The sequence below is a fragment of the Silurus aristotelis genome, assembly GCF_946808225.1.
Source record: "Silurus aristotelis genome assembly, chromosome: 5".
Classification (NCBI taxonomy): Eukaryota; Metazoa; Chordata; class Actinopteri; order Siluriformes; family Siluridae; genus Silurus; species Silurus aristotelis.
The window spans coordinates 1,926,863-1,998,337 of record NC_139578.1 but is presented as its reverse complement, the minus strand read 5'-3'; the positions used below and the strand labels follow the sequence as shown (position 1 = coordinate 1,998,337).

General features: G+C 37.2%; 5 protein-coding genes and 1 long non-coding RNA gene across 8 annotated transcripts in view; 3 read left to right on the top strand and 3 right to left on the bottom strand.

Annotated features, from left to right (window-relative positions):
- The window catches only part of LOC310725713 (uncharacterized protein), a 32,925-nt gene extending 30,490 nt beyond the window's left edge, over positions 1–2,435 (top strand). Inside the window, exons 62-63 of the mRNA XM_083540734.1 lie at positions 1,098–1,245; positions 1,995–2,435. Of these exons, the coding sequence (XP_083396860.1) occupies positions 1,098–1,245; positions 1,995–1,999 (153 nt within the window). The 3' untranslated portion in view covers positions 2,000–2,435. The remainder of the gene's footprint in view (positions 1–1,097; positions 1,246–1,994) is intronic.
- The window catches only part of asip2b (agouti signaling protein, nonagouti homolog (mouse) 2b), a 217,644-nt gene extending 209,687 nt beyond the window's left edge, over positions 1–7,957 (bottom strand). Inside the window, exons 1-3 of one of the 2 annotated variants that reach the window (XR_014533482.1) lie at positions 7,822–7,957; positions 6,647–6,723; positions 4,710–5,480 (exon numbers count right to left, since the gene is read on the bottom strand). Coding sequence is in view for 1 of the 2 variants with exons in the window: in XM_083540761.1 (XP_083396887.1) it covers positions 5,304–5,480; positions 6,647–6,723; positions 7,822–7,948 (381 nt within the window). In the remaining variant the exon portion in view is untranslated. Of the gene's footprint in view, positions 1–3,449; positions 5,481–6,646; positions 6,724–7,821 lie in introns of those variants that run through there. The other variant, XM_083540761.1, reaches the window with a different exon arrangement.
- A 3,529-nt stretch (positions 7,958–11,486) lies between these two features.
- LOC310727060 (sorting nexin-16) lies at positions 11,487–25,294 on the bottom strand. Of its 2 annotated transcripts, XM_083543127.1 has the most exons (9): positions 25,204–25,294; positions 24,841–25,033; positions 23,989–24,075; positions 23,744–23,892; positions 22,804–22,873; positions 22,588–22,724; positions 22,363–22,479; positions 19,860–19,930; positions 11,487–11,580 (listed from the first exon to the last, which is right to left on the bottom strand). In XM_083543127.1, exons 1-8 carry the CDS (start codon positions 25,224–25,226, stop codon positions 19,873–19,875), a joined length of 834 nt encoding a protein of 277 aa, XP_083399253.1. In that variant the 5' UTR covers positions 25,227–25,294; the 3' UTR covers positions 11,487–11,580; positions 19,860–19,872. The 2 variants fall into 2 exon arrangements, with proteins under 2 accessions (XP_083399253.1, XP_083399252.1); XM_083543126.1 differs by lacking the exon at positions 11,487–11,580 and having other exon boundaries at positions 17,969–19,930.
- Positions 25,295–27,886: 2,592 nt separating this feature from the next.
- Positions 27,887–50,031, top strand: ripk2 (receptor-interacting serine-threonine kinase 2). The gene is made up of 12 exons (XM_083542446.1): positions 27,887–28,470; positions 39,827–39,980; positions 40,457–40,612; positions 41,416–41,573; positions 42,300–42,349; positions 43,005–43,166; positions 44,686–44,771; positions 45,884–45,988; positions 46,252–46,345; positions 46,921–47,118; positions 47,315–48,995; positions 49,204–50,031. Exons 1-11 carry the CDS (start codon positions 28,280–28,282, stop codon positions 47,695–47,697), a joined length of 1,737 nt encoding a protein of 578 aa, XP_083398572.1. The 5' UTR covers positions 27,887–28,279; the 3' UTR covers positions 47,698–48,995; positions 49,204–50,031.
- Positions 50,032–51,966: 1,935 nt separating this feature from the next.
- On the top strand, positions 51,967–58,637 carry LOC310727058 (Y+L amino acid transporter 2). Its single transcript, XM_083543125.1, has 10 exons — positions 51,967–52,204; positions 52,623–53,140; positions 55,381–55,506; positions 55,885–56,029; positions 56,190–56,313; positions 56,529–56,632; positions 56,794–56,890; positions 57,168–57,317; positions 57,400–57,583; positions 58,316–58,637. The coding sequence occupies exons 2-10, from the start codon at positions 52,624–52,626 to the stop codon at positions 58,408–58,410; spliced, it is 1,542 nt and encodes a 513-aa protein (XP_083399251.1). The 5' UTR covers positions 51,967–52,204; position 52,623; the 3' UTR covers positions 58,411–58,637.
- A 3,079-nt stretch (positions 58,638–61,716) lies between these two features.
- Positions 61,717–64,951, bottom strand: LOC310727059. Its single transcript, XR_014533923.1, has 3 exons — positions 63,911–64,951; positions 62,465–62,550; positions 61,717–61,951 (listed from the first exon to the last, which is right to left on the bottom strand). It is a non-coding gene; the product is annotated as an uncharacterized lncRNA (long non-coding RNA).
- Between the last annotated feature and the right edge of the window lie 6,524 nt (positions 64,952–71,475).

Sequence of the window (71,475 nt, the reverse complement as noted above, 5' to 3'; positions counted from 1 at the left end):
GTTGGGGTGTCCGGTAGCAGCAAATCCCTTTGCTGGACTTCTCTCTCACAGACACTTGATCGGATGGAGGTTTGGGGAATTTGGAGCCCAGAGGACACACGTTGAATCAAACCATTCCTAAACAAATGTTTGCCATATTGATGTGCTGATGGATTATCCTGTTCAAAGAGGCCACTACCATTAGGGAAAAACATTGCCATGAACTTGGTCTGCAACAATGTTTAGGGATGTATAATTAAGCAGTTGAGGTTTAAGGGTCCCACTCAAGCATTGGCAGCAAAGTGGTGCTGGGATTTGAACTCACAACCTTTTGATCAAAAGGCCAATTAGCTAACCAATGAGCTAACACTTCCCCCATCATGGCCCAGTTCTCAAATGCAGGGCCAATTCTAGCCTTTTGTAGTATCCTAGGTGAGATTCCTATTGTCACCCCCTCATGGCTACACCCTCCCACCACAATGCTCCACCCCACACTGTACAAATCGTTCACAAACATTCATAAAAAAAAGTTTAAACAATTTTATTAATCATTGCAAAATATGTAAACATAACATAAAAATGGTAAATAATTGAAATTGTTGAGGGTGGTGCCGGGGCAGGGGGAGCTCAGTGGTGCCGCATGGACGTTTTGACTTAGGCCCATACAAAGCAGTGTTCGGTGTTACTATGTTTTTGTTTTTTTGTTTTTATTGGAGTCAGGATTAACTTTTTTCCAGCAATCTGTGCTGCAGTAACTTTTGTATTTTATCAGACTACAAGGGCTAATCTTAAATCCCATGCACCTCAAAGAACATTGTTGCTAGTTCACTGCTTGTCATTCCCTGGCCCACTTTTGCTAGGTACTAACCACTACATACCACAAGACCTGATGTTTGAGATTAGCCCTGCCCCACTCATCTAGACATGATAGACAGTTTGGCTTTGGTGGAAATCAGATTCTTTCCCATTTTTCCTGCATCCAACACATCAACTTTGTTCATTTCCTGCCCACAAATCAACGGGTGCCTTGATAATGGTTTAATGTTTATGGCTTAACGATGTATCATTTCTGTCAAGTTTCTCTCAACATTAAAGTTGTATTGTTCCTGCAATTTCAGGTCGACCCGGAGCAGTTCCTTGTCATGTGTGAAAGGACCCATTGTGATGCTGTGGACGCTTCCAGAAGTTCTGTGTGCATGCTGGCATTAGCGTATGCTCAGTTGTGTCACAGAAACTATATTCCTGTGGAGATACCTTTACAGTGTGGTAAGTATCTCAGATACGATCCTAATAAACATGATAATAATCCATAGCAGTTATTAAGCACCTGCCAGCTCTGGAGGAGCGAATTTTGATCTTCTGGGAGGATGTTCCACTTGAATTTGTGGAGATTTCAAAAATTTCAGCCACAAGGGTGTTAGTTAAAAGCAGGTACTGATGTAGGTGAGGAGGCCTGGGGTGCCGTCCAATAGGATTAAAGCTCTATAGCAGGAGATCTATCATTCCAACCCATGTAAAGAATATATTCACGGAGCTGGCTTTGTGACAATCATACCGGAACAGATTTGGGTCTCCTAGTTTAAGTGAAGGGACAATTCCATGTTACTGCATCCAAATACAATTGTCTGCCTCGAACTTTGCGGAAACAGTTTTAGGAAAAACCACACATGGCTAAAAAAGTATTATATACTTAATATGTGTATCTGCAAACTAATGCCAGCTTGTATGGTATAATTGTTTTGTCCATATGCATTTAAAAAAATGGATTCAAGGGTGTTCTTAAGGGTGGTTTCTTTTTAATGTTCTTTCCATTAGACAATACTAGAAAAAAAAGATAGCAGGTGTGGTGTTTGTGTATCTTGGGCCTCAGTCCAGGGCACACTGAATGATTAATAGACTTATTTGATGTGTTAAAGCAAATATTTTAGTGTTGAAGTACACCAAAGTCATGAGGTGCTACAGACATAAATGTATTTGTTGTAAATCGCATCCATGTTTTTTTTTTATGCTTTCAGCATAAAAAAGAAGGGCGAAGAAGCAGAAGATTGATTTAACGTCTAACCGATTTTTAGCGTAATTTTTGGGAAATTTATATACTTCATGACAAAGAATCAACCGGCGAAGACCTTCTTCAGGATGAACAGTTCTCCCAGTGACCCAGGCTGTGTACAATTGTACGTGAGCATTGCTCTTTAACCGAAACCAAAACACATAAAAATTTTATGTGCTCAATAAAAAAACGCGAGGCGTGTTGTCCACGTGTCCAAATCGACATGCCTTTTCCTTTTCTTTGGACTCTGAAAACGTAGCCAGGAAAAACAAGTTGTAAAATATGAAGGGTAGTGAAGAAGATATACGGTGCCCAGTAAATGTTTGTATCAAGGAGAAATTATTCATTGAAAGCAAAGGCAACATCAAGGTGAAAATATCTCGGTAATAAATCTTTCAAGAATATATATTATCATCTCTTTTTTTTTTTTTTCTTTTGTTGTTGTTGTTTTAGTTTACGAACTAGTAGCATGTATGCTAACTCAAAGACTCCAGCAAGGAAACAATCTTGCTTTTTCTTTCAGTATGTAAAACGATTTAGTACAGTTAATCCTTACTAATATGCACCTCAAGGAACTCCAGTTGCAGCACCAGTCTTCAATTTAGATTTTTTTCGATGAGTCACCATTATTCTAGCTTTTCTCAAAAATGATAGTATGTTTATAATCTTGTTCGAATATGTTTTTTTTATTTGTTTTGCATCATTAAACATAACTGTAACTGGACAAAAAGTATGCCATACCGTTTGTTAATAATATCAATGTTAATCGCCTAGGTTACAGGGCATTATGGGATACAAAATCCATAAACAGATCAAACCATGCAGTATTCTAATATATTGTTCACGGTCAATCCAAACCTGACACCTCTGCACAGCAAATCTTTGGCTACAGAGGTTTTTACATATTATTAAGAGCAATAAAATGTGTTTTTGTAATGTCTAGTTTTACAATGTGTAAATTCTGGCACCTAAAAAAAAGAAAAGAAATGTACTTTTAACAATGAAAAGTACTTTTTAGAGATGACTTTACATTGTGAACAACACTATATTGAAAATCTGAGAAAATCTCATAGATGGGAAAAAAAAATTAAACATTGGGGAACAGACTTCATGAAAACAACAAGTAACTAATCATAGAAAATACTGCTGTATTGAAACAAAAGAAAACAAGATCAAAAGGGATTTCCGCAGTCCGAAGTCTCCAAATTGAATATTGATTTAAGATTCCATGTTTCGAATCATCCCGAAGGCGATGTTCAATCGTTTTCCGTCGAAAACCGCTAGAATCCTTTCTTCAGGGTTATGCCATGTGTTAAGAAAATCAAAAAGGATTTATTAAAGAACTGTTCACAATGGAATGCTTTTTCTCTCTTTATTTTTTATGTGACGCTTCGTAAAAATTAAACACTCTGGACACAAATTTGGTTCTGGTGAGAATTTTATTGGATGGATCAAGACATTGTAATTCAAATAATCTTTTAACACTTTTACACCCAGGATTATATAAATGACCACCAATTTTCAAGGCAGCACTGCCAGTTGTCAAATATGTTTCAGAACCACTTCGGAAACAAGATTCGATAGAGTGTGTAGAAAAACAAGGATCATGCTATATGCTGTTCATGTTCTGCAGACAAGATAGATAAACCAAGACTATTTTCAGTTTAGACTGTCTAAAGACTGATATTGAAGACTGGAAAGACTGTGGGAGCGTATCGCAGCGTAGTTTTGCTAAATTTGAAAGAATTGTGCACTGAATGTGGAATATTGCCCCAGTAACTGTCAGTCTTTTATAGGCATATCATCAAAGACTGTACATTAATTTGTGGTGCCAACATTAGAACAATTAACTCAGAATGTTTAACATGAGCAAAACCATCAATAAACAAATGTACAATATGGCACCTACTGGGCAGAGTTACCTGTAATCGAATATGTCATGTGAAACATTTCAGCATCCTACATGGACTCATAATGGGTGGTCTGAATGGAAGAGAATCTTCTGTGCTGTGACAGGCTGCAATGTCCACCATAAATACTGTCCATTGTCTGTAGCCAGACACGTAGCCAACTCTGTGCAATTTGTGGGTAAGATGAAGGTTGATGTTTCTTGTCTGATTCTTGGTTTGAAAACGCTAGAATGGTTCCTTAAAGTCCACCAATTATCAGCTAATATAACATCTTGGACCTTGCACAACTCTGTCCATTTACAAATGGTAAACTAACATGCCTAAATTGATCAATTTGAGCATTTCGATGTATTGGCTCTTGCTGGCTTCTAGTTTTTGTGATTTTATCTCCTCTCCTAAGGGTTTATTGACGCAGCCCCAAAGTGCCACATCAGGAAGGTATTGCAGGGCTGATTTGCGCACATCCAGCCACATAGACGAAGTGCTAAAACATATTTAAAACCTTCTAGAAATCTGGTTAGCAGAAAGCAGCCTTCACTATCTACATATCCTGGCATTGGTGTTTAATTAGGAATGTTTTGAATAACTGTTTAATTCTGATCCTCAGGACAAAAGTAGAATAGAATAGAACCCACAGCATGAACACAACACCACCATTCGATCTAATGCCAGAAAATATCTGTTTGGCTAATGCTTTCCAGGCGTTTTTTAAACGATCACAAGTGTTCTACAGCCTACGTCATTAACCTAAGATGTGTTGTTAGGCCTACATCAGTCAGAACATCTTCTTTTTAAATATAGGGCCATCTTTTTTAAAGTGACTTACTTCTAACCCCCTTGGTTGCACCACTGATACTGAAAACAGAAGCGAGTAAAACGCGATTACGAGGAAACTTGCCATGGTACATCTCTGGTTAAAATGCTGCCTAGTACAAATTGTATGCAATACAAAAGCAGTATACAGTAGACAGGTGCGTTATTGTGAATATTTTATGTCTCATATCTCAAAGCATTGCAGATGAATCAGAAGATAAAATGCATACAGAATTTATATGATTGCGTGCACCATTTGCATTCTGGGGGAACTTGGTTGCTTTACTATTTGATATAGATAGTAAAGATACTATAGATACTATAGATATTTACTATAATGATTGTGTGTCCAAGACTGCCAACTTGTCGTGAATGGTTAAATCAGGGAACAAGAACATTCGGCTTTTGTTGTCAAGTCTACTAAATTCCCACAACTTTTGCGCAAGTCTACTCGGAAACAGTCTGGACCGAAGAGCCGATGCGGAATGCGTTTATGACGTGTTAGAGATGATTTATTTACGGCTCAAAAATCTATACCTAGTACTCAGTACTTAGTTCTTTTTTGAGCACACGCCAATCCTCCAGCATTGGCAGATCGTGTTGAAGAGCCGACAATGGCAAAGGGCACAGGGATTGCAGCAAGGAACATGTATAGAGCAGGGCTCCATCACCCGGGCGCATTGTCGCCTCGAACCAGGACTTGTGTTGCCCGTCTCAGGTCTGGGCATCTGCAACACACACCGCCGTATTGTTTAGAGCTTTAAACCAGATCTTCTAGTATAGGAAACAGCAAAAAAAACAATACTGGATTTGCCGGTGTCTGCAATACACTTTTTTTTATTATATTGATTAAATTTAATAATCGATCAAAATTGGCACAGATTTATATTATTATTAACATCTCTAAGCATCAACAGTTTTTTCATTACTGTAAAGTTAGAGAAAAGAAATGCAAAACCTAAAATTGCTTGTTGTTGTTTTTTTTTTTTATTATTAATTACAATTTTATATTATTATTAACATTTCTGAGCATCAACAGTTTTTCCGAAAAAACATTTTTTATTTTATTACAATTTTAAATAAAATGCCTGTTTGGTTAAATTATATATACAATAAAATGTAATAATATTTTAGAAATAATAAAATATATACAACTAAAATAGAAACAATCTAATTAATGAAATACAATTGTTTGTTATATTGATTAAATTGAATAATCGATTAAAATTAATTTGATTAAATAAAATGTAAAAAAAAAAAAAAAGGAAAAATTTTGATTATATAGTTTACATTTGTTAGACCCTATTTAGGTAATATAGATGTATATACTGTATGTGGTGTGTGTGTGTGTGTTTTATACATTTAATATTCGCTTAATATTCTCCTTATTTCAGCAGACTTTACCAAATGTCTTCATTCCATCCTTCATTCATTCACTCCCTTGTTATAGCAGGATTGACAGGATTTTCTCCTTTTAAAGGAAATTCTTGAAGCTGGACATAAAGAATCCATATCGCTAGCTTTACGGTGGCCGAAAGTGTCAGTGATGTCACACAAGCGCAAACACAACGCACTACAAATAGTTTTTCCGGTACGACGCGAGTTGCAACAGTGACACTGCACTAACTCTAGTTTCTTTTTTTTTTTTCTAAATGGGAGCTCAGAGACTAAAAAAACTTGAGGGAACTCCGCACATAAAAAGGATTGCATTCGGTACACTTAAAAAGTTTACCATTACACACATGCTGAGCCACAAGCCAAGCAAAGGCATTCCATTCCATCTCGAACCTTCATACTTGAGCTGGTTTAGGTTTTATTTAAAGGGTCGTCTTATGATTCGGCGGCACTTCACTACTGCATAAATTCGTAAAAAAAGGCATAAAAAACGACTTACCGTCACCTGCTGCCTCTGTGGGGACTGAGAATGTCTCCTGCTAAAGATCCCTATCGGCTTATCCTCCTTCGCCGTTCCTGACGGAGAATTCAGAGGTGCTCAGAAACCATCGAATCATATTTCGCATATCAAGAAAGGATGCTTGTTCGAGACATACAGAACGACTGCATTCCTAAGAAGTGAAAAGTTTGTGGGTCTCATATTGTTTATTTTACGGCATATGGAGACGAAAAAGAGAAAGATCTCCTTTTGCTGCTCGGATCCTTAATAAAACAAAATTGTATTCTTGTATACAAATCCAAATCTGTCAAATTGATTTGGATTTGGATGTGGTTTAAGTATCTATACAGTACATTTCAACTAAATGTATGCTGATATTAAAAAAGAAACCTAATTGAAAAAATGTAAAAGCCAAAACTATAGATTTTAAAGAACAAACCAGCACAAAATATGATCATATGATCATAAAAAATGCAATATGAAAATCCCTTACTTTAAACTACCCCAATTAAAAGCCTCTTACAAATGAATCAAACCAGACATCTTTTCGAGGTTGGAAAATAGAAACCCTTCTATCTGGAACATCACATCCATGTGTAAACAAAGCGGAATCCTGTACCTGGTTTACAAAAATAAGTCGAGTTCATGACAAATATTCGGCTCGGGGAATTTATTCCGTGGACTTTAATCCTTTTTCTACTGAGTGGTCTAGATGCCCGAGGCTCCTGGAGGAGATCTTTCCAACGGAAATTGTTTTTTTCTTTCTTCTTCTTTTTTTATGAAGGAAATGAAAAATTGCCAGTCTGTAAGGCTGGAAAACAATTTAGGAGCAAACTATATTATTAGAAGTTAGTTCTAGAGTAGGTCTAGGTGACAAGTTAGATAAGAAATGATGAGAATTTTATTTGGCTTCTTCAAGATTTATGTGGTTCTGCATTAAAAATCCTTCGAATGGTGCATTTAAGGAGGATATGTAGGCCTTGTAATGAATGGGTTTAATAGAGGACATGAAAATAATACATTGGCACACATGCCTTTTCCAAATCCAACGCTTTAGAGCCTCTATTGTGCAGCACGGTTTATTTCAACCCCTGTTTCATTATTTCCACTTACAAACATAGCAAAAATGATATATGTTAATCCTGAAGGTAAAATCTTTCTCTTTTCTTTCTTACCTTCACTGTCTGAGTCGGAATCCTGGTGCGCAACGGTGTTCAAATGCTTCTTGCGCAAATCTTCAGAAGCCGCAGACTGAATGAGTGCAATCAAAAAAGAGATGCAGAAAATAAACCTGCCAGCCATTCTGAAGAAAAAAAAAGGATAATAATAATTAAAATAATAAAAATAAAGGCGGAAAAAATATAATAATAAAAAAAAAGACTTGGGTGTGAAATGATTCGAATCGGATTTTGCCCTGTCCGGTGTTCAAGCCAACAGAAGCGCATTGAAAAGCGCAACCACTTTATAGCTTATGGGCGAAGCAGAGACGCCCACTTTTACACCCCCCCCCCCCCCCACATGATAGATAGATAGATAGATAGATAGATAGATAGATAGATAGATAGATAGATAGATAGATAGATAGATGGATGGATGGATGGATGGATGGATGGATGGATGGATGGATGGATGGATGGATAGATAGATAGATAGATAGATAGATAGATAGATAGATAGATAGATAGATAGATAGATAGATAGATAGATAGATAGATAGATAGAAGGATGGACAGACGGACAAACAGACCATCTGTCTGTCATAGGATAGATGGAGGGATGGCTAGATGAATGGATGGATGGATGAATAGACAGACAGAGTGTTATTCATAGCAGGTAAAACGCAGTGATACATGTAGAAAGATGAAATGTGTTTATTATTAGAAAGTCAGATAAAATTTGACTCCTTCTCATTATAACAGTGACAGTGGACCTTTAGTGATTCGAGTGCTCATTATTCTACACAGTATGGACAAAGGTTTGTGGATGCCTGATGCTAAGATTGGCATGTGCTTCTTTTTAAACATCTCATACTACATTTCATTCCCATTTGCTGTTTTCCTAACTTCTGGGATGATGTTCCACTGGATTTTGGAATGTGCTTGTAGAAATTTGTGAGATTTTAATCAGTCAGAAGTTTTTTTTTAAATGAAGTAAACTATGCGAATGGAATGCATTTACTTTCTAACTGCTCAAATAAACAAACAAACAAATGTCATCTGGGTTTTTTTTCGTTATTTTTATTTTTAAAAAGAACCTTGCATACTCTTGTTCCTACCACTGGCACAAAATCCGTTTGAACCTTTTGTACTTCGAGGCAAAGGAACCCGCGGCTTGACCTTCTCCGAATGAATTCATTTTTTCAGGATGTATCGTCATGATTCTATTAGAAATGAATGGGTTTCAGTGCCACGTCCTTTATGTTCTAATGCAACAATTGGGCCAGTAACTGAAAAAATCTAACTAGCATTCAATTGAAAAAAAAGAAAATGATTGTCTGTATATAAAAGTCTAATCAAGAAGAAATCCTAGATTGTGATTGTTCTGAAGGGGATTCATTGTTCAGCTGCCCACTCGGGTTTATATGTATTTTGATAAATTGTGTCAATAAGAACTTTTTTCTATAATAACCCAAAAAAACGTACAATTGATGGCATGTCGATTGAATTTAGTATTTTTTTTGAATGGTTTCTAAACTGAGCACAGTTGTTGGTAGCTCAGTGGTTAAGGCTCTGGTTTACTAAAAAGTTTGGGGGTCCTCAAGGGCCCTAAGTGTGGCAGATTGGCAAAACCAGAGCTGGAACCCCTGACCTTCCAATCAGAGCTTTAACCACTGAGCTACCACTTCCCCTAATGATGAATAGTAATGGACGAATCAAAAATGTAACTCTAAACGGATAAAAAAATTGGGACATTCTAAAACGCTTAACGTTCAAAAACGTATAACATGGCTTAAAAAACTAAACTCGATAAACACATTAATAATAAAGCAAACTACGTACAGACAGGCACGAGTCCAGATTAAAGCTTAACGCGTTTAATTACGCCATAAGCGTAATTACGCCACGAAACGTTTTTACTGTGTACTGTGTACCACTGTGTATAGTAGAAATGACAATAAAAGCCACTTGACTTGACTTGACTTGACTTGACTTGACTTGACTTGACTTAAGCGTTTTTTGATGTTAAGTTTTTAGTATGTCCCATAAAATGTATACCATAATCATTATTTTTGAAATTGTTATCAAGTTGGAAAAGCCGCTGAGAGCAACCCAGTGTGTTTTAGATCAACGCTCGAAATCACGTCGAAATTCATTCGGTCTGAAATTCAGATGTCATCGTTTGGGCCAACGCGATATTTCACAAGTCAGACATGTTATTGACGTGGAAATTGAGAAATGATAAAGTGACATTTAAACGTGGCTGGAACAAAAAAAAAATTCACTGACACCAAAAAAATTCTAAACAACAAAAAAAACAATGTAATACTTCTGTCAGTTTTGTTCACAAAACAGACCGAGTGTGTGAAAGACATAACAGTAACAGTTTATCCTTGTTTTGGATGTGTGTTTTTTTTACTTTTATGGACTTTTAGCCATATATGGTTCTTCTCCAAACTTCTACCACAAAGTTGGAGGCACACAGTTGTATTGGATGTCCTTGGGTGTAGTGGAATTAAATTTTCCTTCACTTGAAGTAGGAGACCAACAACCCGTTCCAGCATGACGATACCCCTGTGCACAAAGCCAGCTCCATGAAGGTATGGTGAAGATAAGTTTGGTGAATTCCACTTAGCAAGTCAAGCCTAGGTCATTCTAGCATCCTTCACATTATTTTTTTGGAACCACTAATTGATTATGTTTGGAGTTCATTGCACACTTGATTAGACTTTCCTGTAATATGTGTCAATTACATAGAAGCGACTCTGTGTGATGATAATGCTCCCACCACCATGCTTCACTTTGCTTAAGCTGTTCTTGGAATCACACATTATATGGATAAGGTATATGGCTCAACCAGCCATATGTGTTTCTTTCCCAAACTGTTAGCACAAACTTGGTGGCACTTTAATGCTGCCAGCTTCATAGAGATTGGAAGTGTATGGAAGATCTCCTGCTATGGAGCATTGGACCTCAACCCTTATAGAATACTTTTGGGATCAATGTGAACACTGACTCCACCCCAAGTCTCCCTACATCACTTAGATCCGGACCTGACTTCACTAATATTCTTTTGGCTGAACAAGCAGAAATCTTCTCAAGCACACTTCAAAGTCTGGTGGAACATCTCCCCAGAAAAATTTGGATCGTCTTATATTAAAATTAATTTCGAGGTGACACCGCTTACACAGTCCTCTTGGAATCGTCGGCCGAGCCGTACGTCATTCCGGACTTCGCTCTACGTTCCAGTTGTTGTGGAAGTTGACAGAGAATGGTCATTCGAGAATAAACGCTATCACAGCTCCGCAACATCGTCCATCAATTTTCCAATATAAAAATTACTTTTACCAGGTGTAGGCCGAGGCCAGGATTCATGTCCCCGGTTTAACCTTCGGTGTAACGGAGCTCTCAGGGGTGCTCGGAATACGAGACACACTCGTGGTACATGAGCAAATCCAGGAGGAGCAACAACTTTTCCGAGTTTTATGACTTTATTACTAGGACAATTTTTAAATAAATATAAACAGACAGCTGACATCATACACAGTCATTTCTTGTTTAAGAATTAACTTTGTTTATTTTATTTATCTATTTATTATTTTAAAGTGTAAAACATAAGGATATGGCATGGTCATTCTATCCATTGAGTTCATGAATAGACAGATCCAGTCAGCTCTCCTTTGTGTTGCTGTTGTTGTTGTTGATAGATAGATAAGTGCAGTACGAATCCTGCAGGTTCAGAATTTCATCTTGGAGCCTGTAGCAGGGTTTCCATCTCTGAAAGGAAATGAATAAACAGTAGGTGGGCTTGTTAAAACATCAGGTGGACCAGGCCATTTTGTGTCAATAAACAGTGCAAAAAAACAACCAAACCAAGGTTTACGACTAACAACACACATTCTCCTCATGAGTACACTGCCCTGAGGGTTGTGCTGCTCTGCTATTATTAATAGTATAATGATCAAGGTGTTTCTGTTCTTTTGTTAAGTGCAGCTCCACGGAAATATTAATTATGTTTAAAAGCTAATTATCATTGGTTTCCCAGAATTTTCAATTATTAGAATTAGCTCCATAGATTTATTATTGCACCCAGTGGTTAAAATTGGAACCGCAACCAGCACTAATAGACATCCTTTGGGAGAGGAATCATGCTGCCCCTACACCTGAAAAAGGAAGAGCAAACAGGACAGTTAATTGCAGGGGTTTTCTATGCATTTACACCAAACTGGTCTAAAACTAATCCACATATTAAATTTAGACAATGTACACAAACTTTTATCATAAAATTAGCTGAAAGATAATATGTAGACAATATACCTCAGTCCATCGAAAACACATGTGCACCACAGAATTTACAGAATTAATCAAAAGGAATTTCTCTCAACTTATTTTTTTATTGCCATGTTGTTATTAAGGTTGTCCTTGATGGCCATTGTGGCTTCACTGAGTATAACCACATGATTACCAAACACGTTTATTACTTAGCTGTAAATTTTTGCTAATATCCCCCATCCCTGTAAAAATAAAAAATGAAATAAATCGTATTATTTTCTTAAACCAAAGCAGTGTATTTACAGCCCATGTGAGGAAAAAAATGTGCAAAAAATCCCAAATAGTTCTCAGCTTAGTGCCATAATCCGCGAAAAGGAGCTCAACGTCCCATTTCACAATCCTCAACTCAACTTTTCTCAGTCATGATTAAATCACGGGCAGCTATTTCTTAATCTAATCCTCGGGGGAATTAAAGAAATGCATGATGGACAAAAAAACAATTGAAATAAACAATTTTTTCATTGACTCAGATGTACACACACTTTGTAACTGAAACTCTGCACATTTAAACACCCATACTGTCTTCATCCATCTTCATTATTTCAATAATTATCCCACTAGGGGAATGTTCTCTTGTGTGTTCTGCCACGTTATAGTAGAGAAAAAAAACTATTTTGTGGCTGCCAGTGAAAATGAAAAGTGTAGTAATCTGTGGTTTTTGGTTAGTTAATCACAGATAAATGGCTTAAGAGAGAAACAAATTCACCCCGTACAAACTGAATGGCATTCTTAAATTATATTTTTGTTCCAGCCTCACTATAATGTGGTCTGTTAGTGGTGCAATGAGATTGAGATGTCGCCCTTCATCACTACTTAATATAGTGATACAACAGCACTTTAGTGCTTTCATCTGGCCAGCTGTCTCATCTCCTTATTTATGTACCCAAGGCCGAACCCTTGAGTCTATTAACAATTGCCACATATAAGAATATAATGTGGGCTTTTTTCAAATCCCTGATTTCAAACAGTAAATTTTCTCCCATCCAATCGAACATTCGAGACGTTCACCATCCTGCCTCGGGAACCGATAACCGGTGCCAGCCAAGCTCAACCGTCGATTGTTTTGATCCGAAAGTCACGCTTCTTGACCGGAAAAAGACCGAGAAAAAGTTCCTAGAGGTTGATCGTCGGATGTCATTATGATTCATGAGCGTAATTTTAAAGTGTTCTGTGTTCCATCCTGGCTGAATCTTCCACTTGTCTTGCGTCGGCCGGATTGGACGTTTTGAGTCGTGTGTAGTATCGAGCCCAGACATCGATTTCAGGGAAATTAGAGTAATTACCGCAAAAAAGGTTTGTCGAAAAAGAAAAAAGAAGAAATCACATGAACCGTCCAAAAAAACAAATACAGATTATCTGTCAGTGATGTTTTGTTCAAAGAAAAGTTCCAGACATGAGGAGCAGTTGGAGCGAGTACATGCAGTATTGCCAAAGACTCAAATTTACACACATGGTGTGCTTTGATTTTGTATTTAGGAATATGAACAGAAAACTTTGCACTTCTATTTACAAAACTCATTAAAAGGTGCCACAAATGAACAACATTTTGCTATGCTGCATCCTTGAGTTTCGAAACGCCTATTGGAAGAGGTAATTTGCTTTTTTTGAAGCATTGTGATCTCAATTTTTGGTGCATAAATGGACAGGTATTTGTCTCACCTGGCTTTTCCATTATATTGCATGTATGTGTTTCTCTCTCTACACTGTTAGCCCAAAGTTGAAGGCACTTTGATGATGCCAGCTCCAAGAAGATATGCTTTACATGGGTTGAAAGTGTGTGAAAGATCTCCTGTCCGGTCTAAAACTTAAACCCTATCGAACACCTTTGGGATGAATGTGAACACTGACTGCACCCCAGGCCTCCTCACCTACATCAGTACCTGACTTTACTAACACCCTGGTGGCTGAGTGATCTCACACAAATGTCCACAGAATTTAGTGGAACATCTTCCCAGAAGAGTGGAGCAAATGGGGAGTGGATGTGAATAGGATGCTCTGTGTGTACATTTAAAAGGCCACCTTTGTGCTTCTTTTTTAGCATACAAGTTTTGCATGCAATGTAGAAACGTAGATGTTTGTGATCAGTGTTGTTCTCCTTTCCAGTTGTTCTGCAACTCTTCTTAAATGACCGCTGTCTCTTTTTTTTTACCTTCTTAATCTTTATCGTTGTGTAATCTTGGATGGTGCACTTGTCCATGAACTTTGCACCTGCATATTATAAAATTATTTACTGGTAACATATGTTAAAGTATGACTTGTTTTCGATGTTGTCTAATATTGCTGTCCTTCAGAACCTCAGGTTGCTTTAGGTTTATTCATAAATTAATTAATTCCTTCCATCCTTCTTTCATTAATTCACTCCCTTGATATTTAGAATTCTCTTGAAGCTGTACAAACAACACCATGAAAAAAAAGCCATGTTTTTGTGAGATACTTGGAGAGCTTTTTGAGCTATTTGTTCTGACATTTCCCAGAGCCGTTCAATGGGATTCAGGGCTGTGTGACTATACAGGCAATTCAATAACATATGGTGCTCAGTCCTTCCTCTCCAAATATGTCTAGTCAAGTCAGGTTTATTTCTATAGCGCTTTTCAAAACAAACATTGTCTCAAAGCAGCTTTACAGGATTTAACAGTTAAAGTTACTGATGTGTGTTTATCCCTGATGAGCAGCCATGGTGACTATGACCAAAAAAAACTCTGTTAGATGTTATGAGGAATAAACCTTGAGAGGAACCAGACTCAAAAGGGGAAACCATCCTCATGTGGGTGATATCAAGAGTGTGATTATAGTCTTTAAAACAATGCAGAACACTGGAGAGTGAGAACTAGCATGAGCACCAGAGTGTGTGATTATGAGTGATGTCCTTTCTACAGTCTTTTACAGTCATTTGAGGTTATGGAATCAGGAGGTACTAAGCAACTCATAAAATAGCTCAACATTTGCGATCATCACAGATCCAACACCAACTTATGCCAGAGCCTTTAAACACTCAAAGAGCTCCACTGTCCAATGTCCAAACTCCACATAAAGTGGGATCCAAATGGCACTGGTACATCTCTAGATGGTTCGGGATGTTTGCGGGGTCGACAAACATCCCGTGTCTATTACATTGGGAGATGATGGCAAAACTGGAACTTGTAACCCTGTGTTGTTGCTCTCAGGACCCACTCATCCAATATAGTCACAGACTAAAGAAAATAATTTTGGCAGTAATGCGTCTTTTGTTATGACTATGACTTTGATGGGCCTTAATGGTTAGGGGAGTAATGTTTAGGACCCCGAGTCTGCCTAAGGCTTGAAAGTGGTGGGTGTACAGTGCAATCTTGATACTCGCAGGGGTTACATTCTATGACCCCTCGCGAGTAACAAATCAAGACGCAAGGTACTTTTGAGGGTTCCTTTTTCAAGGGGAATTGTACATGTACTGTAGTGTATACTCAACATCAATTGTGAATGACTTTTCATAAATTTTTTATTTACTACTTTAAATGAATAATACAATAATAAAATAGTTTTTCAAACATTATGTAATTTATTAGTACAAACTCTGTTTTAAAATGTTACTCCGAGCTTTCGAGAAAAGTCGGGAACTATCGAGGTCGCGAGTATTTGAAAAGTAGAACTAGGTCATGGTGGCCTGGTGTCTATTTTGGTGTCCCTCATTTACAAAATCAGTTTTTTCTCTTTTGGCCAAATTACACCAACCACAAGCATATACCAAAGTTGCCATTTTTGTGTGTGCTCTATGCTTAGGAGGATTTATTACTCTTGTAAATATGTGCAACATTTACCAATCGTGGGGGTCCCCGAGCATGCAGAAGAGGGTAGATAGGACCTCTCTGAGTGAGTTCTGTAACCCATGAACAACAATTTGAAAAGACACATTCGGCTCATCCTAGTTGATATCTGTTATATCATAAAAGAAGACAGCTGGAAAGGTAAAGAAGACTATTTTCTCTTCATTTGTTTATGAGAAGTGCTATTTCATTCAAGAGGCCTGGGTTCGCGTTGCTTCTTGGCTTTAGTGTTGTCAAAAAAATTGAGGAATTAACTGTGAGATCTGAAACCAACAGACTGGAAATCATTATTGTTGGTGTCCTGGAACGAAGAGCTGCTCCCACTGCTCCCATTTGACCTGCAGCTGTTTTGGCCCAGGAAAACAGACAAACGCAGTGTACAATGCTGTGTTTTGTCAGGTATGCACTGAGGAAACTGGCACAATGTTTACAGGCTCTCCGGTTCTGATTTGAATGGTTGGGGGTTCAATCTTGAAGCTGCTTCTTTTGTGCAAGCCTTTTAACACAATTTTCTCAAAAGCTGTTGTGCCATGGCCATCAAGAACGAATTCTGTACTTAATAAATCAAGGTTTCTTCTTCTAGAAGAACAGAACTTTTATTCTCAAGAGGTGCTATATCATGTCTGACCCCAAGAAGTTATGTGAAGAATGAATTTCACTGCATCTGATAAGTCAAGTACTATTTCTCTTTTTTTTTGAACAGACAGAAGAGTTTGGTTCCATTTTGAGGTGTCATCTCAAGGAGTTTTCCTTGCCGTAATTGCCCCTGGCTTGTTCATTAGGGATTATCCAGCTTTAAACTCCTTGTGGTACAGCTGGGCACAGGTTCAAGAGACGGAACCATGAAGAAGATCTTGTATATATGCACTTCAAGTTTATTTGACAGAAACGAGACAGGATACATGAACCAGGTGCTGCAGGTCAGAAACAGGAATGTCTGTGATCTGAGTACAAATCAAAACCTCTGCAATAAACAGAAAGCGTCCAAACTACACATGTCTTCAGACAAACAGAAATTAAAATAACCGGCAATAGAAGATCACGAAGAAGACCTGCAATTAATAATAGCAAGATGAGGAGCTGAACACGTTGAAGGGAGGAAGGGAACAATAAGGCTATGGGAGAACCATGATAAGAACATGAACTGACCGAGACAAAACAGGCTACAGGCAGCGCATTGATCGAAGCAGGAAGTGATTTGACACAGTTAGGAATGCTATGACAAAATATTGCAGCCTTGAAGAAGTGGTTAAGGCACTGGACTTTGGATCAGAAGCTGCCACTGCTGGGCCCTTAACCACCAACTGCTCTGTTGTAATTGTAAGCCACTCTCTATAAGGGCATCTGCCAAATGCTGTAATATAAAAGTAAAATATTGGGGGCAAAAAGAAATTTAATTGAAAGTCCCTAGAGCAAGGTTAAGGGCCTTGCTCAGGGCCCCAGCAGTGGCTGAGATTTGAACTCACTAATTGGCTCACTAATTGGCTCACTAAGCTAACACTTCCCCATAATAAAAGTCTTCATGCAGGTCTTGGTAGAATTTCGAGTCTTAAACTGAACCTCAACGACATTTTGGCAAAGGATTGAGACTGGATAAAGACCTCACAAAGCACAGAGTCACTGAGGTGGTCAAGAAGGAAGCACTTTTTACTCGAGTAAATTACAATCATTACATTTAAGGCGACCCGATTAATTCCTGCCACTTCAAATGCCAAATGTTTAGTCTCTGAGACAAAGGAGCCAGATAAACATCCCTGGGCTTAACCTATTAGCTAGCTTCAACTTCAGGATGTGTAAGCTGAAGACCATAGCAATGTAATAATAACAATTCAACAGCTTGACATCCAGCCAGTAAAGAGTAGAGGTACAGTAATAAATATAAATATATATATCCGTCCGTCCATCCGTCCACCCGCCCGCCCGCCTGCCCATTCATCCATCCATCCATCCATCCATCCATCCATCCATCCATCCATCCATCCATCCATCCATCCATCCATCCATCCATCCATCCATCCATCCATCCATCCATCTATCTATCTATCTATCTATCTATAATAGCTTGCCACGTGACCTAGCTTAACTTAGCCAGATTGTCTGATGTTACCGTTTCAAATCTCCCATCAAACCGCAGGTGTCAAGTTGATGTTTGTCAGCGATTGTCTTTCACGTTATTTAAAACTATATAAATAAAATATACGTTTTACTTAAGTTAGTGTGTTTTAGACTTTTTGGAATGTTGATGAAAAAATAAAGGCATAAAAATGAATGGAAAAGATGTAATTATGTAGTAATAAGAGTTCCTTGGCAATGGAAAAGATGAGAAAAAATGGGAGCGTGGATTTATTACCATACCGTACCGCCGGGTTCGCTGTCTGTTTACAAGCCACTGATGTCTGTGGTGTAGTCAGGAGTTGAACTCGCACTCCATAATTTAAAAAAATGTTAAGTCATAAGTCATGCACATTGGTTAGTTATATTATGCCAAGCTTGAACGTGCTTGCAGGAGATTTGGATTGTGAAATGCACCTTTTTTCCAACACATTGTACCTTAAAAACAAAAAGAAAAAGGCCAAATAATAACTGACCATTAAAATAAAGCTGGTCCCACGACAGTTACGCATTACTCGGGGACCAATCTTAGGAATGGTACATGTTTTATGACAGATGGATTTTAAAAGCCAAGTCATTAAATTTAGTTAAAGTAGGGCTGCGTTTGTTAACTTTCTTGGCATGTTTATGTTCCCTGAGTGCAGTGCAGCTGGATTAGCGAGCTACAAGTTGACACGTGCATTGACATTGGTGGTTGCTATTGGCATGAGAATTGTACCCCATTATCATTTTGAGCTACACTTGCTCTTCAGGGTACCAGAGATTCCTGGGTACCCCTTTCACTCTCTGGACCAGGCTGATCCATCTTTCTTGGTAGTCTTGCTTCTTGATGGAGTTCTCATCAATTGAAAAAATATTTGCCATTGCTGAGAATGGCTCCAAATAAACACTCCAAGATTACTGTGGATGTTAGAACTTAGAAACCATTATGATAGTGGCTTTGGACTGGAAATGATATAATATATGATATAAAATATATATATATATATATATATATATATATATATCACAAAGAATGGGTGAATTTTACTTCTTTCAGCAAGTAGTCCATTTGAATTGAGGGTATTAAATAAGGCACGTGTATGCTATTATACTCTAGGACTTACTGTCCAACCCAGATGTTTCCTATACAGCACATACCGAAAGATTTTATTCCTTTCATACTATACGTTTTTTTAAAATTGGTCCTAGTCTATAGTTCTATTTAATGTTATCGGACATAAAAAATTAGTTTCTGTTGGTGATGTTAAAAAATGCTTTCATTCCCTAAAGACGTTGTTACTACGGAAACAACGACGTATTACACACAGCAAAGTGAACTAACACACACGCCTCCATACAGACGCAAACAAACGTGCAGTCGAGCCCTCGAGAGACACAGTAAAACAGAGTTCAGATATACGATTCTAAAAAATAGTGCTGTTCGACAAATTCGGAGAAGGCACTGCTCAACCCCGGCGTTCTGTAACAGCTAAGACACCATCACTTCTCGCCTTGTAAATAGTTCGGTTTGTTTCTCATCCCAGCTGTTCGCCCATCTCTGATATATTTTAGTCATGAAAAAAAAAAAAAAATAAATCAAGACACAAAAAGAAAACAGCCGTGGCTTCGTAACTATCACCAGAGATCGTTTTCGCTCCAGGTGTTTAAGATCCGTTGACCTTACAAAACTCATTTCCATGTCTTCAAATATATCTTTCTAGAAGCCAGACAATGGATGGTCTAAACCTGGTCCTTAAGACATGGTTATCTGGTGAATCTCACACACACTCTCACACACTCATACACACACACACACACACACACACACACACACGCTGTCTTCTTAGGACGAACTGTTCCAGCAAGCAGCGTGGCTCCTTTTTGCTGACTGGAGCTCGGAACTGCAGAGGCAAGCAAAAAAAAAATTTGAAAAAAGAAAATAAGGGTAAAATGTTAACAATCATACATTTTGAGTTTCCTTATTAAAACATCCTTCATTGAGGAGTTGGTCTATTTTCACTACTGTATTTTTGTATTTAAAAATGCTAAAAAATACTTTTACAAGGGAGCATGATAACTTCTTCGCAAACCTTCCACCAATTGGTCGAGTTTGATCTGTTCTGTGATCATATGGATCAATTTTCTGTTCTGATCTCAAAGAAATGTGAGCAAAATACTGAGTAGGCACCAATCAGAGGCTGCATTTTTATGGTCATCATGTCGAACTTCTTACAAACTATTGCAAAGTATTTCCTATTTTATATTTTAAATACATATTTAAAGTACATGTATTATTAATACTGTCCATTTATGTATACCATTAAACAGGTATGTGCTTATTGAACATCCCATTCCAAATTTGCTGTTATAATAACCTCCACTCTTCTAGGAAGATGTTCCACTAGATTTCAAGGACATTGCTGAGATTTCGTTTAGCCACAGTGTTAGTAAAGTCAGATACTGATGTAGGTAAGAAGGTGAGGAGGCCTGGGGTGCAGTCAGCATTCACATTCATCCCAAAGTTGTTCAATAGTGTTGGAGATCTTTAGCAGGTCAATCGAGATGTTCCACACATATCCGACCCATGAAAAGCAGATCTTCATGGAGCTGGAGCATTGTCATGCTGGGGGAGGTTTGGGTCTCTTAGTTGAAGTTAAGGGGAAAATAAATTCGAAAGCATTCTATACAATTGTGTGCTTACAACTTTGTGCTTTGTGGAAACAGATATGGCTGGAAGGAATCAGGTGTCCCAGTACTTTTGTCCATATTGTGCAAGTGCACTGAGTAACTGCACTGAAATAAACAGCCAAAACAATCCAAATGTTTATTTTAATTTTTTGCCCAGTTTCAGACACAACAACTGTTATAGAAGTGCTTTTCTGCACCATGTTTACGTTCGTATTGTCTCATTTTGTCTTGTGTCGTCTCAGCCGTAGCTTCAGTGGTGAATTTAAATCTGCTAATATACTGAAAGAAAAAGCATTTCAGCCGATCTCTGACAAATCAAATATCTACTCTAAACGAGTAAATTGTAAACAAGTGTAAACGAGTTCTCCTGCCGGTTCAGGCCGTACGCGAGCCGCAAACGTTTTAAGATATTAAGGGTCTGCGTCTAGACAGCTTGTTTCATGAAAGAGTAATATTTATGGCTCGGTTGTATAAAAACAGCGGTGTCTTTCCACTCCCCCGTGCGAACCCTGCTACCACAGGCCTTCCGCGAGCCGAGGAATACTTGGAGTGGTTCGTCAAAAACACTTGGAATGCAGTACGTTCGAATTTCCCCGAGCAATCTATTAAGATTTTTCTCATAAAAGAAATTATCCGGCTGTTAAAATAATTTTTTTTGTCTTTGCAAAAAAAAACCTGACTTTTATTCATTCACTGCTGGAAAAAAAAACATCTCAGCAAGTGGAAATATTTTTGCTACATTTATAATATTGTATTAAATATTTAATATTATAGTATGACAATAAATCAAATATATATATATATTTCAGGCCATTTGGAGACATTTTACGCTTGAAATTTGCTCTACTGACGGATCGATTTGCAGATCACTTTTTTTCTCAACATGAGCAAAACGATTTGCCGAAACAATGTGGGGGATAAAAATCTACAAACCTGAAATAAGTAATAATATCCAAAAATTGCTTTATTAATCCTATTATTGTACAAATGTAACTATAGTCAGTTTATTTTCCCTTTTAAAGATTTTAAAGATACTCATTCATAAAACAGGAAATTAGACACTTGGGGCCAATATTTACATTTACATTTACATTTACATTTGCGGCATTTAGCAGACGCCCTTATCCAGAGCGACGTACAAACGTGCTTTAAATCTCTAATAATGAATAAATCTACACTGGTACGCATGATTACAAACTTAGGTAGGTCTTCAGTCGTCGCTTGAAGATAATCAGGGACTTTGCTGTACGGACATCTAGGGGAAGTTCATTCCACCACCTCGGTGCCAGAACAGAGAAGAGCCATACAATATAATGTATGTATAAAAACAAAGTTATGTATTGGGACCCCTGAATTTTCCAGCCATATGTGGTTCTTCCGCAAGTTGGCAAGTTCCGCAAATATATATATACACGATTGTATATAATGTCTTTGTACTGTAGCATGAAATTTTCCCTTTACTTGAACTAGGAGACCCAAACCTGTTCCAGCATGACACAAAGTGCACAAAGCAAACTCCATTAATACATGCTTTACACGGTTTGGAGTGGAACAGCGCCTCCTCCAGACCTCAGATTTCAACCCTATTGAACATGAAAGTAAATACTGACTGTACTGACTGTCAGAAATTCAAAAGAACCTGCACCTGAGGTCTTGGTTGCTTGCGTCGTCCATCCCTCTTACTTCCTGCTCTGTGCAGACGTTGACCTTCAAGGTCTCACTACGCACAGCATGGACGCCACTTATCTCCTTACAGATGCTTCTGTAAATCATAGTCCACGTTAAAGAACAAACACGTGTCCGGAACGAACCGAGAGTCGAATCCAAGTAGGATTAACAACAGAAATCACACAGTCTTGGCTGCCATTACTTCTTGGTTTTCTCCAGCCTTCTGATCTGAAGCTCGCGATCCTCCAAGATTCGTCGAAGCGAATGAATTTCCCGGTCTTTGTCCTGCAGCTCCCTCTGCAGTCGATGGTTGGTATCCTCCAGGGTCTCGCAGTAGACCTGCGATACAATAAGAGCTTTAAAACACTGGGGTACTTCTTTTTTTTAAATCTCGCATAGCGGCATAAATGGCTCAAACCTTGCTTTCTTCCAGACTATCAAAGGGACCGGGTGGGTCGTCCAAGCACAGGAACCCTCTCACTACTTCACTAAAAAAATACAAGTGTGTGTATATTTATTGATTTGGCAAACAAAGGAAGACAAAGGATTATACCAAAAACGTGAAACTGCAATACTAGTATGCAATCCTAAGTTCGGCTAATGCCTAATAGACATCTTGTAGCAGAAAATTTCAAAGAATCAGCATTTAGTATTTATGTGAATTGTCTGAATTCATTCACGTGGCCGCCATTTCGTTCTGAGCGTATTATTTGTTACTATAGAAGCGATATTCTACATATTTTTTATTTGTCACAAATGTAGTTGTGTTGTATAGAAATAAACTTGACTTGTGAAAAATTGTGCAAATGTATTTAGATGTGCAAAAGGCAAATACAAATTGTATGGACTGTAATGAGGTATGACAATAACAAACCAAAAACAGTAAAGATATTGTATGAACGTCATAATCGTTGGAATGTTTAATAACATGCTGAAAAGAGTTTCTGTTACAGAAAATCACTTACAGGCTTAACTGCCCTGTGGAAGGGTAAATTCTGGATGTTTGTAGCTAATGCCAGCTTGGCATTAAACAATCAAATAGTTGGGAAATTGTACTTAATGTTTTTCCTTGAATCTTCATGAGGATTTGAAAACCCTAAGACTACGCCGTTGTTCCAAACAATCTGACTCATCAGTGGCTCAGACCCATAACTTTGTTTAATTTTCTTCTAACAGCGCCCCCTGGTGGAACCAGCTGACATATTTTCTAAATAATAGTGGTATTACTCTAAACCTCCACATCACATCCAAAATCAAATCACAAATTGTCCAAAAAACTTTGATGCTCAGACAAATCTATTTGAATGTAATTACACAAACCTTCTTAGCTTTACAAGCTGCATATGTTACCCAGGTACCTGTTAGTTATGTCTTTCTGAGCGACCAGATTCTGGAGGAATGCCTGCAAGCCCTGTTGTCTCTCTTCCAAAAAGTTCATGTCATAGTTGTCTTTGAAGCGACGTTTGGGTGGCAACGAGAGTCTGAATTTGGGAAACATCTCTCGGAGCTTTCACACACACAACGGAAAAAGAGGAACTACGTGAGACCGTAACAATACCTCGATGGCTTTGCTGTCACCTGACACAAGTGACTTCCACCCTACCTTGTCATTGAGCCTGACGAAATCTGTGTAGCGCCGAAAAACCACCCAGCTCTCGTCTGGGGCTCTTCTTACCAAGACCTTGTAGACCTGCAACGTGTGAAAACATCACTTCTAGTATATTGGAACAGTCAGATATTTTGTGTTTCCTATTAAACAGCATGCGCTGATGACTACTAGACACGTCTATTTTTTTTTTGTGATTTCTGCATGGCATGAATTACTCACACCCTTCAAGTCACGTATACTTGAGCTTCTGAAAGTGATAAAAACACACTTTATTCTGTTAAAGAAGCATTACAAGGACACGGTCCCCAGTTTTATCCCAATGCTGTTTGTTTTACTACAAGGGCATTATTTTCCTCCCAGAACAAACATTCCCAGTTTGTTCAGCATACATTGATACTCTGTCTGATAACTAAGACTCCTTCCTTCTTCACATATCCATTTATTTTTTATGGCATTTGGCCTTATAGTGACTTACAGTTACCTCAGGTATACAGCTAAGCAACTGAGGGTTAAGCACCTTGTTTAAGGGCCCAGCAATGGCAGCTTGGTGGTGCTGGAGTTTAAACGCATGACCTTCCGGTTAGAAGTCTAACATCTTATCTACTAAGTGACCACCTTCCCATATCCGAGTTTGTTAGAAAGCTGGGGTCAGAGCGCAGGGTCAGCCATGATACAGCACCCCTGGAGCAGACAGGGTTAAGGGCCTTGCTCAAACCTCCACCCTCTGATCAGTAACCCAGAGTCTTATCCACTGATCTACGACTTCCCCACCATTCATCCTCATCTTCTGTTTAGCCATAACAGATTTAGTTTTATATATATATATCTCCACTGTCAAAGGCTTACCGTAAACTTTGCTCTCTCCTCCATGACTTCATACCCGAGTAAGGTTGGTACAGGCGGTCGGTCGCTCCACTTGTCCGTACTGGTTCTCGCCTTGTTTTCTCTCCTGGCATGATCTGGAAGACTACTCAGCGATGAGCTTCTCCTGTACGAGTGTGTAGTGCGTCCAGTCAGGGAGATCTCCATAGGATGAAGGCTTAGAGGATTGAAAGAACATTAAACAAATAAAAAAACACTTCTGTGAAACATGGATGGAGATCCATCTTCTTGTTTATTTTTTCATATGTTTTATTATTTATATTTAACTAATATTTAATGCAGAGTTTAAAAATATATCCCAAAATATAAGAATTAAAACCAGCCTACCAGCAGTGCAGGATGATCAGCATGAAAATGATTTCCTCCTTTCTTTTTTTTTTAGATTGAGGTTGGGTCTGAAATTAGCTCATGACTGGACCAGCATCCTCTAATACACTGGACTAGTTTCAGCGAGGGGCGGGGTCTCAGTATGATAGACAGCCCTTGCAACCAATCATGTGTCGCTGCAACCAAAGTAAAGGCGTGTACCCACGTGATCACTACTAATGCTAAAAAAAAAAAAAAGAAAAAGAAAATCAGCTTGATAAAATAAATAACATAAGACTTTTTTAAGTCTACATATCGATACCAGTTTTTTAATAGTAATTCTAGGACATATGAATATAAAATATATGGAATTATTTTAAATATATATATTGCCCCAGGTTGTTATAATCAATATTCAAATTATATTATTTAAATATTAATTACTGTAAAATTACATCGACTGATTAGTAATATCAAATTATAATACAATTTAATTATAAAAATATACAAAAATATATACTTGTTATTTTATGGTTAAAACATTGATTATTTGCCATTAAAAATTTTTTTATTTGTTTGTTTCACTTTCACGCTATTTTCTGGGGGAGAGTGGAAAAAATACTACAATACCGCCCCCTGCTGTTCTACTTTGGAAAAACATGGGCCAAAAACGTGTCTAAAGCAACGTAAAAAGGCAAAAATTCATTTCAGTTTCATTATGAATGCTCAGAAAAAGACTTAAACCGTACACTACATACTGAAAACACAACTGTGAGTAACTGAGCAACTCCAGATCTATGAGTTTCTATTTGGATTGTCATTTTATGTAAACTACAATAGCTTGAGACTGCAATATTCATGAACAGTTTTTACATTTAAGGACGCATAAAACCCACCTCAACAATGATGGAACTATAACGAATGGGCATTTAGTGATGAGGATGGGTTCATTTTTGAGTCTGGTTCCTCTCAAGGTTTCTTCCTCATACCCTTTAAGGAAGGTTTTTTTTGTATTTGCCACAGTCACTACTGGTTTACTCATTATGAATCATGTATCTTGTGTGACTTTGGGAAAAAGTCCATTATTAAAAGCAGAAAAAAATGTATTCAACTGTAACATCGAATGATTAGAAATCAACTAACAAATGCATCAATTTTGGAAATCGAACAAAATCATTTGGAATCATTTCAAAACAAGATCATTAATACTCATGTGCACTTATAACATTTAAACTATTTAAAGGATTTTGAGATTATTCTGTTTTGGAAAGGTGAAACTGGTTCATGCTTTCGATTAGGAGTTCATGCCCCAGTATTACCAAGCTACCACTCTTAGGGCCCCAGAGCAAGGCCCTTAACCCTCAGTGCTCCAGACATTCTGATCAAATGTTCTAAAAATGCCTTTAGCACTAAGCTAGCACTAGGGTATGAGTTGTAAAGGGCTGGTCATTAATCCAAGGCCATCAAGTTTCTAATTTAATCCTGTCCACTGCGTAATATCAAAATCAAGATGTCATTTTTGTCCATTTGAAGCAGGTTTGGTGAATCGTTTCGTCGTCGAAGACGTAGTTTGTCTAAAGGATGTTTGTCTAAAGGAATTATTAGATGCTTCAGGGTTTCCAAGAAACCTATTATAAGCTGATTACATCATGGGAATTCCCAGACTACTTGGCTCTAGGCCTGGATTCAACTGTGCATTATGGGAGATCATCAGGTTCACTTGTCAGAAATCTGAACACAGCTGGAGCTTTATTCATTTCTGAATTAATGCACAATAATAAACAGTTCTGTATCATGGACGCCATGTGACTGGAAACCATGTGCTGGTTCATGAAATGCACCAGTTAATCCATAACCCTTTTTTTTATTTATTTAATGAGCTTATTTGTGTTTATTTATACATAAAAAAAACACGTTTCTAAATGAAAGCTTTTCAAAAAAGAGTGATTAAATAGACAAAATTTAGTTTTTTTTTTAAACCCGGAAGTAACTTCAAGGCTTCCAGCAAAACGGCTCGTGCTAACCCCGCTTCCTGTGCGCTGATTGGACAGTTGGGATGTCAATCACTGTACATGGTTGTGGCCAAAAAAAAAAAAACGTGCTGTAGATGATCATTTTCGTTTCACTTTATTATTATTTGTTTATATGTTTATTTGTTTGCTTATTTCTTAATATATTTATTAGCATTTATTTATTAGAATTCACACATACCAACGCATAAGGCTTGCAATAGCAATGCTACATGTCCAATAATAATAATAATACTTTAATAATTAATAATTAATAATAATAATTATTATTATTATTCTTATTATTATTGCTGCATCTGCTCAGTTCTCACTATAAACCTGTACCTTGTTTCAGTCTCAATAACTTCAAATGATATTTTAATCTATATTTTAATAATTGTATTTTTGCTATTAAAGACATGAAGCTGAAAGTTTTTATTTTATCAATAATATTGTTATTACTTATATATAATTTTATGAATTAATTTAGAATCCAAAAATTAAATGTAAAAAAAAATATATAAAAAAAAAAAGTCATGCTTGCATATATATCATTTTTATTATTATTATTATTATTATTATTATTTTATTATTTTTTTTTTTTTTACATTTATTTTTATTTTTTTATAAAAGTGGATGGGGTGTTTTTATGTAACAACTCCTATCCAATCACACGCCAGGTGGGCGGAGTCTGACGGAATACGGGTAGGGGGAAGAACGCGAATTAATAACGCGCCAATGCGGTCGGATCGGTGTGATCTTTTTGCGCACCTACGACAGACCCTTAAAGATCCGACTTGAGACAGTCACGCGCCTTATCAGGTTTTGATTAAGATCGGTGTGTGTGTGTGAACAGGATTGTGATCAGGAGGCAGTGTGGGTGTGTGAAAGGGGTATTTTGTATCTGATTGAGTGCCGGATTTTTATTTTATTGGATAATTATCATTATCATTATCATTAGAGAGGAGGAGGAGGAAGAGGAGGGGAGAAGAAGAAGAAGAAGTGTTGGTGAAGTCCTGATCTGGGTGTCTGGGTGACTCAGTGTTTGTGTGCGTGCCGGAATGCCGTTATCTGAGTGAGGCTTCAGCATGGACCAGGCTGGTTGTGTGAACCTGTGCAGTCTGACCAGCACACTGCCGGTGATCCCGTACCGCAAACTCACCGACCTGCACTACATCAGCAAGGGCGGGTTCGGTACCGTGTTCCGAGCGCAGCACAGCGACTGGCGCACCACCGTCGCCATTAAGTGCTTAAAACTGGACTCCCCGGTCGGGGAAAGGTAGGAACTTCCACTTCTTCACTCTCTGTGTGTGTGTGTGTGTGTGTGTGTGTGTGTGTGTGTGTGTGTGTGTGTGTGTGTAGCTGTTGTTTTGTTTTGTTTGTTTGTTTGTTTCAATGTATAAAAAAGTAACTTGTTTGGGTCACAAGCTGCAACTATTCATCTGTCAAAAAAACATCAACAAAACAAAATTGCCGACTTTCCGATTTTCATCTGAGCATGTGTACGAGTTTCCACTGCAGGAGCTCATAATCTGGAATCTACACGATTTTACACTGTATGTTTAATAATCTGTACTGTTTTTACACTGTAGGACTTCAAGGATTATAGTCTGTGGGAGTGTATTATAATAATCTGTAGGAATTTATGATCTGTAGTCTGTACGATTTCATCGTTTTAGACTGTAAAAATCTTACAGATTATAATAGTACTGTATGGTTTATAATCTGTACTTTTTACACCGTAGGACTTGACGATCATTATCTGTAATCTATACGATTTTACACTGTAGGACTTCAAGGATTATAGTCTGTAGGAGTTTATTTTATGCAATGTATATGTACTTTTTACACTGTAGGACTTGATGATTATAATCTGTAAGATTTTACACTAGGACTTGACGATCATAATCTGTAATTTTTACAATTTTACACTGTAGGACTTGACTATCCTAATCTGTAATCTATACGATTTTACACTGTAGGATTTGACGATCATAATCTGTAATCTTTACGATTTTACACTGTAGGACTTGACGATCATAATCTGTAATCTTTACGATTTTACACTGTAGGATTTGACAATCATAATCTGTAATCTTTACGATTTTACACTGTAGGACTTGACGATCATAATCTGTAAGATTTTACACTTTATGATTTATAATCTGTACTGTTTTACACTGTAGGACTTGACGATCATAATCTGTAAGATTTTACACTGTATGATTTATAATCTGTACTGTTTTACACTGTAGGACTTGATGATTATAATCTGTAAGATTTTACACTAGGACTTGACGATCATAATCTGTAATTTTTACAATTTTACACTGTAGGACTTGACTATCCTAATCTGTAATCTATACGATTTTACACTGTAGGATTTGACGATCATAATCTGTAATCTTTACGATTTTACACTGTAGGACTTGACGATCATAATCTAAGATTTTACACTGTATGATTTATAATCTGTACTGTTTTACACTGTAGGACTTGACGATCAGAATCTGTAAGATTTTACACTATGATTTATAATCTGTACTGTTTTACACTGTAGGACTTGACGATCATAATCTGTAAGATTTTACACTGTAGGACTTGACGATCAGAATCTGTAAGATTTTACACTGTATGATTTATAATCTGTACTGTTTTACACTGTAGGACTTGACGATTATAATCTGTAAGATTTTACACTGTAGTACTTGACGATCATAATCTGTAATCTATACGATTTTACACTGTATGTTTAATAATCTGTACTGTTTTTACACTGTAGGACTTCAAGGATTATAGTCTGTGGGAGTGTATTATAATAATCTGTAGGAATTTATGATCTGTAGTCTGTACGATTTCATCGTTTTAGACTGTAAAAATCTTACAGATTATAATAGTACTGTATGGTTTATAATCTGTACTTTTTACACCGTAGGACTTGACGATCATTATCTGTAATCTATACGATTTTACACTGTAGGACTTCAAGGATTATAGTCTGTAGGAGTTTATTTTATGCAATGTATATGTACTTTTTACACTGTAGGACTTGATGATTATAATCTGTAAGATTTTACACTAGGACTTGACGATCATAATCTGTAATTTTTACAATTTTACACTGTAGGACTTGACTATCCTAATCTGTAATCTATACGATTTTACACTGTAGGATTTGACGATCATAATCTGTAATCTTTACGATTTTACACTGTAGGACTTGACGATCATAATCTGTAATCTTTATGATTTTACACTGTAGGATTTGACAATCATAATCTTTAATCTTTACGATTTTACACTGTAGGACTTGACGATCATAATCTGTAAGATTTTACACTTTATGATTTATAATCTGTACTGTTTTACACTGTAGGACTTGACGATCATAATCTGTAAGATTTTACACTGTATGATTTATAATCTGTACTGTTTTACACTGTAGGACTTGATGATTATAATCTGTAAGATTTTACACTAGGACTTAACGATCATAATCTGTAATTTTTACAATTTTACACTGTAGGACTTGACTATCCTAATCTGTAATCTATACGATTTTACACTGTAGGATTTGACGATCATAATCTGTAATCTTTACGATTTTACACTGTAGGACTTGACGATCATAATCTAAGATTTTACACTGTATGATTTATAATCTGTACTGTTTTACACTGTAGGACTTGACGATCATAATCTGTAAGATTTTCCACTGTAGGACTTGACGATCAGAATCTGTAAGATTTTACACTATGATTTATAATCTGTACTGTTTTACACTGTAGGACTTGACGATCATAATCTGTAAGATTTTACACTGTAGGACTTGACGATCAGAATCTGTAAGATTTTACACTGTATGATTTATAATCTGTACTGTTTTACACTGTAGGACTTGACGATTATAATCTGTAAGATTTTACACTGTAGTACTTGACGATCATAATCTGTAATCTATACGATTTTACACTGTATGTTTAATAATCTGTACTGTTTTTACACTGTAGGACTTCAAGGATTATAGTCTGTGGGAGTGTATTATAATAATCTGTAGGAATTTATGATCTGTAGTCTGTACGATTTCATCGTTTTAGACTGTAAAAATCTTACAGATTATAATAGTACTGTATGGTTTATAATCTGTACTTTTTACACCGTAGGACTTGACGATCATGATCTGTAATCTATACGATTTTACACTGTAGGACTTCAAGGATTATAGTCTGTAGGAGTTTATTTTATGCAATGTATATGTACTTTTTACACTGTAGGACTTGATGATTATAATCTGTAAGATTTTACACTAGGACTTGACGATCATAATCTGTAATTTTTACAATTTTACACTGTAGGACTTGACTATCCTAATCTGTAATCTATACGATTTTACACTGTAGGATTTGACGATCATAATCTGTAATCTTTACGATTTTACACTGTAGGACTTGACGATCATAATCTGTAATCTTTATGATTTTACACTGTAGGATTTGACAATCATAATCTGTAATCTTTACGATTTTACACTGTAGGACTTGACGATCATAATCTGTAAGATTTTACACTTTATGATTTATAATCTGTACTGTTTTACACTGTAGGACTTGACGATCATAATCTGTAAGATTTTACACTGTATGATTTATAATCTGTACTGTTTTACACTGTAGGACTTGATGATTATAATCTGTAAGATTTTACACTAGGACTTAACGATCATAATCTGTAATTTTTACAATTTTACACTGTAGGACTTGACTATCCTAATCTGTAATCTATACGATTTTACACTGTAGGATTTGACGATCATAATCTGTAATCTTTACGATTTTACACTGTAGGACTTGACGATCATAATCTAAGATTTTACACTGTATGATTTATAATCTGTACTGTTTTACACTGTAGGACTTGACGATCATAATCTGTAAGATTTTCCACTGTAGGACTTGACGATCAGAATCTGTAAGATTTTACACTATGATTTATAATCTGTACTGTTTTACACTGTAGGACTTGACGATCATAATCTGTAAGATTTTACACTGTAGGACTTGACGATCAGAATCTGTAAGATTTTACACTGTATGATTTATAATCTGTACTGTTTTACACTGTAGGACTTGACGATTATAATCTGTAAGATTTTACACTGTAGTACTTGACGATCATAATCTGTAATCTATACGATTTTACACTGTATGTTTAATAATCTGTACTGTTTTTACACTGTAGGACTTCAAGGATTATAGTCTGTGGGAGTGTATTATAATAATCTGTAGGAATTTATGATCTGTAGTCTGTACGATTTCATCGTTTTAGACTGTAAAAATCTTACAGATTATAATAGTACTGTATGGTTTATAATCTGTACTTTTTACACCGTAGGACTTGACGATCATTATCTGTAATCTATACGATTTTACACTGTAGGACTTCAAGGATTATAGTCTGTAGGAGTTTATTTTATGCAATGTATATGTACTTTTTACACTGTAGGACTTGATGATTATAATCTGTAAGATTTTACACTAGGACTTGACGATCATAATCTGTAATTTTTACAATTTTACACTGTAGGACTTGACTATCCTAATCTGTAATCTATACGATTTTACACTGTAGGATTTGACGATCATAATCTGTAATCTTTACGATTTTACACTGTAGGACTTGACGATCATAATCTGTAATCTTTATGATTTTACACTGTAGGATTTGACAATCATAATCTGTAATCTTTACGATTTTACACTGTAGGACTTGACGATCATAATCTGTAAGATTTTACACTTTATGATTTATAATCTGTACTGTTTTACACTGTAGGACTTGACGATCATAATCTGTAAGATTTTACACTGTATGATTTATAATCTGTACTGTTTTACACTGTAGGACTTGATGATTATAATCTGTAAGATTTTACACTAGGACTTAACGATCATAATCTGTAATTTTTACAATTTTACACTGTAGGACTTGACTATCCTAATCTGTAATCTATACGATTTTACACTGTAGGATTTGACGATCATAATCTGTAATCTTTACGATTTTACACTGTAGGACTTGACGATCATAATCTAAGATTTTACACTGTATGATTTATAATCTGTACTGTTTTACACTGTAGGACTTGACGATCATAATCTGTAAGATTTTCCACTGTAGGACTTGACGATCAGAATCTGTAAGATTTTACACTATGATTTATAATCTGTACTGTTTTACACTGTAGGACTTGACGATCATAATCTGTAAGATTTTACACTGTAGGACTTGACGATCAGAATCTGTAAGATTTTACACTGTATGATTTATAATCTGTACTGTTTTACACTGTAGGACTTGACGATTATAATCTGTAAGATTTTACACTGTAGTACTTGACGATCATAATCTGTAATCTATACGATTTTACACTGTATGTTTAATAATCTGTACTGTTTTTACACTGTAGGACTTCAAGGATTATAGTCTGTGGGAGTGTATTATAATAATCTGTAGGAATTTATGATCTGTAGTCTGTACGATTTCATCGTTTTAGACTGTAAAAATCTTACAGATTATAATAGTACTGTATGGTTTATAATCTGTACTTTTTACACCGTAGGACTTGACGATCATTATCTGTAATCTATACGATTTTACACTGTAGGACTTCAAGGATTATAGTCTGTAGGAGTTTATTTTATGCAATGTATATGTACTTTTTACACTGTAGGACTTGATGATTATAATCTGTAAGATTTTACACTAGGACTTGACGATCATAATCTGTAATTTTTACAATTTTACACTGTAGGACTTGACTATCCTAATCTGTAATCTATACGATTTTACACTGTAGGATTTGACGATCATAATCTGTAATCTTTACGATTTTACACTGTAGGACTTGACGATCATAATCTGTAATCTTTATGATTTTACACTGTAGGATTTGACAATCATAATCTGTAATCTTTACGATTTTACACTGTAGGACTTGACGATCATAATCTGTAAGATTTTACACTTTATGATTTATAATCTGTACTGTTTTACACTGTAGGACTTGACGATCATAATCTGTAAGATTTTACACTGTATGATTTATAATCTGTACTGTTTTACACTGTAGGACTTGATGATTATAATCTGTAAGATTTTACACTAGGACTTAACGATCATAATCTGTAATTTTTACAATTTTACACTGTAGGACTTGACTATCCTAATCTGTAATCTATACGATTTTACACTGTAGGATTTGACGATCATAATCTGTAATCTTTACGATTTTACACTGTAGGACTTGACGATCATAATCTAAGATTTTACACTGTATGATTTATAATCTGTACTGTTTTACACTGTAGGACTTGACGATCATAATCTGTAAGATTTTCCACTGTAGGACTTGACGATCAGAATCTGTAAGATTTTACACTATGATTTATAATCTGTACTGTTTTACACTGTAGGACTTGACGATCATAATCTGTAAGATTTTACACTGTAGGACTTGACGATCAGAATCTGTAAGATTTTACACTGTATGATTTATAATCTGTACTGTTTTACACTGTAGGACTTGACGATTATAATCTGTAAGATTTTACACTGTAGTACTTGACGATCATAATCTGTAATCTATACGATTTTACACTGTATGTTTAATAATCTGTACTGTTTTTACACTGTAGGACTTCAAGGATTATAGTCTGTGGGAGTGTATTATAATAATCTGTAGGAATTTATGATCTGTAGTCTGTACGATTTCATCGTTTTAGACTGTAAAAATCTTACAGATTATAATAGTACTGTATGGTTTATAATCTGTACTTTTTACACCGTAGGACTTGACGATCATGATCTGTAATCTATACGATTTTACACTGTAGGACTTCAAGGATTATAGTCTGTAGGAGTTTATTTTATGCAATGTATATGTACTTTTTACACTGTAGGACTTGATGATTATAATCTGTAAGATTTTACACTAGGACTTGACGATCATAATCTGTAATTTTTACAATTTTACACTGTAGGACTTGACTATCCTAATCTGTAATCTATACGATTTTACACTGTAGGATTTGACGATCATAATCTGTAATCTTTACGATTTTACACTGTAGGACTTGACGATCATAATCTGTAATCTTTATGATTTTACACTGTAGGATTTGACAATCATAATCTGTAATCTTTACGATTTTACACTGTAGGACTTGACGATCATAATCTGTAAGATTTTACACTTTATGATTTATAATCTGTACTGTTTTACACTGTAGGACTTGACGATCATAATCTGTAAGATTTTACACTGTATGATTTATAATCTGTACTGTTTTACACTGTAGGACTTGATGATTATAATCTGTAAGATTTTACACTAGGACTTAACGATCATAATCTGTAATTTTTACAATTTTACACTGTAGGACTTGACTATCCTAATCTGTAATCTATACGATTTTACACTGTAGGATTTGACGATCATAATCTGTAATCTTTACGATTTTACACTGTAGGACTTGACGATCATAATCTAAGATTTTACACTGTATGATTTATAATCTGTACTGTTTTACACTGTAGGACTTGACGATCATAATCTGTAAGATTTTCCACTGTAGGACTTGACGATCAGAATCTGTAAGATTTTACACTATGATTTATAATCTGTACTGTTTTACACTGTAGGACTTGACGATCATAATCTGTAAGATTTTACACTGTAGGACTTGACGATCAGAATCTGTAAGATTTTACACTGTATGATTTATAATCTGTACTGTTTTACACTGTAGGACTTGACGATTATAATCTGTAAGATTTTACACTGTAGTACTTGACGATCATAATCTGTAATCTATACGATTTTACACTGTATGTTTAATAATCTGTACTGTTTTTACACTGTAGGACTTCAAGGATTATAGTCTGTGGGAGTGTATTATAATAATCTGTAGGAATTTATGATCTGTAGTCTGTACGATTTCATCGTTTTAGACTGTAAAAATCTTACAGATTATAATAGTACTGTATGGTTTATAATCTGTACTTTTTACACCGTAGGACTTGACGATCATGATCTGTAATCTATACGATTTTACACTGTAGGACTTCAAGGATTATAGTCTGTAGGAGTTTATTTTATGCAATGTATATGTACTTTTTACACTGTAGGACTTGATGATTATAATCTGTAAGATTTTACACTAGGACTTGACGATCATAATCTGTAATTTTTACAATTTTACACTGTAGGACTTGACTATCCTAATCTGTAATCTATATGATTTTACACTGTAGGATTTGACGATCATAATCTGTAATCTTTACGATTTTACACTGTAGGACTTGACGATCATAATCTGTAATCTTTATGATTTTACACTGTAGGATTTGATGATCATAATCTGTAATCTTTACGATTTTACACTGTAGGATTTGACAATCATAATCTGTAATCTTTATGATTTTACACTGTAGGACTTGACGATCATAATCTGTAAGATTTTACACTGTATGATTTATAATCTGTACTGTTTTACACTGTCGGACTTGATTCTAATCTGTAAAATTTTACACTGTAGGACTTGACGATCATAATCTGTAATCTATACGATTTTACACTGTAGGACTTGACGATCATAACCTAAGATTTTACACTGTATGATTTATAATCTGTACTGTTTTACACTGTAGGACTTGACGATCATAATCTGTAAGATTTTACACTGTAGGACTTGACGATCAGAATCTGTAAGATTTTACACTGTATGATTTATAATCTGTACTGTTTTACACTGTAGGACTTGACGATTATAATCTGTAAGATTTTACACTGTAGTACTTGACGATCATAATCTGTAATCTATACGATTTTACACTGTAGGACTTGAAGGATTATAGTCTGTAGAAGTTTATTATATTAATCTGTAAGACTTTGCAATGTAGGAATTTATGATCTGTAGTGTGTATGATTTCATACTTTATGACTTTATTATTATAATCTGTAATCTGTAAGATTCTACACTGTATGATTTATATCTGTGATTTACACCGTAGGACTTGACGATCATAATCTGTAATCTATACGATTTTACACTGTATGACTTCAAGGACTATACTTTGTAGGAATTTATCATGTTATTCTGTAAAACTCTGCAATGTAGGACTTTATGATCTGTAGTGTGTACAATTTCATACTTTAAGACTTTATTATAATCTGTAATCTGTAGGATTTTACACTGTATGATTTATAATCTGTACTGATTTTACATTGTATGACTGTAATCTGGGGGGAGTGGTGGCGCCAGCGGTTAAGGCGCTGGGTTGCCGATCGGGAGGTCTGGGGTTCAAGCCCCGGTATCGCCAAGCTGCCACTCTTGGGCCCTTGAGCAAGGCCCTTAACCCTCTATACTCCGGGGGTCCCTGCTTAGACTGCTGCCCCCGCGACCCAAATTACAGATAAGCGGGAGAAAATGAATGAATGAATGAATGAATGACTGTAATCTGGACGATTTTACACTGATAAATAAAAATATATTCGCCTTTTACTGGAGAACTTTATGATTATAGTCTGTAGGAGTTCATTGTATAGATCTGCGTGACTTTACAATGTAGGACTTTATGATTATGGTCTGTAATCTGTACAATTTTACAGTGTGGGATTTTATAATCTATAGGATTTTTACACTGTAGGACGATTATAATCCGAATAATTTTACCCTGAAGAGAACTTAATGATTTTAGTCTGAAGGGCTTTGATTTTAATCTGTAATCAACACTACTTTACACTGTCAGATTTAATAATTATAATCTGTACTTTATACTACTTAACATTGTAGGATTTATGATAATAATCTGTAGTCTTTATGACTTTGCACTATTGGACTTTATGATTATATTCTGTAGGACTTTACGCTGGAGGATTTTAGAATTATAATCTGTAATCAGCTCAGCAATACAATGTAGAAATTTGGTAATTATATTCTGTAATTTGTACGACTTTGTTCTTATAATCTGCAATCTGTATGATTTTGCTCTGTGGGATTTTATGATTATATACTGTAGACTATACCACTTTCAAATTATGATTTGTAATCTGTGTGATTTAAAACTGTAGGGTTTTATGATTGTAATCTGTAAGACTACATTGTCGAAAATTTGATTGGAATCTATGCGACTTTACACTGAAGGACTTTACAAATGTAATATGTAATCTATAGTTCTTTACACTGTAGGACTTTACAAATTTAATATGTAATCTATAGTTCTTTACACTGTGGGACTTTACTAATTGAATATGTAATCTATAGTACTTTACACTGTAGAACTTTACAAATTTAATATGTAATCTATAGTACTTTATACTGTAGTTTTTTACAAATTTAATATGTAATCTATAGTACTTTACACTGTAGAACTTTACAAATGTAATCTATAGTACTTTACACTGTATTACTTTACAAATTTAATATGTAATCTATAGTACTTTACACTGTAGGACTTTACAAATTTATTATGTAATCTATAGTACTTTACATTGTAGGATTTTTTAAATTAGAATCTGTATGATTTAACACTGTAGGACTTTCTGATTATATATTGTAAAATTTTACACCTCAGGACTTTATGAATTGAATGTGTAATTTGTATGACTTTACACTTTTATAGGATGTATGTTCATGTTTATATGCATATAAAATGTAGGATTTTATATTGTATGTCTACAGTCATAATTTAAATGACTTCAGTACTTTATTATAATCTGTTACTATACAATTTTACGTGGTAGGTCTTTACGATTTTTGATTTGCAATACACTATACGATTTTACACTGTAGGACACTACAATTGTAATCTGTACAATTGTAGTGTAGGACTTTACGATTGTAATCTGCATGATTTTCTACTCGAAGAATTTCTGAATATAATCGGTACGATTTTACAATGTAGGACTTTACAGTTAAAATGTTTAATCTTTATGATTGTACACTGTTGGATTTTACGATTATAATCTGTATTCTGTATAACTTTACAGTTAGACTTTATGAATATAATCTTTACTGTACACTGTAGGACTGTATGATGTCAATGTCTGACTTTACGCTGTACAACTGTACTATTTTAATCTTGATGAAAGTAAATCTTTGGCTGTGATTTGAGTTTGGAGGTCTCACATGTTTTTTAAACTGTAACCGAACACTGAAGTTCTGCCAGTTTACTGAAATGTCAGCATGTGACCATTCGAGTGCTGCTATCAATGTCTTCTGACATCAATTAATTAATAGTAAAAAAAAAAAAAATTATACATTTATTGTTTCCAAAGGAACAATATTGTAGCACATTGTTGGTGTGGTTGTATGTTGATGTTTATTATGCTTTAAAAGGAGTCTTCAGTGTCGGAAGTAGTGGAATTACGTGGAATTACAAAACACAAAGCTCTTCAGTGTTGAAAATTCTGAGCTTCTGAAAGAAAGAGAAAGAGTGAGAGGCTATGACTGGAAATGAAACTGAAATATAGATGAGCTCTGTCACTGTTGCACAATCTGACCTAATAGTTTGGCCTAACACAGGCACATGGTGGAATCCTGTATTCCTTTCAACACATTACACTTCCTTTGCAGGGAAAGGAATTGCTTACTTAAAGAGGCCGAGGTGCTTCACAAGGCCAGGTTCAACCACATCATCCAGATCTTCGGCGTGTGCAACGAGCCTGAGTTCTTCTGCATCGTCACCGAATTCATGACCAATGGCTCTCTGGATGAACTTCTGCACGAGGTACGAACCTCTGCCTTGTGTCTGGTTTTAGTTCGGGAATAGGAAGTTCTGGACTGCAGTTCAGCTGGTCCACAATGGGAGAGTTCTTAAGATTTTAGCCCTCGTATATATCGTTTTTTTCTGTTATTTCAGGTTAGATGGATTAGTTTAGACAAATATTGCCACCTCTGTTATTAAATGATTATGTGAACCGATTAACAGGCCACTTGATCACTTTATGTGGATTTAAACAACAGTCTATAACATATTTTCCTCAGATTTTTGGTCAAATATGTGCCACAAAGCATAATGCTTAGTATTTTTCGGAGTTGAGTCTAGTCTAGTCTCGAACTTGTTGCAACATTGTTTACCTCAGCTTTAACTCCTGTTCATACTTTCTTTCTACCTTTCTTTCTTTCTTTCTTTCTTTCTTTCTTTCTTTCTTTCTTTCTTTCTTTCTTTCTTTCTTTCTTTCTTTCTTTCTTTCTTTCTTTCAGAAAAACATGTATCCAGTAGTGGCCTGGCCTCTCAGACTACGCGTTCTGTATGAAATCGCTCTGGGCGTCAACTTTCTCCATAACATGACTCCACCGCTGCTCCACCATGACCTGAAAACGCAGAACATTCTTCTGGACGGCGAGTACCACGTAAAGGTTTGTGAGATTAGTTTTTACCAGGAAAACCTGTCGCTTGCCAGAAATTTCGCTATTTAAAAAAAAAAAAAACTTTTTATCACCGCTTCCTCTGTTTCGCAATACGCCAAAACAAGGGTCCTGGTTGAACAATTGGTGTTTTAGTGAACCACTTCCTCCATCGGTTATTGACCTGTTACCATATTTAGCTGGAATGCGATTCGATAGTGGATCACTCTCTTGACTCATGAGCCATGAGTAAGAATTTCCAAAAACCTTAGCATTCCTTTTCAAGGCATCTCTGTTCCAGAAAGTCTTTTTTTATTTTTTTATGAATAATAGTGTTTTTTTTTTGTTTTTTTTAACAACTCACACACAGACATTTCTATGTCACCTACGCCAAGAAACTGAAAAAAAAAAAAAAAGGTTTTATCCCTAGACAAGAATACATTTATACACACCGACCAGGTATAACATTATTACATTATAACATAGTGAACATTTTGTCCTCAAAGTTGATGTTAGAAGCAGGAAAAATGGGCGTAAGGATTTAAGCGAGGGCCAAATTGTGACGTCTAGACGACCAAAGAAGGTAAAGTGGTGAACCTGCGACCGGGTCGTATGCGGCCGAGGCTCATTGATGCACATGAAGAGCGAAGGCCGGGCCGTTTTGTCCGAGAAAACTGTAGCTCAGACTGCTGAAGGAGTTCATGCACTTGATGCTCGACAAGTCAGAACTGTTTTGGCAGCAAAAGGAGGACAAACACAATATTAAGCAGGTGGTCATGCAACTTTTCAAGTTGTTCATCTTTCCGTTTTCTCAGATAGCCGACTTTGGGTTGTCGAAATGGCGCCAGCTTTCAATTAGCAAAGGTTCCGGATCGAAGCCAGCTGAGATGGGTGGCACCGTCATCTATATGCCCCCAGAAGAGTACGAACCCAACAAGACTCGGAGAGCGGATGTCAAACAGGACATGTACAGGTCTGCCTAAAATGATTTTATTTTCAATGTCTAATTAATTTTGCAATAAAATGTATGTAGTCTTTTTTTTAAACCACCATAATGTTGAACTCTCGATTTTGATTGGTCACAAGATTTTTTTTGTGAGGTTGTAACACGTTTTGCGTTTGAGGTAGTAAAACGAAAAGCACTCTTGTCTTAATATGTTATTGGTTTTATAACCTTTTTATTTTCTAGTGTCAGTACTTTGTGACAATCAGACTGTGTTCCATGACAGGAAAGTCTTCAGGACAGGAAAAGTTTACCTTTGATAGTTTTTCTGTTAACAACACTAGAAATGGAGTCTGGTGACTCGTTTAACTTGTTCTTTAACAGTAAAAGTAACTTGAAACTCTGTAAAACTACAATGTGTCATAGTTTTAAATAAATCAAACCACCTATTTGTTGAATGTGTTATTCCGAGAACAAAGAACAGTTAACGCTCTCCCTACTAACCATCGCACCTGCACGGACTTCCTCATTTCAAGAGGCTGTGGCCTCCGGGAAGCCATAATTGTAGTACAGAAATTCGGCCGGTGAACAGATTGGGTATTATGTTCCTCCCTGTTTTTGTCCCAGATTAGTCAAAGGGGGATTGTTGAAATCGTTGGACCGAACTGAAGTGAGACTTTTAATTCCTCTAAGGGGATTCCCTGAGTGACAACGTTTCAGCCTGTTCACCCTGCTGTTCTCTGCTTCCTCTTACAGTTACGCCATCATCATGTGGGAAGTGCTGTCTCGGCGAATACCTTACGAAGGTAGTGGAAGTTGAAGTCGTCTGTGCGTGAAAATGTTGTAATCCACAATGGCATAACTTGTTGAAACTGGCAAGCCAACAGACATGTTTTTTTTTTAAACACCATTCATTTATTTTTTATAGTTCATTGAGATTTGGGTATTGAAATATAAACATAATTTCAATGGCAATCTGGAACATGTGTACACCTGCTCATTCCTGGAGTTTTCCAGTCCTACCTTTCCTGGCTATTTACGGAAACTTCTGATCACCTGGGATTTTTTTTTTTAGAGTTTATATCATAATGTGAAAAAAAAATCCCTTAAGCAGCAATTCTGTTAATTAATAAGAAAAATCTCAACATGCCAAATTTGGAGTTCAGACTCGGCAGAAAATCTGAGGCTACAGTTGGTACACGATCAGGAAGAAACTTAAAGAAATTTGAACCAGGGGGTTTAAAAAACCCTTCCACGAATAAAAGTTTATTATTTGAATTCTGTATATTGGTCAAATTAAAGCACAATGCAGATGAAATTTTGCTTCCTACACTACAGAAGTTGAGTATCTCATCAGTCACCTCATCTGTGTGACTGGTTCGAGCTTGACTCAGCATTGTAATCGAGTTTTACTTCCTTCTCCGTCTGCTGAGTCTTGTGTTTCTCTTTTTTTTTGGTCAGATGCGACCAACCCCATGCAGATAATGTTCAGTGTCTTGCGTGGTTCTCGGCCGGACACCGGACTTGACAGCCTGCCAGGTGATATCCCCGGCAGAGAGACACTGGTCAACCTTATGACGTGCGGCTGGACCGCCAATCCCGACGAGCGCCCCACATTCCTCAGTGAGTAGCACAACTTTCCCCATTAACCTTCCAGTTGTAGAACTAGCCATGCTAAGTTTGCTAGGCTCATTGACTCACCTTGAACCCTAGACTTTTATAGCAGTTCATCAAATCTTTGTTTATAAAACATTTCTACTTGTCGTACATATGGTCCCTCTCTAGTTTATCAGTTAAGGGAATATCCACGAGTTGGATCCTGTTCTTACAAAACCCTCATTCTCTTTCCAGCCTCTATTTCTTTCCCCCTTCTTTCTTCTTTTCTTTAATATGTTAATATTACCAAGTAAGCACAATGCATCAATTCCTCTGTCTAAAAACCGATTCTGCCAATTCACTGAAACTGGAGACTCCTTCCAGACATCCACAAAGTGGGCGTAAGGATTTAAGCGAGGGCCAAATTGTGACGTCTAGACGACTGGGTCAGAGCGTCTCCACCACTGCAGCTCTTGTGGGATGTTCCCTTTCTGCAGTGGTCAGTGTCTATCAAAAGTGCTCCAAGGAAGGCACAGTGGTGAACCGGCGACAGGGTCGTGGGCATCCAAGGCTCATTGATGCATGTGGGGAGCGAAGGCTTGTCTGTGTGGTCTGATCCAACAGAGGAGCTTCTGTAGTTTAAACTGCTGAAGAAGTTCATGCTGTTAATGCTCGATGGGTCACGACTGTTTTGGCAGCAAAAAGGGGACCAACACAATAAGGCAGGAGGTCAAAATGTTATGTCTGGTCAGTGTAAATAAGCACATGTTCAACATTTGAACTACTTATGGTGGTAAACGATTACTTTTGGAAATTGTAACGCATCTTAAATTCCAGCGTTATCTAACTAACCTGACCCACATTTGACCGGTGCCTGATCTTTCGCAGTGCCGTTTCTTAGAATTGCAACTCGCTCTGTTTTGTAACAGCCACACAGCAGCATGTCTATTTTCGTCCTCCCTTTTCAAGACCCTCCTAATCCAAAGATCTGCCTCCAAGCAGCAGCCTGGTTTATTGCTGATCTTCACGCTGCTTTTTTCATTGGTTCCTCTTTTGTGTGTGTGTGTGTGTGTGTGTGTGTGTGTGTGTGTGTGTGTGTGTGTGTGTGTGTGTGTGTGTGTGTGTGTGTGTGTGTGTGTGTGTGTGTGTGTGTGTCTCACTCTTGCTTTGGATGCTCATTTTGTCTAGCACTTCCTGAATGGTTGTTAGTGCCATTGATTTGTGTTTTTTGGTTGCTGCTTATCCATGTATGATATGCTACTGGGTTATACGACCAAAAAATGTTTGTGATACTTGATATGTATCGTATGCATCTTTGTGTATCGGTGTTAACAAAATTGCACCAAAAAGTTTTCAAAAAAGAAAGAATTTGCATTGATTTTCAGCTGCTTTCAATCTGATTTTGTAATTGTTCTCCAAAAAAGTCCCTGCAATACCTTTGATATCAGTAACCTTTTACCTCATTTATCATTGTTATATTGTGCATAATATGTTACCATGGTAGCATGGTATACTATTCTTTTTTCTTTTTTTTTTTCTTTGCCAGACTGTCTAATTGAACTGGAGCCCATGCTACGGAGGTTTGATGAAATCGACGTTTTGGAGGCGGTGCTGGAGGTCAAAAGGTCAAAAGTGAGTGTAAATGAGGAAACGGTTCAGTTCGTATTATGTGTTTGGAGAAATCGGATGCTCATGTTTTGCAGAGGGGCCACTGTTTTTTGGTTTTGCCACCATTTGTCAATGGAAACATGGGAAATCAAAATGGAGCGTTGCTGGTTTTTCAAATAAAACAGTGATCACACTAAATGAGAGTGACTTTATCAGAGTAAACTTTAAAATCCCTGAGTATTTATTCAGTCTTCCTCTGTGCTGTGGTGGTATTCTCTAGGGAGCAGAAGTGCAAATACACATAACCTGAAGAGGTAAATGCAACTCTTATGAGAAGCGCATTAATGCCACAGTTCATCCTCCACCTTTTTATTAAACAGAAGTTATTTTCTATTATAAGATTTTGGTGCATGCTTATGTACAATGCTAATGCAGTGTTCTCACTAATCAACTCGGCTAATGCATTGGAATATACAGAGGGTGTTTTTAACAACAGCAAATAGGGACCGAATCTAGAATGGGATTTTCCAAAAGCACATACCAATCTTATGATCAAGTGTCCACAAAATTTTACCAACCAGTGTGTCTATATTGCAATATGTCATTAGCCTGCTAGCTTGCTGAGATCATTTATACTCACGTTTATGCCATCTAAACAGTAAGCATAAGTTACTATGAGGTTCAATAATATTTTACGTAAGGATGCACACTTATGAACTATTCCAAATATGATGTGAATGTAGGCTAGTTTGTGAACAAATACAAGAGTTGAAGTACAAGAAAAAAACATTATCCGGCCAATTTAAAAAAAAAAAAAAAAAACATTACAATTCCAAACCATCAGCTGTTGTAACCATTAAAACTGTTACCAGTGTGTCCACATCATTACAAATGAAACCAAAAAGAAACCAATGTTGAAACTGGAATCTTGTTGTTTAATTGTCATCCATTAGATACACAAGTTTCCAAAGGTGTTCTATTTTGTTTTTAATGGTGTCCACTAGATGTAACATGCCCCCAGGAAAGGCCCACAATGCTAAACCATTAAAAAGTTCTAATGAAATTTGTTTCTATTGTATTTTGAATAAAAAACCACATCACCACATCCCTTAAATCTGTCTGTTTTCTGTTTGTAGTTTATGCGACCATTAAGCTGTACTCCAACAACAACAATGACGACGACAACGACGAACATGAAAGGAACAGAGAAAAGTCTAAAAGAACAGAACACTCCCTGGCCAGTCAGTGTCTTCTTAATATTTTATATATTCCTCATATTTCTGCTTTAAATTTGTTTACATTTTACAAGCTGTTTTTTGGGAAAAATGTGTAATTGTTTCGTAACAGGACAAACTTTGTTTGGTGATTTCAATTCCAACTATGCCTTTGATTTCAGTTATGGTTCAGATTCCTGCTAGCTGAACTGCAAAACAGGCATTGTGTTCTCCTCCCACATGGAATCTTATTAACATGATTTTTTTTTTTGTTGATGGAACTATGACAGGATACCAGCTCTACATCCGGATCAGGGTCTTGCTCTTCCCAGGACACGGATATCTCCCAACCGGGCTACCTTACCATCTCTAATCCTTCTCATGGTAATCCTTACTCTTGAATTTTTTGGTTGAAATTGTTGCTGTAGCTATAAAGCATAAAACCTGCATTGCTTCTTGTACAAACCTCATGTGAAATTTTTTATTTGGATAGCCTAGTGATGTTAGGAAGCTCAGGTCAGAGCTCAGGGTCAGCACCCCTGGAGCACTAAGAGTTAAGAGCCCCAAGAGTGGCAACTTGATGGCACTGGGGCTTGAACCCCCGACCTTCCGATCAGTAATCAATAGTCTTAACCACTGAGCTACCACCTCCATAATAAAGTCACACCTAACTTTGAATGTCATATGAGGGGAAAACCAATTACAACCCTTAAAAGGGAATTTCCAGCTTGGAATTTTAGGAGCTTTTCTGACATCCTCCAGCCATACCAAAAAGCAAGGCAGTTGAATGTTAATATTGGATCGCATTGGCAATTAAATACCATTCTGTGAATTGTCCTGCATTTGTAGCAACAAAGACCTCTAGATTTTTTTTACATCTCTCTGTGAATTATGTAGTCGTGAATAAAATAAACTACCGTAACAATTTAAGCACAACAATGCCCACCTTTTTTGCTTAGTTGGACCATTGTCGTCAGTCGTTTCCATACCTTTGGATGCGCCAAAACCCTTAATTGACCAGGGGTCGCAGAACAACCTGAATCCTAATTGTCAGGTGACCCAGCTCGTCTCCGGCTACAGCATTCCCCTCAGACCACAGTGTGAGAGCAACCTACCCATAAACATCCAACCGCTCACCCTACAGGCTCATCCACAAGGTACAGTATGTCAAAATCCACTAAAGATTATTTCTATTAAAATAAACCTTTGCTTTATTTGATGGTCGACTTCTGGCAAGTAAAAGTAACCTAAATTCAAATATGTCTAACAACAAAACAGAACAAATAAATAGCTATTTAAAAAATGTGAACAGTCCCAATTTGTAATTGGTGCATGATTTGAAACTTTTTGTAGATTTCCTCATGTCGTCCGACATCCAAGGCCCGGCTGCACGTTGGATCAGTTCTCGGCGGGAAGAGGTTGTGCGCCAGATGACCGAAGCCTGTCTAAACCAAAGCCTGGATGCGCTGCTGGCCCGTGAATTACTCATGCGTGAGGACTACGAGCTGGTGGCCAACCAACAGACACGCACCGCCAAAGTTCGCAAGCTTCTGGACACCTGCGAGCGCCACAACGAGGAGTTTTGCCGAGTGGTGGTGCGCAAGCTGCAGGAAAACAAGCAGATGGGTCTGCAGCCGTATCCGGACCTCACTTCTCCGACACCTCCTCCGCCCTACAGTGCCGCCAGTGCTCCGCCACTCTCTGCCTCCAGCAATAATATCCGCAACATCTTCTAAGCTCTTCCCACAAAACTGCCACTTTTGGAATTTACAGCTAAAGGATTTTCCTGCTTTGTTGCTTTTTTTCGTTGGGAAGAACATTCATTGGCTTTGTACTAAAGGAATCGCACTTTCCACTGCTTCGGTTATTGTACTGGACCACTTGTTCTTTTTAACCAGATTGGTCTCAAGTTTGCCTTGTCTTTTTCCCTTGGGTGGAGATCATTGAGCAATCCAAAGCACACCACAATATCTTCCTATGTTGTGGCTGACCTGATCATTTGTGTTAATAGGACAGGAGGACAGCGCAGTGTGGTTCCCAGCATTGTCTTACCAAGGCTTGATGGAAACCTCTAAAAACAAAGTCGTCTTCCTTTCAGCTTGATTTATTTTTGAGACATGTATCGGAATAATGTTTATGGACCAGTTGGCTTTGTGATAGCTGGTCCTCGCTTGGTATTACAGGCTGGTCAAAGGTGTGTTTGCTGGTAAACGATTTTGAAGTTAAATGTATGTACAGACCTGTGTGCAAAAAAAACGGCTTGTCGTGAGCTTGTAGATTTTTAGTACTGGATCATACAGCACTGGATACAACTGACAACTGATTACTTCTTATGCTGATCTTCTTAACATGGGAGACAGTAACTGAAGCCCCATATTAGACTTTACACCTTATTCTGTGTCGGCGTAGGTTGCATAAAAAGAAATCGGGCATAGTTTCAACTTTTGCGTGAGGTCTTTCTTTTCAGAGTCCAGGGGGTATACTAGATGACCCAGCTCCTCCTTCCTAGGTACATGAATGAGAACATCAAGTATATAAATGTGCTTGTTCCATGCTGTAAAATATCTCATGTGTTTAGGGTTAGACTTATAGAAGTTGTTGGATCGGGTCAATCTTAAACCCTGGACATTCGGTTCTGCAACTAATTGAATTGAATGATTTGACAAGATGAGGTACCCATCCAAGCAGGTACTTGGATTCCTTAGAAAAAGTATATATCCTAGCAACAGCCAGTCCATGGTGTCAGAGATGTGCAGCAGAGAAAAGCAGTACCCATTGGATCAAGGTGCTTTGAAGCCCTGAGAAATATGTAATCAAATTTGAGTGTTATGTTCATACAAATGTATCTATCAAAGCGACCTGTAAGTTCAGAACATGTTCTCAAAACAAGAACACCAAATCAGGAATTATTATTAAGACAATGTTCAAGGGTTAGCTTTTATTGAACATCTCAGAATGACACTTTTTTTTTTTTTTTCTTTTTTTTTTTTTTTAATAAAACTGCATGCCTTTAGGTTGGCTAGGTGGTTTTTCAGTGTTTTTCAGGTGGTTTTCCACAAACATTTAATGCCATGTGAGGGTACTATAGTATTTTCTTATAAGAAAAACCATGAATAAGTCGATCGGTAGCTTAAATACGTCCATAGCAAGTCTTCTTACCAAAAACTTTTCCTTTTTCTTCTCATCAACAATAAGCCATGTCTTCTGTTGTATCCTTTTAACTCGCTGTTCTGTTTACAAAGGCTGTTTGTCTTCTGGTTTTCTGCTCTGGTTTTTGAGGGGAAAAATATTATATTATATATGATGTGTTCCATGATTTGTAGGTTTGCAAACAGATTTTTTTTTTTATTATTTCTTCCTTTAAAACGAGAAGGTAAAGTAATTGAACATCAAATAAGGTACTTTAAGTTTGCTATAACTATTACTATAATTTTCAGTATATAATCTTCACCCAGCCATACATAGAATGAAAAACTGAAAAATGTTTGTCCACCTTGTAAGCCAACATGATTGCTATCTGATTTCTCTGAATTCCACTTATCCCAATTCCTTATCATGAAACTGAACCCTGTTATCAGAACTTATTCCATTAGACTACTAAACGGTGAGCTTTTCTTCTCAGTACTTTTGGTACGCATCTGGTCTGTTTGTTGCGACAGTGTAGAATGTTATTTCCTTAGGTTAATCTATTTTCAGGTTTTTATAAAAGTTTCCTCCTACCGGGTTGCTCCCAAAGGGTCATTTTTGTTTTTGCACTGCAGATGATGGACTTGCTAGGTCGCTTAGCCGTTTTGCTGTTGTTGGTTAAGTTAGCTGTTTAAACAAGCAACACTAGCTTTGGAATCCTATCTGCTACAACTTGTAGGCTATGATTTACAATTTGTATTTAAAGCAGTGTAAGTATTTGCATGTTATGATCTTAGGTGTGCTTGTGCATCATGTCGTGCCAATCCGTAGACCATCATGAGCATAGATCAGAATGTCATAACGCAATACCGTATCCAGTCCATAGGGGGATTAAAAAAAATTTAATTAAATAAAATATAAATATATATATAAAAAAATCTCTGTGCCAAACTGAACATTGCCTTAATGATGAGGATTATTTTTGTCATACACAACATTACTCCTATTAGAGAAAAAAAAAAAAAAAAAAGTGCTGCCTCCTGCCTTTCTTTCTGTAAAACTAGATGCTGTCATGAGAACGTGTTCACATTACCCACAATGCATAGCCAATGTAGCAATGTACAGGTGTCAGGAATGCGATCTATGTATGTGCTGTAGTATGAGCGTCATGAGACACTTCCAGACAAGTTCTTTGTGATATTAAAGTATGTGGATAACCATTAGCATTTTTGTCCGCTCTCTTTTCATGTTGTTCAGCCTGAAATACCTGAAAGGTTTTGGATTTTCCCTTTGCTGTGTTGTTGCGCTCCTCAGAATAAATCAAGGTGAAGGCAACAGTATACAGTTTAAAGCTTTTGATTCTTTGTGAGGGACTGATACATGTGGTTAGAAGTGTAGTGAGATTTGCTTTACAGTATAACATGTTCATGTAAAACAAGGTCAACCTAATCTGTCAATCAAATACAAGTTTTATTAAATGGATGGTCATTTTTTATTTCTTGATTTTTTTTATTTTTATTAAAAAGTCATGTTTTATCTATTTATAGTTACATTGAATGGTTTGGAAAGTCTGCAAAACAAATGGCTGCATCTATAAACAGGCCTTCAATCACCAGCCTCTTTCATTTCTTTCTCTCGAAGTTGATAAGACAAAAATGCAGTTTGTCATGTTCCTAAATAAAAACAAAGCATAAAAACCTCCCAAAGACTTTCCTGTGGAGAAAAACTTAGCGACACCAGAGACTCTGAAATCTCTGAAGTCTCCCCACTGAAAATGTCACCATTTTAAACGATTGCATGATGAATCCATGTCCAAGTCTACGTTGTTGCTATGGGAACGAGCGTATTCGAAGCGTAGCATAATTTGTGAAGCCGTTCTAGATCATGACCTCACATTAGCTAGACGGATGGCCCTTTATTTTGTTTGTTTTAATGACCACCACTTTTCTGGGAAGATGGTCCACTAGGTTTTGGAGTGTAATGTGTATTCATTCAACCTCAAGTCTGGTACTGGTGTAGGTGAAGTTAGAATGCCTGGGTTGCAGTCAGCATTCCAATTCATCCCAAAGGTGTTCAATAAAAGTTGGGGTCCAGTGCTCTTTAGCAGGAGATCTTCCACAACCCATGTAAATCATAATCTTAATGAAGCCTACAACTTTAAGCTAACACTTTGGAAAAGAAACACATATGGGTGAAAAAGTCAGGCGAGCCAAATATCTTTGTCCATATAATGTGTGATCCCAAGAACACCATGAGCACAGTGAGTCATGGTGGTGTGGGCATCATCATCATCATTATCATCATCATCCAGAGCTGCTTCTCTCGAAATGGGACATATTACAGGAAAGTTTAGCACGAAACCCGTATCTGAGGAGAAGATGGGCGCATCAACAGGACAAAGAACTGGTCTAGAGAAAAACAAAAAACTAAAGTGGAGGTTCTGGCATTACAAGATGATTTGGCAAGAGGAATTCACCGAACTTTCCATCACAATGCTTCAAAAAATGAATTACGTTGTCTCAAAACACTCATTGAGTGCTCTTCAGCAGGCCACTCAAGATCTTCCACTCCAACCCATGTAAAGTTCTTCATGGCGCTTGCTTTGTGATGCTACTACATCCAAAGACAGCCTTATGGAAAAGGCTGGTGTCCCAATACTTTTGATATATAGTTCAATGTGTCCTGAATTACTATAAAAATATTGTAACGAAAAAAAAAACCACCAGAAGCTTCAAATTGAAACGTTTTTAATCACATAGAAAGAGTTTAAAACTATAATTATGACAGTGAGATGATTTATAGTTAAGTGTGAGCCCCCCAACACGATTAAAAGAGGAGGGTCTTTCTATCTCTTTCTCTCTCCCTCTGTCTATCCAACTCTGTCTGTGTCTGACTCTCTCCCTCTCAAGCACATACGTCCAAAAATAAACTTAAGGAACTGTGTGTCCTCTGTGTAGAAAAACACTTTGCTGTCTGGGATTGCAACACCACACACACACACATACATGCTCCAGTGTTCATCTGAGTCTCTGGATGATAAAATCTGCATCATTATTCATCACACTACTGGTTCTACACAACCTTTTTCTACTGTCAGTCATCGTCAGAACACTGGAGGTATGGAAGCCATGGTGCCATTCTTTTGCATGTTTTATCCCAACCTTTACACCGGAACGATGGCTTGCCGCATGTTGAGCACTCAGCTGGCTCATTTCACTGTTACTTTCTATTAAAAGCTTATTATGGCTGCTTTGTTTGTATCAGAATATTAAGAGCAGCAAAAGTCTTGCACAGGTGAACTGACTGGTTCAGTTTTAGACCATATATTTTACACACAATCGTTCCATCTAACTATTATATTATATTATTCTATTCTGTTATGTTTTTTTGTTGGAAAATATTTCACATAGAACCTTTTATGAAAAGGTCCCTGGGTTTCTGCAGAGGAACTGTGTAAATTTACCCCAAAAGTTGGTGGTATGTACTTTTGTAAATATTGTCTGGTCCTGATTTTATGTTATACCTTGTTGGTTAGAATGAAACAGAAACTAGTGGACATGCGCCGAGCACTTTGTCCGTCATTCAGGGCAGAATCGGACCCGGACCTAAAAGCACCACAAAGTCCTGATGGCCAAACGGAAAGAATGGTGATGAAGAGGGAGATCTCTCTGACCAATGGCGTCTGCCTCATCGTGGGAAACATGATCGGCTCAGGAATCTTTGTGTCTCCCAAAGGCGTTCTCCTGCACAGCACGTCTTACGGCCTTTCGCTGCTCATCTGGGCACTGGGGGGCTTGTTCTCTGTTTTCGGTGCTCTTTGTTATGCCGAGCTCGGTACCACCATCGGCAAGTCAGGCGCCAGTTACGCGTACATCTTGGAGGCCTTCGGTGGATTTCTGGCATTTATTCGCCTCTGGACTTCAATCCTGCTGGTGGAACCGGCCAGCCAGGCTGTCATCTCTCTGACGTTTGCCAACTATCTGGTGGAGGCCCTGTATCCGACATGCCAACCTCCATATGATGCTGTGAGGGTCATCGCTGCCGCCTGCATCTGTGAGTCAAAAGTGCTTGTTTTCTTTTTTTTGTTGTTGTATTGAGCATTGTGATGAAAAATCTATATGAAAGTTTCTTTTCACAGCCCCATTTAAAAAAAAGTTTGCCCTTCTTTGCTGTCAAATTTCAAATTATTCAAAATGTAAGGCATAAAAATTACAGTTTGAATGCGATTTTGCTCAAGCAAAAAGATCTGATCTAAAACGTCATCATTGGAAGCAAGATGTCGTTAGAATGGCATACGAGTCAATAATGAGGAATGAAAATTGGGCAGTGGTAAAAAAAAAAAAGTCTAGCAATCTACTACATGTGGTTACACACCATTTAAATCTTGTGGTTAATCATGTGGCAGAATATTTCATGCTTTTGGAGATCCCCTGCTCATCCCTCTGCTCACTTCCTTACACTGACCGTTATTGTGTACATCACCGTTCTTGAAAAACACTAGACTGGAACAAACAGGCTTTTTTTTAAATTAGCATTAGATTCTAATTCTAGAGTTTATTCCCTTGGCCTAGTCATTCGTCCGTTTCACTGTGCCTCGGGAAAGCAGGTCAAACTATTATGGTGGTCCGAATCTTTTTTTGGACATCATCCCTATCTTAATGTCCTTGACACAACAAGATAGGAATTTAGGTGAAAGATCAACATGTGAGGCATTCGTCCCAGGTTTAAGCAGTAATCACTGCTCTTATGGTTACTATCTTTCCAACATGTGGACATTTCCTTTTTAATGTCTCAACCACATTTTCACTAGTGGTTTCTGTTCTGGTGCGTGAACAGAGTTGAAAGCTCACGTACATGCAAACAAATGACGTATGTTAAGACTGTGAGCCTAAATCCGTTTTTCTTTCTTTCACTGCAGTGATCTTTGAGGCACACACACACACACATATATATATATATATATATATATATATATATATATATATATATATATATATATATATATATATATATATACACACACACACACACACACACCCTTCATCAGCAATAAAATTGCACACACACAAAAAGAGAAAAGAGAAGAAGAATTGGCGTTTGGCCTATAATCCTGGCTAAATCTGGCTAGAAAAAGATCACACCCAACATAAAAACTGCAAAATACTTGGGGGGGATTAAATATTAAAACTGACATTACATATTGTGAATGGTTTACTTTATGCTGTCGACTGGTGAACCAGTGATTTTAGAATTGCATTTAGTATGATGTGGATTAAAAAAACTGGCAACTGCGTAAATCACATTGCTCAACATGTTGGTTGTATTACACCAACAAGGCATACATTTATGGCCACCAATCAGGCATAACATTATAACCACCTGCCAAATTTTGTGTTGGTTCCCCTTTTGCTGATAAAACACTCCTGACCCATTGACAGCATTGTGAGCTACAGTAATTTGAGCTACAGCTACTCGTCTGTTGAATCGGACCACACGGACCAACCTTCGCTCCCCAAGTGTATCAGTGAGTCTCGGCTGCCCACGACCCTGTTGCCGGGTTACCACTGTTTCTTCCTTGAAGCACTTTTGATAGATACTGACCACTGCAGACCAGGAACATCCCACAAGATCTGCCGTTTTGGAGACCCTCTCGGCCCTCTATCCATACCAATATGTCAAACTCGATCAAATACTTACGCTCAGCCATTTTTCTTGCATTTGAGGACAAAATGTTCACTTGCTGCCTAATAAATCCCACCCAATAACAGGTGCCATGATGAAGAGATAATCAGTGTTTTTTAACATAATGTCATAATGCTATGCCTGATCAGTGTATGTTCCATTCATCAGTAAAAATAGATCACCTTGCTGGTAGTCGCAGTGGCCAGACCACCCAGAAAGAAACATGCAGGAGGGCTCGAGTTATTAGAAGTCAAACACCACACGTCATTTACACCATAATTGTCGTGTTCTTTATGAAATTAAACAATCCAGACACACTCCTGATACCTTGCTGTTTCACAACTCGGCTGTCATTTTGATTTCTACAAAGGAACCTGCAGAAACAGTAGGAGAAGATTCGAAAAACATCATTGTATGTAAACATTTATAAAATATATTACTATCAATGGCACAAAGCTACAGTCCAGCATCCTGGTGTGAATATAAAAATAATAATAGTAATATTAAAGTAAACCCCTAGAACGATATCATTACTTCTTCTCCTTGTTTCTCAAGGTTCTTGCTTCACCTTCTTCATCTTCATCTTAACACACTCTTCCTTTCTGTCTCAGGTGTGCTAATCTTTATAAACTGTGCCTATGTAAAGTGGGGAACCATGGTCCAGGATGTCTTTACCTACACCAAGATCTTGTCCCTCATCCTTATCATAACAATCGGCATTTTGAAAATAATCAAAGGTATGTAATTTGGGTGAAATGTGATTTTAGTTTTACATTCAAAACAATTTAAAATGTATTTAATTGTTGACTGATATTTACTTCCTTAGTTCTAATCTACTGTAAATAACAAGTAAGAAAAAAATTACCTCATAACATACTTTGTTTTGATTAACAAATAAGAACCCTGTAATTTTTTGTAAAAAAAATTGTCATTTTAAGTTGAAAAGGTTATAAAAGTTCATCTAATCAAATACCCATCCAGCAGCATACACTTTTCATATCTATTGGATAAAACTTTTTTAGGTCTTGAAATTGTAATCAATATGGAAAAGCTCTTATTTAAAAAAAAAAAAAAAAAGATCTTAAACTTTAAAGTAGGTTTGTTTTCTTTCCCAGGAGAGACTCAGAACTTTGAGAACCCATTCGAGGGCTCATCCATAGAGGCTGGGAGTATTGCACTCGCCCTTTACTCAGCTCTGTTCTCCTACTCTGGCTGGGACACGCTCAACTTCGTCACGGAGGAGATTGTGAATCCGGAAAGGTCTTGATTTGGTTGTGCAGCTTTTGAAAAACATAAACCGATGATTAATAATTCATCAACCACATCCAGTAATCAACCAGATTATATATAATCATGAAGCTGATCAATGCAATGCAATGAAGAATTCAGTGTTTTAATTTGTTTTTGTTTCTTTATGCAGGAATTTACCACTAGCCATTGCCATCTCAATGCCAATTGTAACCATTATCTATATCCTGACAAATGTGGCCTACTACTTGGTACTGGACATACCTTCCTTCATGGCTAGCGATGCAGTCGCAGTGGTATGTGTGTTGTATATTTTTGCTTGTATTGCACACTCTTCAAATTAATATTTGGGGGGGGGGGGGCTACAATAATACAATGATTAATTGTAGTACAAAGGCCAATCAAATAAAACATTTTGCCCATGTACCAAAAACCTTTTGAGGTATATCCAATTTAATACATTAGGATCTCAATGTAGATCTCGAGGTGACCATCTAAAATTCTCCTACAGACTTTTGGGAATCAGGTTCTGGGACCCTTTAGCTGGGTTATTCCCATCGCTGTGGCTATGTCCTGTTACGGTGGACTGAACGCCTCCATCATTGCTGCATCCAGGTGATTGTCTCCACTTGTGTGACATTCACCAGGACATTTTCATCTTATTCATAGATACTTGTGAATGTAGATGTGTGTGCTGGAAAAGATGATTAAATCAGTCTGGGTTTGTGTATTCCAGAAATCTGCTTACAAGATTTTGTTTGTACTTCTTGTGGCAGGTTGTTCTTTGTGGGGGCCAGAGAGGGTCAGCTACCAGACAGTCTGGCTCTGATCCATGCTGACCGCTACACTCCAGTCCCGGCACTCCTCTTTAATGTAAGACTTACATGTTTACCAACTGCTCTATCTAAATGGCTTGGAGAATGATTGTGGATTGTAATGTACTGCAGAAGAACTCTTAAAAGCCTTAGCTTGTGTCATTGGGGGTGGCCTCAGTTTGACCACCGCCGCTCCCGCAAAAGAGAAAATGGATCTTTATAATGCCATTAACCTTCTATTTTCTCCAGTACAACCCTCAACTTTCTTTGTTGACCATGTTTAGGGTTTAACATTTTAAGTTCCAAGTCCAACTTGTGTGTGTTGATGTTTACAGGGTGTAATGGGACTCATCTTCTTGTGTGTGGAAGATGTATTTCTGCTAATCAATTACTTCAGCTTCAGCTACTGGCTGTATGTCGGATTATCTGTAGCAGGACTCATCTACCTTCGCTTCACACAGCCGGACAGACACCGACCTGTCAAGGTAACGAATCATTTGTCCGAATAAATTGTTGGGTTTGTCTTTTTAGGAAAGCTTCATTTTCTCTGTCCTCTCTCTCTTCTAGCTTTCACTGCTCATTCCCTTCATCTATTGCTTGTGCAGTCTTTTCTTGGTCATCGTTCCACTTTACAGCGACACAGTCAATTCCCTTATAGGAGTAGCAATTGCACTGTCTGGTGTACCAGTGTACTACTTCTGCATCTACTTGCCTGAGGAGAAGAGACCAAAATGGTTCAGTAAGCTCAATGGTAAGAATCCCGATTTTGTTTATTGTAGTTGTACAGCATTAGTTTGAGAAACGTATTTGTTTTCTTTGTAGAAACGACATTACTGATAATCTCCTATTTCGGTGTTCACTGTAGTTGTCACTCTTTGGTGTTTTGTATTGTTCTAAGATTTAGAATCACACCTTCGATATCACCCGAATGAGTATGGGTTCCCCTTTTTAGCCTGGTTCCTCTAAAGGTTACTTCCTCATAACATCTAGGGTGTTTTTCCTTGCCACAGTCGCCTTAGGCTGCTCATCAGGGATAAACACACATAATTCACTTTAATTCTTGAGCTCTGTAAAGCTGCTTTAAAACTATGTCCTTTGGAAAAAGCACTATAGAAATAAACTTGGAACAAATTCACTTTTATTGCAAGCATTGATGTTATCTCTGATGATTTTGATATGGTCTTTAAAAATTTCTATATAGTAATAACTGATGTTTAAAATCCAAAAACTATGTTTAAGAACTATAATTAATTATATTGATGCCAGGTGAAGGATAATGATCCTCCTCCATTTAGAATGGTCTTCTTCTTGATCTTCCATCTTGATGGAAGTGCTGAGCGTAGAAAAACATAACACAAGCAATGTCAACCATGTTGAAGTTCTCAGTAGTTGCAGTTCTGATTACTCCCGCAGCTGTTTATGTGCTCCTGATTTGTTTGTTGACCCGATCTCATCTTTCCTCCTGCTTCTTCTTCCATGCCAGCCACCATCACCAAATACACCCAGATCGTGTGCTACTCCTGTTTAACTGACCTCGACGTGGAGCCAGAAAAGTTGGCTGAGAACAAGACTCAGTGATCTACGCAAGAACAGCAAACAGAGAGCATTTCCTAAAGACAGCATAGATTTTATTAACATTTGAATTGCACAGGAACACCATGGTGAGCATAGAACAACGATGGTGTCCAGTGAGGAGCTGTAATATTCGTATGTATCGGTCATTTATTTTCTGCATACATTTTTTTTGCGTTTTGTACTGTATGTTTGAAGTACTGTACCTGGTATAACATGAAGAGAAAATTCAACATGTTTTATTGTTATTTTTTTTATAAGATTCTGATGTTACGGTACACTTTTTTATACGTTTCTCATGAATATGTGCTTAGTGTCTCTTATTACTAATTAAATCTTTTTTTTTGGCTTGAATCATTGACTATGTAACTGCGTAAAAAAAATTCCCAAATCCTAAAACTCTGACCATGTAGAGTTTTATCTGGATTAATCCGACCTTTTCATTATGACTAACCTCTAACTCAGCTGGTAAGTGTTCAAGTGTGAACACCAGAAGATGAGTCAGCAGTTTTGAAAGGAAGCAGTCCAATTCGTACTGCTCCGCATAAAACCGGAACTTTAGGCCTACATGCGGCAGCTAGATAACCCAATGAGCCAAAAAGTTTTGGCACCCGGTGACACAAGCTCTTGGCTAACTCTAATAGGACACAATTAAACAGCAGTTTTACCTCAGGTTAAGGCAAAAAAAAACAAAAAAACATGTACTGTAAAAAAATACTTCCAAATAAGGTCAGTGAAAATGTTGACCCAGAGTCTAGATTCTCATGAATCTATTATATGCCATGAGATATATTTAAGAAAATGTCTTCCCTTTTCAGCTCATCCATAGAGAAAGGTGTGGTAGAGCCCAACCATGTTTGTCATAGTTTTCTCAGTAAAGTCCTAATTCCCAACACCATACTTGTTTAATGCTATTGGAATACAATTGACCTCTTTTTAGTGATTAGATTTGGAAAAATTGCTATTTCATAGACATTCTGTAGATTTTCTTGCCTTTATAGATGTTGAGCAATTAATAATACAACTGCAGTACATGTGTTAATGGAGTTCTATTGGGAATTCATGTTGTCCTTTACTTGCTCTATTGGGAAGAGGAAGCAAAAAAGGATAGTTGATCTTCTGTGTATATATCTGATTGTGGTAATGGGAAACACACCTGGTGTAACAAAACATTACTGGATTACTTTTTACTCCATTTGAAGCCAAGATATCAAAATGGATTCTCGTTTTTATAAAAAAAATTGTTAAATAAATGTCTCTAGATCAATACTTAACATTTTTCTTGGACAAATAATGACATTTAAAAACATGTTTTGAAGATTATATGGAGCATTCACCGAACAAATGTGATATCGTATTAGAACAACCACATTTATACTGCATAAACGTGTTATTTTAAACTGGGCTCATAAGTAATAAATCAACACCCCTGTGGTAAAATTACAATTCATTTAAGGTCCAGGGCATATCAGATTTTAAAGACATGAGCTATTAATATGCCTCCAGCAAATCAGTTTATGCAGGGTGTATTCCTGTTCCTGGAAGAGGCTTCAGATTTCACACAAACCCGACTAGGTATAAAAGTCATCTATACATCTATTCATCCAATAAACCATCCATCCATCCATCCATCCAACAATCCATTCAACTACCAGTCTGTACACTGCCAAGCCATCCTCCCTACTATATATCCATTCACTTGTTTATCCATCTATCCACGCTCCCCTAATCCATCCACTTATACATCCATCCTCTACTCCATTTATCAATACATCACCATCATCCATCTGTCCACCTATCAGTCTTCTTTTCTTATACTTTTACTTCTCCCGTCCTTCCAACCCTTTTTGATCCATCCATCTCCCAATCCATTCATACACCAATACATATATGTGTCTACCAACCTAGAGCACACATCTACCATCCATTTACCAGTCTATCCATCTATGCACTCACGTATTCATTCATCCATTATCCATCTATAAATGATAACAGTGCACCGCCCCCTGCTGGAAGATAATGACAGTGAACACACACGCCCCACAAAAAAAACAAAACAAAAAAAAAAAAACAAGGAAATGAGTTCTCAGAACCTCAAATTGCATTAATGAGTAAAACGCCTTTAGTGCAACTAAACAAAAATGACAAACATCTCCGTTCCTTGAAATTTGAAATGATATCCGTGTACCTTCTCTCAGATTTAATATATTACAACAACAGCTTGCCATTTTGTACATAAACAGACACTGGCTCCCTCTGGTTTTGACCTGAATGAACAGTAGTGTCAGACTCTGTTTCCAAATGCCTGCTTGTTTCTTGTTTTTCTGCATTTCTAGTAGACGTTTATGCCAAATCTAGTTGCTTCAGTAGAAGAAACAATAATAGTCACCAGCCAATGAAAATATAATACAAATATATATATTTTTATATATTTATATTTATACTTTTGGGGGGGCTTTCTTGCATAAAGGTGTCTTAGTCATACAAATTGTACCATCCCTGATGTCTGGTGCCAATCCTGAAACACTTCTGCTGCTGTGGCTGCTTTCACTTCTGCATATTTCACTAATATTCCACTGCAATGGAAACTCCAACATGTATGAGCTTAAAGTTTGGAGAGTCTTTCCAGGATTCTGTAGATTTGTACCTCAGAACTGCTTCAGTAATCATAAACACTCTACTGCTGCTCATCCCAGGATGCAGTCTGCCCTTAAATATCATGTCAAACTATTTTCCTGTTTTTTTTTCTTGTCACATGGTTACCGTACTGCTTTCAAAACACAGAAAAAAACAAACCTACATCCTACATTTGCAACAATGATGGTGTACTGGATTATCTTGTAGTACAGGCTAATGTTATACACACCTGATAATCCGCATTTTTGTGCGATTATAGTATGTCATTTTATATGGTATTAAATACAATACAAGCTGTGTGTGTGTGTGTGTGTGTGTGTGTGTGTGTGTGTGTGTGTGTGTGTGTGTTACATAACCAAATATAAATAGCGCAAATATCTTCTTTAAAAAAAAGAAACAAAAAAAAACACCAACAAAACCAACAGTTGCAGCTTGGCTCGAACCCAAGACCTTCTGATCAATAACCCAGAACCATTAAGCTACAACTTCCCTATTGTAAGGTGAGTAGGTGTAGTTCATTTCCTTCAATCCTTGACAATAGGACCTATCCTTGTCTTACATATCTTTGTATATGTAGTGGTATTTCCTTTTAAATTAATGAGAAACCAAAGATACCATGAATATTTAATTCTGATTTTATTCAGTATTTCAATCAAATTTACATAGTTTGATCTTTTGTGGTTAAAAAATCAATCCCATAACCATTATTGCTTTGAATATTGGCGCTATAATTAATTCGATCACATGGTGTACATCCCATATACGTCCCCGGAAATATTTTGCATATAGAGGATCGCAGGCTTTGAAAATATCCAGAACATTCTCCTGACGCGTTTTCTCATACCATCTTTGTCTTCGTTACTCTGCCGGTTATGTTGCTGTTTACGTATGCTGAGAGACTGGAGAAATACTGCATTTCAAAAAGAGAGAGATGGAATTAATCTCGATAAACCACTTTTAATTTTATGACGGTATTTTGATTTACGATTCCCATCACATATAAGACTAAGGTTATAAATTCTGAACTCTATCAGTAACCCCAGGATTTTCACTGCACCTCCTGAATCTGGCATTCGGCAACCATATTGTGTACAAGTGTAGTTTAAACAAATTATGCATTCGGTTAAAAAAAGATAGAGAGAGAATGGATTGAATAACAAAATGAAAAAAATTGAAGTAAGGAATTTCAGGGAAAAGGCATGTTAAATAAAAAACAATAAATTATATTGAAGACTATTTTTTAATATCATTTTCCAATTTAATTTATACATTTTAAATGATATATTTTTTAATCTAATTCAGAATATTGGATTATTTATCTCTGAATCCAGGTTTTAATCTCTGATCGGTTTAGTACAAGCAGGCCATTTTTTCGATGTCAAACCCAAATCCATAGACCTTTTGGAAGTTTAAAAGCTCAGACCTTCTGCAGAATCGCGTTGGCTTGATTCAAATCCAGCTTGGTAGCAGATTTCACCAAAGCTCGAAGCCCTGCACGCTCGGGATGCTCTGCAGGAAACATGGGTCACTATTAGTTAGTATGGATTTTAAGTAGAGAAAATATTATTGACTTTTTATTGGCTCTTGCATTTAGAGCTCATGTAGATAATACACATATTTTGGTAAAAATATTGGGACGTCTTCGGATGAAATTTTTCCATTCACATGAAGGCATGACGATGCACAAAACCAGCTCCTTGATGATATGCTTCATATGGATTGGAGTGGAAGATCTTCTGCTATAAAGCTCGGACCCTCAACCCCCCAGAACAACTTTGGGATGAATTGTGACACAAGGCCCACAGGCTAAAGGCACATATGAGTTTTATGAGCAGGTGTCCACATACTTTTTACCTATTGCATGTGTGTGTGTGTGTGTGTGTGTGTGTGTGTGTGTGTGTGTGTGTGTGTGTTTATATTCTCTAGTAGGCATTAATAATTATTTATTAACAATAATAAATTATTAATTATTGCATTACTTTAAATCACTTATGTAAAAGTTTTGCAGATAAATAAATATATACAGTATATTAACTGAAGTGTATTCAAATAATATTAATAAACTTTTATTTTTTATTTTTTTTTATTCAGTTTGCCTTTGGTATACTAACTTGATATAAAATATATAGTGGTATACTAACAGATACTAACTTGTATAAAATAATAAACATTATTACAGTTTATTCTGATTATACTCAGTATTCCTAATGCACTTATATCCATATACACTATATATATAAAAAAAATAGGATTATAATATATAAGTAGCTCTGGAAAAGATAAAAGGTTTGGTAAAATACATGGCAACTCTGTTGTTAGTATTTGTTCCAGACTGATGTGTTTGTGGTAAGGATTTCAAAACCGGCAATAAAAAAAAAAAGAGACATAACAAATAAATCAGACACAACAAACATGTCATAACAAGCTGTGAAATGTAGTAAAGCATCTTATTTAGGACAGCATTAGCGCATAGATAGTGGATTGGCAAAGCATCTCAAGAGAGAAAACTCCTCGTATGACTCGGCCGTTGCATGGACTCCATTAAAGTATTCAAAAAACCTTCTACCAAATATTTTGGTGCAAAAATTTGAGGGACACAATTACAAGTAGCCGATGTCGTAGATTTATTTTTTTTCTTAAACCTTTTGAAATAAAGTTGAAGATCTCCGATAATATACTGGTTGATCATTCAAATCGAGTTTGTTGATTTACGGAGGTAGAAATTGCGACAAAGTTTGACGCTGTTCAAATATTTTTGGGCCTGCTGTGTAATAAAAAACCCCCTACCGGTTTCAGTTAAAACCCTTGCTGTTTTCTTTGCTGAGCCAATAAACAAGAGACGAATCGATAAAAAATTTACAACACTTACCAGTTGATCCATCAGTGAAAATAATCGATCCGAACAAAAGAATTAAAAGCAGCATTTTTCCTACTGATGCTGTAACTTCTGTGTTATTTTGTCTACTGGTGTCTGGGTATGTCAGAAAAGTGTCTGTCTTATTTCTTTGTTGTTGTTCTTTTTTACATTTTGTTAGGAAGCATTCTTCTGGAGCTTCTCATTTGTTTGTCTTACTGACATACAATAGCCTCATTTCCTGTAAATCAGTTGCATAAGGAACAAACAACGAGGGCAACTACCACATTTTTCCATTTTCTTGAATAGTAGGATAAGTGGGAAGTAAGAAATAAAACACTTTGTGGTGTTCTTCAATGGGAAAATATATAGCTATAATAATGATAAAAAAAATTGTATGAGTTAAATATTATATATTTATCTTGGCTATGACTATAGAAATGATCGCATTTTTAATAGAAACATATATTATAAAAAATTATTCAATCCTTTTGATCATCAGAAACATTGCTGTGTCGTCCAAGGCAGGTAGGATTTTATAGACATGCTATGAATATGCCTAAAAATAATTCTGCCTAAAGTATGATTAGAATCCAATCTGTCTATCCATCCATTCATCCATCCATGAAAAAAAATGAATGAACCTTGCCCAGCTGGAACAGTGTAAAATCTAAAGCACACACCCAACAGTGAGGTAAAAAGAAATGTCAAATTTCCCTCCATCTTCATTTTCCATTATGTTTTCTCGACCATATCTTGTTGCAATTCGTTGCGTTTCTAAAGACTGGTTATTAAATGAATGATTATTTCAATGCTTCGGATTTTAAAGGGGTTCAAGTCATGGGTCAAATGTTAACCCTATATCTTACTGACGGGTGAAGCATGGAACGGACCACTTTGGGAGTGACTGGATGGACAGCACCTTCACTGTTCCAATATACTTTTACAACTGGATCAGCGAAGCTCTTTTTTTAAGGACTTTGAAAGGCAACATTTGGTGTTGAAGCCCAAAGAGGACAAAATGACATTTGAATAAAGAACGAATGATCCCAGACATATAACATGCTTTACTTAGGGAAATAGAGTTAGGGTTAGGGTTTTGTTTCAAGGCTGGTTTTGGTTTAATTAAATAGAGCCTATTTCTAAACGTTGGTTAAGACCTCTGCCTGCCCTAAATCTAAATTTCCATTCAAACTGTTTCCTCGTCTTCACACTTCACAGTTTGTCTATCTTTTTTCCATACCTGTATACAGTTAGATTTAGAATCCCACTGCCCAATTTTACCCAAAGTGGGTGCATTATATCTGTTAGCTCAGGAAGTTTCATCTGATTTGAACAGCTTTAAAAGCTGAATTTACATTTCCGTAATTGTGTGAGTGTAAGTACAGTGTTTCGGAGGATCTTAAGGATTAAAAAAAAAAACCATAATATACCACAAAAACTTCTTATCAATAATGATATTTCTAACCAGAAATCTTGTTAATCATATTAAAAAAAAAATTAAAAACATTTAAAAAAATAGTATGCAAGAACAGATTGTGTAAGATTGCTTTTAGATTATTTATCGTTTTTTTTTTTCTTACTTACTTAGTAAAGCTTACTTAGTAAAGTTCTTTTACCTGATAATTAGGCTTAATTACCATTAAAGACATCAGTCAAGGCCTTGTATCTTTTTAGGCCTTTATTTTAGCTTTAATAATGCTCAATAATCACACTTAGGACTTCAGTATTATTGATTCCAAATGCTTGTTTTATGTCAACGGCAACGCGTTTATTTACAACCTTGTTCTTGTTTTTTAGATTGTTACCATTAGGTGTCTCCACAGCAGATTATCCGTCTCCATACTACTCTGCCTCTTTCAAACACACTACCTGCATGGCGTTTATTTTTTTCTATGTAGTTTTGTAGTTTAATTTCAGTTTCTCATGTTGGAAATCCATCATTGTTCAGTATTGTTGACAAAAGGCGTGTATCCGTGATCTTGATTCTAAGCGTGATCTTGTTTTTAGTTTAAAAGCTTTGTCTAGTTTTAAGACAGAATATATAATAATTCTTAAATTAAAAGGAACTTAAATACCTCCAATATTTTTGGAAAACAAAAAGCAAGATAAAGAAGAGAATCAGTTTTCTCATCGAGCAGGATTTTTAATTCACTTAATAATTTATTAAGTAAAGTTGTTGCTTGTAACAGAGGTGGTAGCTGAGCGGTTTCGGCGTTGGAGCCTGGCTCAGAAGGTCACCAGCTCAAATCCCAGCTGCCATGGTGTGCGGCTCATGCTGTCCTTCCAACAGTTTGTTGTAAGGGTTGTGCCAAATTCTGCACCTGTAAAAGCTTCATTAATTGTCAACAAATCACATTTATTATTATTTTTAATTCCCTCCCACCAATTTTTTTTTAAGATGTGATGCAGATCTTCATACCTGCGTGATGTTCTTTACGTTGACCATGATGTAGGATGCTGGGAGGTTTAGCTGGGCTAAATACTATATGTAAAAAAAGAGAGAAATGGAATTGAAACAAAAGTTTGCATTCAGGGGAAGTTAGCCATTTGTAAATGAGTCATTAAAAGGTCAAACAAATGGCAAAAAATTGACAGCAGAAATGACGGGCAAAGTCATAAACATTTCCTGGTGACTTCAAGAACATCTGGGACAATGTAAAAACTTCCTACCTGTTGGATAATGGCGTTGGCTTGGTTCATATCCAGCCCCACGGAAGATCTGACCAAAGCTCGCATGCCGATAATTACGGGGTACGCTGCAGGAAAAAGAATTCTTACTATTTATAAAGTATTGTACAGTATATTTACTAAAGGTTTGCTCGTATATTTTGCACGTTGGCTTCAACAAAGGTGTCGTTTTATTATTGTCTCGACATTGTTTAATTGCAAAACATTATCTACCTTTAGTCATTTACAAAAATGTTCAAGCAAACCTAAGCACCTGAGGGTGATGATGTTGGTGAAGATGTGCTTTCTGGAGTTGTCGTTTGTGGGGAAGTTGTCGTTTCTGGAGTTGTCGTTTCTGGAGTTTTCATTTGTGGTGAAGTTGTCGTTTCAGGTAGAGCTGTCGTTTGTGGTGAAGTTGTCGTTTCTGGAGTTGTCGTTTCTGGAGTTGTCATTTGTGGTGAAGTTGTCGTTTCAGGTAGAGCTGTCGTTTGTGGTGAAGTTGTCGTTTCTGGTGAAGTTGTTGTTTCTGGAGTTGTCATTTGTGGTAAAGATGTCATTTCTGGAGTTGTCATTTGTGGTAAAGATGTCATTTCTGGAGTTGTCATTTGTGGTGAAGTTGTCGTTTCTGGAGTTGTCATTTATGGAGTTGTCGTTTGTGGTGAAGTTGTCATTTCTGGAGTTGTTGTTTCTGGAGTTGTCATTTGGGGTGGAGTTGTTGTTTCTGGAGTTGTCGTTTGTGGTGAAGTTGTCGTTTCTGGAGTTGTCGTTTGTGGTGAAGTTGTCGTTTCTGGTAGAGTTGTCGTTTCTGGTGAAGTTGTCGTTTCTGGTAGAGGTGTCATTTGTGGTGAAGGTGTTGTTTCTGGAGTTGTCGTTTGTGGTGAAGTTGTCGTTTCAGGTAGAGTTGTCATTTGTGGTGAAGTTGACGTTTCTGGTGAAGTTGTCGTTTCTGGAGTTGTCGTTTCTGGAGTTGTCGTTTGTGGTGAAGATGTCGTTTCAGGTAGAGTTGTCGTTTCTGGAGTTGTCGTTTGTGGTGAAGTTGTCGTTTCTGGAGTTGTTGTTTCTGGAGTTGTCGTTTCTGGAGTTGTCATTTGTGGTGAAGTTGTCGTTTCTGGAGTTGTCGTTTCTGGAGTTGTCATTTGTGGTAAAGTTGTCGTTTCTGGAGTTGTCGTTTGTGATGAAGTTGTCGTTTCTGGTAGAGTTGTCGTTTGTGGTAAAGTTGTCATTTCTGGAGTTGTTGTTTGTGGTGGAGTTGTCGTTTCTGGAGTTGTCGTATGTGGTGAAGTTGTCGTTTCTGAAGTTGTCGGTTCTGGAGTTGTCGTTTGTGGTGAAGTTGATGTTTCTGGAGTTGTCGTTTGTGGTGGAGTTGTCGTTTCTGGAGTTGTCGTATGTGGTGAAGTTGTCGTTTCTGAAGTTGTCGGTTCTGGAGTTGTCATTTGTGGTGAAGTTGTCGTTTCTGGAGTTGTCGTTTCTGGAGTTGTCGTTTCTGGAGTTGTCGTTTGTGGTGAAGTTGTCGTTTCTGTAATTGTCGTTTGTGGTGAAGTTGTCGTTTCTGGAGTTGACGTTTGTGGTGAGGTTGTCGTTTCTGGGGTTGTCGTTTGGGGTGAAGTTGTCGTTTCTGGAGATGTAATTTGGGGTGAAGTTGTCATTTCTGGAGTTGTCGTTTGTGGTGAAGTTGTCGTTTCTGGAGTTGTAGTTTGTGGTGAAGTTGTCGTTTCTGGAGTTGTCGTTTGTGGTGAAGTTGTCGTTTCTGGAGTTGTCGTTTGTGGTGAAGTTGTCATTTCTGGAGTTGTCGTTTGTGGTGAAGTTGTCATTTCTGGAGTTGTCGTTTGTGGTGAAGTTGTCGTTTCTGGAGTTGTCGTTTTTGGAGTTGTCATTTGTGGTGGAGTTGTCGTTTGTGGAGTTGTCGTTTGTGGAGTTGTCGTTTCTGGTGAAGTTGTTGTTTCTGGAGTTGTCGTTTGTGGTGAAGTTGTCGTTTCTGGAGTTGTCGTTTCTGGAGTTGAATGTTGTGGTGAGGTTGTCGTTTCTGGAGTTGACGGTTGTGGTGAGGTTGTCGTTTCTGGAGTTGTCGTTTGTGGTGAAGTTGTCATTTCTGGAGTTGTTGTTTCTGGAGTTGTCATTTGTGGTGGAGTTGTCGTTTCTGGAGTTGTCGGATGTGGTGAAGTTGTCGTTTCTGAAGTTGTCGGTTCTGGAGTTGTCGTTTGTGGTGAAGTTGACGTTTCTGGAGTTGTCGTTTGTGGTGAATTTGTCATTTCTGGAGTTGTCGTTTCTGGAGTTGTCGTTTCTGGAGTTGACGGTTGTGGTGAGGTTGTCGTTTCTGGAGTTGTCGTTTGTGGTGAAGTTGTCGTTTGTGGTGAAGTTGTCGTTTCTGGAGTTGTCGTTTGTGGTGAAGTTGTCGTTTCTGGAGTTGTTGTTTGTGGTGAAGTTGTCATTTCTGGAGTTGTCGTTTGTGGTGAAGTTGTCATTTCTGGAGTTGTCGCTTGTGGTGAAGTTGTCGTTTCTGGAGTTGTCGTTTCTGGAGTTGTCATTTGTGGTGGAGTTGTCGTTTGTGGAGTTGTCGTTTGTGGAGTTGTCGTTTCTGGTGAAGTTGTTGTTTCTGGAGTTGTCGTTTGTGGTGAAGTTGTCGTTTCTGGAGTTGTCGTTTCTGGAGTTGAATGTTGTGGTGAGGTTGTCATTTCTGGAGTTGACGGTTGTGGTGAGGTTGTCGTTTCTGGAGTTGTCGTTTGTGGTGAAGTTGTCATTTCTGGAGTTGTTGTTTCTGGAGTTGTCATTTGTGGTGGAGTTGTCGTTTCTGGAGTTGTCGGATGTGGTGAAGTTGTCGTTTCTGAAGTTGTCGGTTCTGGAGTTGTCGTTTGTGGTGAAGTTGACGTTTCTGGAGTTGTCGTTTGTGGTGAATTTGTCATTTCTGGAGTTGTCGTTTCTGGAGTTGTCGTTTCTGGAGTTGACGGTTGTGGTGAGGTTGTCGTTTCTGGAGTTGTCGTTTGTGGTGAAGTTGTCGTTTCTGGAGTTGTAGTTTGTGGTGAAGTTGTCGTTTCTGGAGTTGTCGTTTGTGGTGAAGTTGTCGTTTCTGGAGTTGTTGTTTGTGGTGAAGTTGTCATTTCTGGAGTTGTCGTTTGTGGTGAAGTTGTCATTTCTGGAGTTGTCATTTGTGGTGAAGTTGTCGTTTCTGGAGTTGTCGTTTCTGGAGTTGTCATTTGTGGTGGAGTTGTCGTTTGTGGAGTTGTCGTTTGTGGAGTTGTCGTTTCTGGTGAAGTTGTTGTTTCTGGAGTTGTCGTTTGTGGTGAAGTTGTCGTTTCTGGAGTTGTCGTTTCTGGAGTTGAATGTTGTGGTGAGGTTGTCGTTTCTGGAGTTGACGGTTGTGGTGAGGTTGTCGTTTCTGGAGTTGTCGTTTGTGGTGAAGTTGTCATTTCTGGAGTTGTTGTTTCTGGAGTTGTCATTTGTGGTGGAGTTGTCGTTTCTGGAGTTGTCGGATGTGGTGAAGTTGTCGTTTCTGAAGTTGTCGGTTCTGGAGTTGTCGTTTGTGGTGAATTTGTCATTTCTGGAGTTGTCGTTTCTGGAGTTGTCGTTTCTGGAGTTGACGGTTGTGGTGAGGTTGTCGTTTCTGGAGTTGTCGTTTGTGGTGAAGTTGTCATTTCTGGAGTTGTTGTTTCTGGAGTTGTCATTTGTGGTGGAGTTGTCGTTTCTGGAGTTGTCGGATGTGGTGAAGTTGTCGTTTCTGAAGTTGTCGGTTCTGGAGTTGTCGTTTGTGGTGAAGTTGACGTTTCTGGAGTTGTCGTTTGTGGTGAAGTTGTCATTTCTGGAGTTGTTGTTTCTGGAGTTGTCGTTTCTGGAGGTGTCGTTTCTGAAGTTGTCGTATGGGGTGAAGTTGTCGTTTCTGAAGTTGTCGGTTCTGGAGTTGTCGTTTGTGGTGAAGTTGACGTTTCTGGAGTTGTCGTTTCTGGAGTTGTCGTTTCTGGAGTTGTCGTTTGTGGTGAAGTTGTCATTTCTGGAGTTGTCGTTTCTGGAGTTGTCATTTGTGGTGAAGTTGTCATTTCTGGAGTTGTCGTTTGTGGTGAAGTTGTCGTTTCTGGAGTTGACGTTTGTGGTGAGGTTGTAATTTCTGGAGTTGTCGTTTGTGGTGAGGTTGTAATTTCTGGAGTTGTCGTTTGGGGTGAAGTTGTCGTTTCTGGAGTTGTAATTTGGGGTGAAGTTGTCATTTCTGGAGTTGTCGTTTGTGGTGAAGTTGTCATTTCTGGAGTTGTCGTTTGTGGTAAAGTTGTCATTTCTGGAGTTGTCGTTTGGGGTGAAGTTGTCATTTCTGGAGTTGACGTTTGTGGTGAGGTTGTCATTTCTGGGGTTGTAATTTGGGGTGAAGTTGTCATTTCTGGAGTTGTCGTTTGGGGTGAAGTTGTCGTTTCTGGAGTTGTAACTTGGGGTGAAGTTGTCATTGCTGGAGTTGTCGTTTGTGGTGAAGTTGTCATTTCTGGAGTTGTCGTTTGTGATGAAGTTGTCATTTCTGGAGTTGTCGTTTCTGGAGTTGTCAGTTGTGGTGAAGTTGTCATTTCTGGAGTTGTCGTTTGTGGTGAAGTTGTTGTTTCTGGAGTTGACGTTTGTGGTGAGGTTGTAATATCTGGAGTTGTCGTTTGGGGTGAAGTTGTCGTTTCTGGAGTTGTAATTTGGGGTGAAGTTGTCATTGCTGGAGTTGTCGTTTGTGGTGAAGTTGTCATTTCTGGAGTTGTCGTTTGTGAAGTTATTGTTTCTGTAGTTGTTGTTTGTGGTAGAGTTGTTGTTTCTGGTGGAGTTGTTGTTTCTGGAGTTGTCATTTGTGGTGGAGTTGTTGTTTGTGTAGTTTCTGTAGTTGTTGTTTGTGGTGGAGTTGATGTCTCTGGATTTGTCGTTTCTGCTGGGGTTGATGCCTCTGGAGTTGTTTGTGC

What these genes read in the sequence shown, in the direction of transcription:
- LOC310727060 (XM_083543127.1), bottom strand. Translation starts at nt 25,226, where the DNA reads ATGCTGATCATCCTGCACTGCTG. An exon ending in TCGTCAGGCTCAATGACAAG is followed by an intron (nt 23,893 to 23,988) that starts GTAGGGTGGAAG and finishes TGTGTGTGAAAG; the next exon opens with CTCCGAGAGATGTTTCCCAA. An exon ending in CAGAAAGACATAACTAACAG is followed by an intron (nt 22,874 to 23,743) that starts GTACCTGGGTAA and finishes GTATTTTTTTAG; the next exon opens with TGAAGTAGTGAGAGGGTTCC.
- ripk2 (XM_083542446.1), top strand. Translation starts at nt 28,280, where the DNA reads ATGGACCAGGCTGGTTGTGTGAACCTGTGCAGTCTGACCAGCACACTG. An exon ending in ACGGCGAGTACCACGTAAAG is followed by an intron (nt 40,613 to 41,415) that starts GTTTGTGAGATT and finishes CCGTTTTCTCAG; the next exon opens with ATAGCCGACTTTGGGTTGTC. An exon ending in CCTACAGGCTCATCCACAAG is followed by an intron (nt 47,119 to 47,314) that starts GTACAGTATGTC and finishes AACTTTTTGTAG; the next exon opens with ATTTCCTCATGTCGTCCGAC.
- LOC310727058 (XM_083543125.1), top strand. Translation starts at nt 52,624, where the DNA reads ATGAAACAGAAACTAGTGGACATGCGCCGAGCACTTTGTCCGTCATTC. An exon ending in CATCGCTGCCGCCTGCATCT is followed by an intron (nt 53,141 to 55,380) that starts GTGAGTCAAAAG and finishes TTTCTGTCTCAG; the next exon opens with GTGTGCTAATCTTTATAAAC. An exon ending in CATTTTGAAAATAATCAAAG is followed by an intron (nt 55,507 to 55,884) that starts GTATGTAATTTG and finishes TTTCTTTCCCAG; the next exon opens with GAGAGACTCAGAACTTTGAG.